Genomic DNA, 71,482 nt, shown 5'->3' on the forward strand with positions numbered 1-71,482 from the left:
TTTAGAAAGACAATGGAAATTTTCAAACTTTAAAAATTGTGATTCCAATAATGAATTGTGATGTTCTTTAAATTTATTTGTGACTTTGGAGAGCCTCACATATGAAAGAGATGGAGTTTTCCAATAGTATTGAAGTGAACGTATCCTCCAGAACAGTGAAATATAATTAACACTTGAAAGTCACATTCCACTATTATATAGAGTGAGTTTGTTGAGTTTTAAAAAAGTGTAAGAGAGGAATGTAAGTGTGTGTTAACCGCTGAGAGAGTCTCTTTTTACCAAGTTAGAATTGAGAACACACTAAACTGATTTTTTTGAACTGATTTTTTTGAAGATTATCAATTTTTTGTAATAAAAGTTATTAGCAAGATTAAATTTCTTATATATAGACAAGCGCACTTATTGCATTTGTTTTAGCATCTTGATCTAGGTCTTCTTGTATTAGGGAGGTTTTTGCTTTTTTTTAACTGCGGGATATATCCCATTTATTGTTGTATCATTTTGGATTTAATATAATTTACATTTTTTCCAAAGAATTGAGAACACACCAAAAGAAAAGATTAATAGAGCTACCTGGTTTTAGCTGCATTATTTGCATTTGGTGGGATATCAATTTGCTGACACCTGCCTCTACCTTCTCTGGGATATCAATTTACCATCAACTTCATAGAGTTGCAATGGTACCTTGATGGGTATAATATCCAAATAACTTGTCCAATATTTATTCAATGATATTTTATAACACATCTAAAATTTTATTTAGTAGTAGACACAATCAAATGCGTCCTGAGTATCATACATTCATACTCAGAAAATGATATATCACATTCACATGGCAGGTCTCATTGGCAAGTTTCATTTATACATCATACACTGAGACAGAAACGTCTATAGACATTTTTTTATTACATTGGTTTACTTAGAAGTACGTAATACAGTCTATAGGTTGATGATTTTCAACGAAAAAGTTGCAAATTCGTTTTAAAAAAAATGAAAATAAAAAAGTAAAAGAGAATGGCGTCGCCCGGACTCGAACCGGAGACCTTCAGTGTGTTAGACTGACGTGATAACCAACTACACCACGACACCTTGTTGTTTCTCACTTTTCACAGACATTATAAATAACGTTTTCCTTAAATATTATTTGTGGAAACTAAAGTCTAAATTAGAGATATATTCAATTAAAATTAATGATAAATTATTAATATAGTCTGCTAAGCTCTCAGGAAATTTATATAATTTTAAAGTTTTAATACTTAACAAATTCAAGTTTTAATACTGAAGGTGTCCGGTTGGAATCCTGGCGACGCCATTTACTTGTATGTTTTTCAGAATTTTTTTATACGAATTTGAAATAGAATTCTCGAGTCTTTCAATAAATTTTCTGAGCACTTAAAAAATTATATTATTCAATATAATATTAAGAGTAATTTACTAAACTTCTAATTTATTCTTTCTAATTTTCTTTAGTTTCCTTAATTAATATTTAAACTGTTTTATTGTAAGAAATTGTTATCGCAAACTGAATTCATATAATGATTTTTTCAAAATATCCAAATTGATGTTTCTAAAATCATTCGAAGATTAAAATGAAAGTCAAGTTTTTTTTTTGAGATAAAATGAAAGTCTACTTCAATATTATGTTTTATATCATCCAATCAAAATCTTAACATACTTATTAAGAATTAGTTTACCCTCAACCCCAAATCCAAACATTTCATAATACTTTTGAGTAGAGTATATTTTAGAATAAAATGATATAGAAAAATATTTTAATTATATTTACATATTTTGTTTTAATTGTATACAAATCTCTGTCAATTCAAATATAGTTAATTTGGGTGTATTCGATTCTATTTTAGTTTAAGGATTGATATTTTCTGTCCTAACTTGATAAATTATTTGATTTATTTTAAGGATAAAAATTTATATTTGTAGTACAAATTAATTAAACCTATCTTGGGACCATTACGACCATACTTTAACTTGCAAAATAATCCAATACTTTTTTCATAAGACCTTATTTTTATTATATGTTGCAGAATTGAAGTATTCGATGCAAAATTTTGTTCTGATTCTCGTGCTATTTATGTTCACAGGCCAAGTGTTATGTCCATCTTACAGTAAAAGAAATCACTATCGTGTATAAAGCATGGAAACTAAAAAAAGGTTTAACACAATTGATTGAAAAGATAGGTAAGATATTATAAATAAAGCGTTCAATGTAACTGACAGCCACAAGTCTTAAACTTTTGAAAGGCAAAGATAATAATTCTTTTACACAGTTTATCCAAGTAATAAAATGACTTGAAAGTTGAGACTTAGCAGTATGCACTTAATTTGGTTGTAGATTTCTAATGCTGACACAAAATCGCAATGGAAGCTCAAAGTACAGCCGGTTGGTTAGCAAGATCAGATATTAAGACTTTAAGACTATGAAAAATAAAAGATACAAAATAACCCTCTTACCATAAACATAACTCAATCAGAATCTGTACCCCACAGGCATACCAAGCTTGTCCAAACGACCAGAACCTGGATATGCTTTGTTGGTGAAGCTTGCTTGCATTGCCCTTTGAGTGGCCAATCTTGACATATCAAATCCATTGAGTGAGTATCTATCCGATGAACCAGACCTCTCACTTTGAGGCCTTTGTTTTGGTGCACTCAGAGATCTGGCCTTTGCCTTTGAAGATTCAGTGCATGCCATGTAACTAGGATAATCAGGGTAACCGCGAATGTAGCTTCTAGAGCCATCACTTCTAGTAGGAGTAAAAGGGCTTCTTTTGAAGCCATCATCTTTAGAAGAGGCAGATAAGTATTGTGGACTATTGTCAGCAGTGCAGAATGGACTCTCCTCAACCTCATTGTTCACTTTTTGCGAGCTGTAACTGTGAGACTGAACCTCACAACATGGACTTTGAGCAGATTGAAGAGATGTTGATTCCTTTGTGCTGTTCAAACTCTTACTATAAAGATCAGAGCCTGTGGAGTAAGAGAGGTTTCGACGCTTTAGTGTGAAGTGCGGTTTTCCAGAATCAACTTCAAGAACCTTGCCATTTCTTTCATCATTGGAGCCGTGTGCTCTATTCATTGATCTTCCTGAGTTCCATAATTGTTCATTCCCTTGACTCTCTGATCTACTCCCACATATCTCTTGATAGCCATTGATCAGGGCACAGGATTTGGAGCCATTTCTCTACAATGACATAAATGCTTCCATGAATATAGACAACTTGAATTCGATAATGCACAAATTCACCATCGTTGGGTAACTTATGGCAAGAAAGTACCTTGAGTATAGGTGAGTGCTCATGTTTCATGCTCTTAGATCTAATGGGGCTTTCAAATTTTTCGGGTGTTTCTGGACCCTGCAAATGGTGTCATTCGAAGAACTGTACGATCATTCATATCTTTTTTGGTGTACAATAGTATAATCATATCAAGAGTAATATATACGCAACATTAATTGACGAATTTAAAAGATGTTCAACCATTTGATATATTGGTTAACACGAGAATGAGTTAACTTCAAGAGGTGCAAACCAAATTGCTTTTAGTCTTGATTACCCATATCAACTTATGTACTGGAACATCAACTTTGATTGACAAAGTCAAATTTACATATTTTTTGGTTACCATTGATGACTAATCTACATCAAAAAATTTGACTGGTCACCTTTAATAGGATTATTTCTTCCCAATCACGTTTTTTTCTATCCCCAGGACTCAACCCCAAGACCTTACTTAAAGAAATCGAATCCAGACTCGAACCAGTGACTTGTTGATAGTCAAGTTTATATATTTCAAACACAACAAAAACAATGTTTTTCATTCTACAATAAAATAAAAATGATAGGAAGGCCAACAGAAGTAGCATATTTTACTAATACTTACTTGGAGGTGGCTTGATAACTTTGAACTCGAAGGTGAGGCATGCAGGGTCAACCCTGCAGAAACTTGGGTCTGTGCATGTAAGAGTGCTTGCAATCTTTTCAGCCACTCTGCCGTCCGTTTTCTCTCAATGTGGCCTCTCACCAATGCTTGCAACTTCACCAATCCCTTTAATGCTCGCAGTGCTCTCCTTGCCTAACAGTTTCGATATGAAAAAGACAATGAGCATTGAGCAGAGTTAATATCAGATGAAGACTGCACACACTGCCAGAATAGAACCTTGTAAAACAAATAAAGGGAAATTGATTCTAAGTTCCAACCGGGTGTCTCATTACAATATGGGAATGGTAACACAGTCCAATGACATAATTGAAGATCATTCGTGTAAGAACTCAAAATTGAAGATTACCAATATAATAGTCATGAAAATTACCAAGGACCAAATTGAATAACTAGTACTAAAGCACTCATAAAATCAGAATAACTTTTTAAATTCTAATGTTTTACCGGATAATATTAATCATTCCTTATTAAAAATTCTCAAAAGACAAAAATACAGTACCAGCAGCCACAAAAATAGAACATATGCAGTATTTGAACTAAACCGAAATTCTAGAGCATTAGTATAAGAGAATTAAAATACACTTTATTAAATATTTTAAGTTACATAAAAAAATATTAAATTACTTTCATACTTTTAATATAAATATTTATTTTTCTATTTTTAACTCTATTTTATGTTTATATACACAAAACAAAAACTTCTATTACTCATTACGATTAAGATGGCCAAACAAGAGGCAGGGACAGGGTCCACGTTGGACCCCAGAGCTTGCAGATGGAAAAACCCCATAGTTTTTATTTGTCTTGGAAGAATCATACAACACAAACACATCTAAAGGCAACATCAAAATCAAACATATTTCGTCTCCTCAGTCTGAAGAAGCAAATCCCCCTTCAGACTCGTATCTGTCCCCTACAAAACCAAAAGGCCAAAAAGACATAATATCTTGTATGGGCCAGGGCAGAAGCATTGAACCATGTCGAACACCGCCTCACATACAATTTGGCCGCTAGTGGGAAACCAAGCATTGAACTAATGTAATAACCACCTACCCATGCAATCCACCACAGTTTTGTCCTTGTACACAACATGGTACCACTACCAGCATCGCAGTACATCACCCTAGATCCATAAAAAATTTCACCCCTAAAAAATTATGTCATTTTTTTTCACATGGCATTTGTACATAGTATCATCAGATTTTACTGTTAACATTCTGGAAAAATTTAAGGAGATGGTGTCCAGTTCTACTTTGACCAACAACTTTAGTAGATTTTTAACTTGTAAATAATCATAATATTAGGCAAATATTGTTAGATTTCAACTTAAAACCAATTGGCTAGTAAAGTTATGTAACAGACATATAACCTGGCACCCCAACAACTGAAACAAGCAATGTGAGACTTCCTAACACTCCCTCTAAAATAGACAAGAACTAAGATGGACTATAGATTCTTATATCATGTTAGATTTCAACTTAAAATCATTTAGCATTAAGTGAAATTACCTAACAGATATATAAGCTTGCACTCTAACAGATATATAAACTTACACTCCAAGTATTGAGGTAGACGATTTGGGACTTCAAACGGGATTTAAGTTTTTATTTTATAATAATTTCCATATATATCAATTAAAAGTGAAGTCTACTCCTGAAGACCGATTCTGTTCCCTTTAATGCGGGTACTGTAAAGAAAAAAAATAGAAATGACAGATGACACATTTTTGCAGTTAAAAATTTCCAAGTAACTAGTTTGGAGCATAGGGACAAAACAGAACAGCTCAGTGACACAGCGAATAGAACTAGGAAGGAATCAGCTCAATAACAACAAAACCAGAAAACTAAACAGAATTGTGAGAACATAACAGAGAAACTAAATAATAACAAAAAAAAAAATATTGGTAAAACGGTGAGATCAACAATAGTAAAGTACACGGAATAAAAGTTATAACATTGGTTGGGTGATTAAGAAAGAAAGAAAAGATTGCGATTTCAATCTTTCTACTAACAAAAACTAACAAACTTACGATTAACATTTATCGGAAAAAAAAATAATAGCGAAGGATACGAACCAAACAGCCACGAAAAGCGGCTTGAATCTTAACAGCAGCCCAATGTTGGCGAATCCGGGTGGGTCCGCCGTCGGCGCACCTGCCGCTGTTACTAGTTAGTCTCACCACGACGGCGGCTGCTTCGGCGGCAGCCACCGCCGCTTCGGCCACCGCAGCGGTGGCTGCTGCTACTGCCATTGCGTGGTTGTTGTTGTTTCTTAGTGGTGGACACGTGGCGGCAGTGGTGTTGTCTTTTTCTGTGTATGATGATTTAACGAAGCTCCACCGGCGTTTCTCTTTGGGAGGCTTGGCGGGTGAGGTGGCATACTCTGTTTTTTTGAGACCAAGAAGCCCGCGAAACCACTTCGACGCCTTACCCATTATTATGTCTCCTCAGTTCTCACAAGGGAATAGTTTTGGGTTTTGAGAGAGAAAAAAAAAAAGGTAATATTTATGTGTGAATAAATATCAACGGTAATGAGGGACAGAGAAAGAAAAAGAACGTGGAAGTTGAAGAAGAAGGAGAGGGAAGAGAGCGTGGAAGTGAGAAGTGAAAGAGGAATGGGTCTTCTTTTTTTTTTTAGTAAAAGGAGGAAACTGTGACCCTTTGTGACGTGACGTCAAGCCAAACGAACTTTTACCCTCTTTTAACAATCATTCCAGGCTTAGGGGCAATCTCATGTCTTAATTATATTATATTATAATACTAGGATAATCCTATATTTAGAACAACTTTATTATTCAAAACTGTTAATTGAATTTTCAATCCAGGTTTATCAAAGTATTACTTGTTCCAATTTTTTTTAGTATCTCTACTTAAGATGAGAGCTTGAGTCAAAACACATTTTTTTAACCTTTAAGTAAATTAGTTTTTATGAAAACAGTGTTTTTAAAATAAAATGGATGAAATAATTTTATTTTTTTTAAAGTTAAGTATGACTGCTTAAGCTGTGTTGTATTGAAGTTAATTAGAGCATGCTTTATTCCCCTTAAAGCAGCATTGAAAAGTGTAAACAACTTGAAATAATCTTCTTTTTTTTTCATGCCCCTTACTATTTCTTTTTCTTATTTCTCCTCTCATTCTAAATTTGATGATGATTCTTTTGACTTTAACTTCTTCCTTTTGAAAATTATGTTTTATGGTTGTTTGATTCTTTATTTGCGGGATTATTACTCATAACTATGCCATACATTAATTCATATGCTATATTTTTTTATGATATTAAAATAAAGTAGTTCCTACCAAAAGTAATAATTAATCTTTGTCAAAAATCTTAAGCATACAAAGTGATTGATATTCTCTTTTTAACATAATTTATTTCATATTCAATGATTAATAATGATTTAAGTTGTGAATCACTTAATTAAAAAAATACAGACAGTGTATCATGTATTTTAGTACCTAACTTAACTTATTTCTATGAAAAAAAAATGACAACAATTATAGATGAACCTAACTCTAAAATTAGGAATATTTTAACTACTAAGGGATTTTTATTCTACTTTAAAACTAATATTAGTTTTACAGTAGACCAAAAAAATGAGGATTATTTTGAGTGAACTACTCCAATGGATCTCTCTCAAGATTTCAATTTGGTTTTTTATATTAAATGAGATGTATTACGTAAATATATTATTAAGAACTATGTACCTATTGAAGACTATTACGAGATATTTATAGAGTAAATAGTGTGTTAGACAATTCTTAATCATCACCTTGCCATGTTTGTTCAGAAAAAATAAACTTGCATTGTAACAAGTGTCTTTAATACGCAATATCCATAACTCTAGTGGTTGTTATTGTATAATTTTATAAATTGATAGTCATGTAACTATTATTTTAAAGAAACGCATTCATAGAACTAAGTCAGGCAAATAATTGATATTAGGTTAAACCAATTAAGTGATAGACAATATAGTTTAACATTGAAGTAAAGACATACTTTTTTTCTCCTTATAATTTTCTATAAATTTAATATGTATTATGAATTCAACTACACCTATTACATGAAACATGAAGAGGGATAAATTTGAATGTGGAAAGAAAAATAAAATTAGAGAAAAGTAATTAGGTATATATTATTATTTGTGTTGCCCATGCCCCATAATACTAATCTACCGTATCTAGACCATGATCTTGTTGAAGATGATCCATCCAATGACCAATGGTGTATGACACAATGGTGCAAAGGAGAGGCCCCATTAGGAAATCGAGGAGGACACCCAAACAGAGTAAGTGGAATAGACGTGCATTGACTGCTCACGCAATAGTCATAGGCTATAACCATTAACCGCTATACACAAAGTGAACAATTGATCAACAATATGTTTGGTGGAATGAAAAACAAAAAAAAAATTGGAGTTAAAGTAAAGAATAAAAATATTATAAGTTTCAGAAAATTTTATTGTTCATCTTACTTATTATTTTTTTTAACATATTTTGTCTCTACCAAAGGAGCATAACATATAATCAAATCCTGTAGCGAAAAAAAAAGAAGCTCGAGATCCGAGCAAGGATGGATGAAATGGAATACAAACACGACATGGATGGATGGATGGAACGATGGTCACTATTCAGATTAGAGGCACCAGTAGTAGCCCCCACTCAACAGAGCTACAGATTCCCACACTATTTATCACTACATTTTTATTTATAATCCTTTGTGTTTCACTTGTCTTATTTAAATAAGGTTATTACAAGTCATAAAATTCTTAATACCTGTTTTTATTTTTTAAATATAACTGTATTTCATTTTTCGTTGTCTTTGATTACTTGTTTTGGTTTTTCTGGCTTTGTTCTGTTTATTATTCGTGTCCATGACACATGATTTGAATTAGAAGATAGAATGATTATAAAGAAAAATAGGAAAACAGAAAATGAGGCGAAGATGGCTGTTAAAAAATGGAAAGTCAAAAATAAAAGAGAAGTTAATCGGTCTCCTAGGAAAATATTGTAGCACTATTTTAAATTGTATCAAGCTATATTTTTTTCCCCTCAATTAAACATTCGTAATGTTTTTATTTGATAAAAAAAACTTCAATTTTTTATGACTTGCATTCTATCTTGAGAGTCGAGACACTGGGACATCCGTTACACCTGCTAAGAGTTGGTAAATGTAGTAATCTAATAGCCAAATTGAAGGAAGCCAATTAGACATGACAAGAGAACAAGTGGGTTTAGCTCTTTCCATCTCATCTCTGCTTTTTGCAGAGTGGGTTTGAGTGAAATTTATGAGAGGTGGGAATAAGAAAACTCAATCATGAGTTTGAATTTAATTGCAATATCTAAAATCGATTGATTAAAAAAAAAATCTAAGTTGCACATTTTGAATGAAGTAAAATTGAGAGATTGTTTGAATTAATAATATCTCTTATTCTTATTGAATTGAAATAATTGTCAACATGTTTATTGCCGGTGCGTGCAATTGCTGGAGCAGCGGTAGGTTGGATTAATATATAATGCTTATGACATCAAGGCACCAGCATGTTATTTTATTTCAAGAGAGAATAAAACCAACAATAACATGATTCGTTTGAAAAAAAAATGGAGATGCATACTTAGGGGATAGGTTCTATGAAGCACAGACTTTGAGTTTGACACGAATATCGGACAGTTACACAAAAACTTTAATACAATCATGATAAAATTAATGTTTCATGTGAGAGATAAGTGTGATTTAGTTAAGGATTAATAAATAAATAATTAATAATTAATGATTAAATTATAATTGGATTAGGAGAAATTTTTAGAACTAATTGCATATATGGAAAAGAAGAAAGAAAGATAAAATGAAATGAAATCTTATTTCTCTCATTTGTTAAGGAAATCAAAATACATCGAATAAAAATGTTAGAAAGATATAAGTTTTCATGTGAGAGATACGTGTGATTTAGTTAAGGATTAATAAATAAATAATTAATAATTAATGATTAAATTATAATTGGGTTAGGAGAAATTTTTAGAACTAATTGCATATGTGGAAAAGAAGAAAGAAAGATAAAATGAAGTGAAATCTTATTTCTCTCATTTTTTAAGGAAATCAAAATACATCGAACAAAAATATTAAAAAGATATAAGTTTTCTCATGAAGAAAGATACAAATCATTATCTATTATTTATTAATTATTTGTAAGAATTTTTAAGATCTTTATTATATTCTATAATTGATAATTTAACAAAATTCCTTAAAAATTTTTACATACCAATGAAATATAAAATATGAGTAATATATGATAAAATATTTAAATTGATGTTATATTTTTTCAGATTAATATTTTAGTGTATTAAAGGTGATAATAGGGCACAGAAAAAGGGAGAAGAACGTTACTGATTCCTAGCCTATAAAGAAACCAATGGTTAACTTATAGCAGTAGCTAGCTAGGTAGCTAGTGAGCAGTAACATAGACAGTGGTCTTTGGGCATTACTGGGTAGATCACGTGACTCACGTAAAGTGGACATGGCAAGGTAAGGGATTGACAGAAGGGAGGGGAGAAAAGAAGCACGCAAGAATCATCGTTTTAACCCTCTGATCAAATCTGCCATAGTATCTCTTACGTACCCTGCTTTCTTCTTCTACATCGATTTCTTTTTACAATATAATAGACAAAAAGTAAAACTGTGTCTATAGATTCTGAAACTGAAACCATTTTTTGGTGATTTTGACATATGGCCAAATATCGTCCTTCACTTGGGCTCCACACACTTGTAACTAATACGTGGGAAGCAAAAACAATGCTCAATTCCACAGAATTATTGTTTTAGCAGTTCCACTTTAAAAAGCAGAAAGTGTTTCTTCACGGGTATTGTTGAACTTTGTTAACATGTCCATTATTAAATTCCCTACTGCTTTCCCATGTATATATAATGAAGTATTATAATCACATTTTTGGGTATATTCTACTTCTAGAATTGCATTATAAATAATAATTAATCCAACCAACCAAACAAACAATAGGCTAATAACAGACAATACACATCGATTAATATACACTGGTAGAATAAGTTTCAGAACAAAAATTATTTTTATAATCAATTTAAAAAGATAAAATTTATAAAGATATATTGAGGTTTCATTGAAAAATCAAATTATAATTAATTAAAATAAAACCAAACTAGCTACTAGATCTACAGTGTTTCTCCGAAAAATAAGTATATATATCCTGTGCATTCTAGTCAACTCAAAGAATTCATTCTTATATGGTGGTTGAATACGTACAACTTCAGTATACACAAGTCAGGTAAAAAGTATGCTAAAGCAACGTGATATGGATTAATTTAATCGTTTATTGGAGCCAATTAAATACGTACAACATTATATTTCAATAACAGTTTACATAATATAAAGGTTTAATGTGGAAGTTTTTCAAACCTAATTTAATATGTGTTTGGATGAAGGTTGATAAAATTGATTTTAAATAAATTGATTTTAGTTAAATTTGATTTTGAAGTTATATGATTTATGTGTAGATGCTTTTATTATAAAATTAAGTTAGGGATAAAATTTTATATTCAATATAAAAGTTATTCAAAGTTATTTAACCTTAAAATCAATTCTAAATTTTTTCTTTGATTTAAAATCAATAATGTGAAAGTGTATTTCAAAAAAAATCCTATATTGTTTTAATCGGGAAAATTCAGCATTTCAGCTCTGTGCATTGGAACCTCTCCTTTGGGCATGTCCTTTCATAAGCAAACCAGTTTGCGGACTGGTTAGTCAAGAAGGGAGCCTCTTCTGATGATAATCTGATAACTGTTCATGATTGTCCTCCCCAGTTAAAACATGCATGTAATGTTTGCTGATGCTTTTGGGACTTATGTCCTTGGAAATTAGTTTTTTCTCTGTTTTGTCCTATTTTCCTACTAATAAAAAAATATTCATAATCAATTTTGAATTCTAAATCAATTTTTTGATGGGAAACTAAACCGACTAAATTGTGAGTTTGTTGGTCATATGGGTTACAATTGCTAATGCATTTTTCCTAATAAATATAATAACAATTTTCCATGATATTAAAAGTCAAGTTTGTTCTTTTTGTTAAGATTTGCCCAATAAAATGATTTTTTTATCCTATTACTGATGGGAGAGGTGAATGTGGCTAGGTACACTACTTAAAAGTGGTGCATATGTAAAAAAACTCCCGCCCCCACCTCTATACACGAATATGTATTAGGTATGTACAGTACACAAACATGTACCAATACTCCTAGGGTGACAATTTTGGAGGCTATGAAATATCAATTATGATTAAGTTAAGCAAGATATTTTAGTTTTTAATTTTTTTATTAGCTCAAAAGTTCATCTGATTTTTAGTATACAATTTTTTTTAGTAATTTTTTAATAAATTTTAATATTTTTTGAAATATTACTTGAAATAACATTTTTTAAAAAACAAATTTTTAATTTCTAACTTTTTATATTTTTTTATCCTTAATATATTTATCAAATTTTTTACTTATCTTTTAAAATAAATCATAATTTTATTATTTTCCAGTCATTTTATACTTTTCGATTACTACAACATTTAATCTTATTAAATACTTATAATTTAATAAATTTTTAGTTTTCAACTTCTAACTAATTTTTCAGTTAGTTCTCCTGAACATATCCTGTATCACAACAAGAAAAATAAAATAAAAATAAGGACCACTTAAACTAAGTATCGGGTTGAACTTTGGCCAATTTAAACTTGATCAAACCATCACAAAAAGTTAATCAAATAAGTTTAATTATGAAGTTTTGTTTTAGAATGACTTGTTTGTTTCTGCAGTTCTCATATTGAAGGAAACAATTGCCCAAACAACCTTAACCCAAAAGCTAAGGATTGACCCAAATTTCTAAGTTAAAATGTCGACTAAAGTCAACACATATACAACCCAAATACAAGACCACCACAATGCACCCAAGTACAATTGAACACAACCATCTGGAGTAAATTGATAGTATTGTACTAAACAATAAAATAGTATTGCCCTTAAGATGCTTTGGGGGTCCATGTCAGACATTCAATCAATCTCAGATACTCTATAAATACAATCAACATATTGACACTGTTGGGTACACATTTATTATATTACTCTCAAATTACAAAATGATTAATGTTTAAGATTTTTCACATAAATTAAAAATAACAATAGATAGGTTATTTATTAAAATAATTTTAATAAAATATCTTTACTCTATAAATGTATTATTTGTAACTATCAAGTGATTAATGATTGTGATTGAAAAATTGATAGGTACAATACTCAAAATCATTATATTTACGTAATTTATCTGGAATAAATTTAAAATTAAAGTTTTAATATTTCATTGAAAACTGAAAATATCATTCAATGTAAACTTTTTTTCAATGTTCAAAATATCAATTATTTTGAAATGAAGAAAGTACTACCCTACCAAAATTACTGTTAAATTAAATGTTGAAGCTTCTTTACAAGTACTCAACTCATTTAGTTAAGTCAAAAGAGAATTCCACCACAAACTCACCTTAAACCTTGGTGAACACTAACCAAACTTTAGTCAAAATCAACCAAATCACAAGCAAAATTATCTTGAACGTCTTATACACGAGTATTATTGAATTCAATTAATTATAAAGAAATTGATAATAATTAATATTTTTATAAAATGCAAAATAAGAGAAAGAGACTAACAATCGTCAGTTCTCCAATAATACAAAATAAGAGATTTACAATCGTTAGTTCTCCTTCATTATTTTGTGTGGTGGTTGAGTTTGTGACGTTCTCAATTTGAGCACATTCTTTGAACAGTTCACGTACTAATTTGTTTCCTTAGGAACTCTTCTAAAACAAGCTTATCAAATAAAATTTCTATTAAAGAAATGTTTGTTTTAGTTTTGTCGTGCATATTATAATTAAAATATATTATTATACTCATTGCCCGAGTTGTGGTTGACAGTCGGAAAATTGGACAACTAAAACACTTAATCCAGTTTTCCCTGGTTATATTTAGAGCTAAGAAATTTCTGACATGCCCAAATAAGAACAACATCCAATCGATCCTATATTACTTATCATCTATATAAGTATACAAACTGTCTAGCTGTCATCACTTATCACGTGGCATCATCGACTGGGCAGTTTATACTATTTTTTTTTTTTATTGTTAATAAATTAAATATTTTATTCTACTATTTTTTTCTCTCATTCTTTCATTTACTAAAAAATTGTATATTGCACGGGTTTCAATGGTAGTTTAATTACAATTATATAAAAAAAAATAATAGAAAATCCTTTTAATAACATTTTACTAAAAACAAATCCTTTGTTCATATTTTTCTGTTGAATCACTTGCCTACGGCAAGAACACTAACCAGTTGAAGTCACTTTAGTGTATCCACGCCTGATTTTGTCATTTATTTGTAACGTGTTACACATGGAGTTATCATATTCTAATCACATCACGCTGGTTTTGTCTGGCAAACATTACATCACATATGGAGGCATATCGTATCATTTAAATTCCATTTATACCAAGGCGGAATGCACGTTCTTTGGTTTCACACCCAAGTTCTTGTTTTTTCACTAGTTTGTTACGGTCCAAAAGGTAAATAGGACAGAAACATCGTTGACCGTTGCTGTCCAACACCTCTCAATTGTGCATGTGAAAGCCTTATATGTAGCAGGGAGAAGGCGCGTTTTACGGGTGTTTGTTCTTGCATACGACAAACCCAATTGCTTTATCACAACTACTAATGAACTTGTAAGAATGTTCCTAGACAGATATGGACTTTGAGAGAGACAAAGTAACATGTGAAATGCACTGCACAAGCTGATCACTGAAGAGACTAGAGTAGGTGAAGGAGTGAGGACCACAGCTAAAGGAACGTCGGAATCAAGCATTCGTCAGCAATAACAATGGATTCAAATGAAAGTGATGCAACGATAAGGGGATTTTACAGTATAAGAATCATCACAGAGAGCGGGTCAACGTAACCCAAGTTTATAACCCAAAAAACCTTGCTTAATAATCACACTACAGTAATCCAAAACCATGATTGAACACGTGCATAAGTACAGCAAGAGAGACATCAATAATGTAAAATATGCTCGAGTTTTTGGTGTCATTCCATATGGTTCATTCCCATAGGCACGCTACAGATATTCCGACCAACAAGGCAACAAGTGCAGTATAGTAACATACATGTTAAACATATAAAATAAACATGTGCCGCAATCAAGTAGTATTTGAAGAATGAAGTCATTGAAACTACTTAAACGGTACATCAAGTACAAAAGAGCTCTAAGAACCACAATAAAATATCATGATTGTTATCCTTTATAACAAACTGTAAGTGGCATTCAGCATCAAGATTGCAGAGCCTTGCGTCCATTTACAACCCCGGTGAAATATGCTTGCATTCAAAGAAATGCAGATATTTGATAAAGGAATTGAAGGACAGCACAACAACGGATCGTGGAACCCAGATGTCCACACAAAGCTCAGGGATTACCATTGACACATAAAAGCACACTTCAAAGTTCTCAAGATTTGATGTTTTGAAGCTTTGCAGTATATAGCTTGGTGAGTTTTCTGTCATGATTGAGCATGGCACTAACACTCTCAACTACCAGAATGATCTGCCATATGAGAAGTACGAAGCATACATAAGTTTACAGGATGACAACGTTATGAATCATTTAATGTTGATAGAACTTGTCAACTTCATACCAATTGACTCAAGTTTTTAAGATAAATGCATTTTCAATGGCAATGAAGTACTCCACTAGAGTGAGATGAATTGGGGTGCTTAATATCTTAGTTGTGTCAAACAGGGAGATTGTGAACAGAATAAAACAAGACTCTTGGGATGCCAGTGGTGTAGCTAAGTCAGTTTTAATGTGCAGACATTATGGAAAGTGAAAACTGAAAAGGTTTTGTCAATACTTTACAACTCCCTTCCTATCCCCCCTCTCCCCATTCCCTACTACAAGGACCCTTGATTGTGTCCCAGACTGGCTGGGACCAGTGTTCATGAGCTTGCATCAGTCTTTGGCTCACAAAATAATACATGTACAAGAAAATACAAATAACTTCTGCCAGCATTATTTGCTAAATATTATCTTAAAATGAACGCGAATAAATTAAATGTGTCTCTGATCACGATAAAATGTGTGTGGTAGATGTAGATTGACAAGGACCTCCAATTGTATAATTTATTGGCTAGAAAGACTTGTGATGAAAAAAGATACAGCGACAATGGTTAACACAAAGAGGAAAGAAGCAAATATCAATGAGTAGAGATAATGCACCTGCAAGCACACATAAGCAATTGCAGTCGCAAAGTAAAAATTTGCATTTCCAGTACCCTGCCAATTTTATTACAGGTGAGCAACTGAGGATAACAACATAATAATCCATTTGAAACGGTAAAACACCACAAAATTCCGTACCCTCCATATCCATAGATTGTGCATCACAGGGCTAAGAAGTGAAACCCCAATATAGCCAGAAAACAGGAAGAATGAAAACTGCATATCTGAAAATCAAGGAAGTTGATTATTCATGAAGAGATTATTCTCAATATAAAAAAAGATCAATAAGAAAGAGAAGTAACCTTTGAGTTCATATGCAAACAACCCAAGTAAACCCAAATACAGAGCTGAATCACCAACCTAGTTAAAATGGAAAGAAAATCGTTACAGGGATCAATCAGATTGTGATACAATGCAAAATTCAGACAAAATAAACACATTATTGATGGACTTTTTATGTAGATAGATACATAGATGGATCAATCAGGTACCAATATGATGCAAATTCACACAAAATAAACACATCATTGATGGACTTTTTATGTTCTCAAATTTGCAACTCCATATTTACAACTAAATTGTTAGGCTTTTCCCTTCTAAGTGTGTATATGTGAATGTACAAAGTGTGTAACATACTTATTTGCATAATTTCTATTTTGGACAATGTAATCATTTGATATCATGCATTGACCATTTAACAGGATAACGACATCTCTTCTATTCTAAATTATAAAAAATATTTTCAGCAACACCCAGTGAGACCATCATCCTTAAATTCTAAGAGCTAATTTGAGACTAGGTAAAAAAATAGAAATTAATGAAAAAATATATAACTTACTGAAGGATAAGACTTCAACATAGAAGATATCACAATATATACAAAAGCTAGAAAGCACGGCCGATGATTAAGCCGTAAGGCTAATGGTGCTATCATCAATAGAATATTCCCATGAAATACTATCAGGAAGAAATTTCTGAAAAAATCAAAAACTTCTGCAAAGAAGTACCTGTATGCAAATATCATAAGAATGAAATAAGTTCCAAAGTTCATGGGAGGAATAAAACATTCAAGTGTACAGAAAAAGTGGATGTTTGCCTTATTATAGAACATACCACAAAACACCAATGTTTGGAGACAGATCTTGTATGGTAAGAATGAAGCCATAGGTTCTGCACAAACAACCTGGAAGTTTAGTTACAAGATGTTGAAAACTAATCATTCCCATGAAGCATGAAATTGTGACAGTTGGCATTTAACAGTTCTTGATAATGATATTAACAAAAGAGAATAAAAGAAAAATAGCAATGTAATTTTCATAATCACAATCAATGTTCTTCAACAGAGCACAGTACAGAAAAACCTACCTCTTTTGACACATGGTAAATGCATTAATTGTCATCACACTAAATACATCCAGAATCAATACGTGCCAGTGTACAACACTGATGTTGAAAAACATGCATAACGGGATAATAGAAGAAAAAATCATGCATAGTATACACTGTAACAGTAAACTGGGAAATGAATGATTTGACTACCCAAACTGCATATTGGTTTTTACTTTGAAGTTTCATGCTAACAGTAACTAATTACCAGCATTATATGAACAGATAACAGTAATGTGGACCTGAAATTTTCCAAATCTTAAGAGTCCACAAGGTAGCAGATGTTTTTATAAACTTCTAAATGACTCCGTAGTCCATAATGAACAGAAGTTACAGCAACCCAGTACTTCTGTAATTGCTTTGGAGTATTCGTAATGGTGTACAACTATTTTCACATGATATTCCATAGACTCTTTATTGACTCTTGAAAAAGCTCTCCCAGTCTTTACTCTTCACATGACTTGCTAACTAAAAACAATATTCTTCCAGCTACTATAATCACAAGCTTTCAGAATGACCATAAAGAAGCCTCTGGACACAATATATAAACAAATATGCAGCTATATTTCGGCACTTGCAAAATTTTCAGAAATGAATACCGGTAATAGTATTTAAACAAAACCTTTTGAACAACTCCTGTAGACCACCATACTGTTGGACATAAATGCCACAAAGGACCAAGACGTAGGATGACCACAGCAAAGCCCAGAACAAAAAAAGCACAACTGGCCTCCATGAGAATACATTTGCCACCTTTAGCTGATTTTTTGCTTCCTCTTCTGAACAACTATCACTTGGGATAGAATTGCCACCTTCAAGATTTTTTCTTTGACAGAATAATTTCCTAGGAGGAGCATCAGGACCATATCCCAATAGCAATATCACCTGGAAGAGAGGATAATGTATGTATTTACAGATAGATAAAATGTAAATTAAAGGAGTACAAACATTTGCAGATTATGTTGAAAATGCAATACAATGGGTTTGATCAACATCGTACTGGGATAATAAGGATTGCAGGGTACAGAGACAAGTGTGTAGCCATGACCCACCCAAAAGCTGCCAGTGGAGCTAGTCCTATTGCACATTAGTACAGTTTCAACATTAGACAAAATAATAGATGAAGATCTTAAGTACACAAATATAAAGTGATAGATATATTGAGTTCATGTTGTCTTAATCACTTAGTTACACAATTTCTTCATGAGTTCTCGGCAGCATTTCCAAAATCTAATCAGCTTGCTGAGTACAGCAATAGGAAACCACTCCATTAAAGTAGATATCAGATGGATGAAGACTTGTAAATTCAATGGCAATGATTACAAATTAAATACTGCCCATGCATGTTATAGAAAATATGAAAAGAGAAAGTTAAACATGATGGATATTGGATATCAAAATAAGATATCAGATGCAAGGCTCAAGTATATCACATAAACCAGAGGAATTCTTCTGAAACATAATCTGAAAATCAGCTAACTTAATGGCAAAAGGGATGTCAGACATCAAATTTGATAGAAAACACACAAGGAAAAAAAACTTGTTCCTTAAATTTGGCTAGGGTGTTCGGTCTTTAGTAAATTTCTCATGTACAGGCATTCAGCCTCCCTTTAGTAGTCATGTTTTATTGGTTACATCACTAAATCGAAAAAGAAAACATATTTCTTTTATTCAACACAACCTAAGACCAAAAAGTGTTTCCAAGTAAACAGAAAAAAAGTAGAAATAAAAACCATCCGAAAAATCCTTTATCAAAATCTTTTTTGTATAAATGCAATTCTTGCTAATAAGTGAGATTCCCACCGTCACTTCTCATCAGAACTTCCTCGAGAAAGAAAAACTGACTGTTCTTTTCAGCACACAAAACCAAGCATTTTTCATTTTTTCAATATTAGAGAGCAAATAAGTCTTAACCAAAAAAATCAACAAAAACCAATGAAGCATGATAGGTGTGAGTCAGTAGAATCAATGAAATATCTAAAAATTCAGAAATTAAATACCAAAGGTTATTAGCTGCTTACGTGAACATGCTCCATAAAGTGATAACACAACCATCAAGTTCTCAATTGCAGATGTGGATAGACCAACGCATGCAACTATTGTGAAAGGATTCCATAAGTATACAAGAGCAGCAAAATCTCCTGAAGGAAGAAACTCTGGAAAAATGAAGATACTATCAAAAGGGATGAAAACAAATTTGCCGAGTTCCAAAAAGATCCACAGCCTGAAGGGGCACTTTTAACATTAAAATATATGATCATCATTTACCCTGCAGAACAATAACTGCAAGTACCCTGTTTTTTTCTCAGCGACTCAATAAAAACACATTTTATTTTTCTGGAAAGAGTGCTAGATATAAAAGTAGCATGCTTTTTATTATCCAAACATGAGACTGACATGGTCTTCACCATCCATTTGTTCACAGACATGTAATTTTATCCACAAGTTTCAAGTCTATTGATAAAATTACAGATAAATCCTTTTTTGATAAATAAATATATTCAGACTCTGATGTTGAAACCCTAAATAGTGAGTTCCATTTCGTATCCTTTTCTTCCCCTTTTAATACACTATCCTGGAAAAGGGAAGAAAAGCAAAGCCAAGAGTCTAAAAAGGGCACTCCTACTTCCATATCTAATTGTTAATGTAATCTCCATGCAAGTACCATGATATGATTATCTAATAATACAGCATGCACGAAATTATTAAAAAAAAAACCTCTCTTGGAAGTCACAATATATCTTTAACTGCAAAGGGTCTTCAAAGTTCAAACTTATACACTAATTTTATTTAAAAATTTAAAATAACAAATAAAAATTGGAGAAGCACACCCGACCATAATCATCGGAAATTTAAACAGAAGGGTCACACTTGTAGCAGATGCTAACAACCTGAATTCTCTGTCAAATTATGAAGGCCAAGGGATTGCAAACTTGAAATGTATGCCACCTTGAGTTTTTCACCAGCAGCACAAATAAGCATTGCACTGACCACATCTGCAATCACAAAAACCAAGCTATATCCAGAAATGAGTTGATTAATTACTGTTTAACTACTAAGTATGCAATATACACCAGGAGGAAAACAAGGGTGAAGAACTACATATACAAGATACAATGACAAACAGCATTACGAGTATAAATACTAACTATTGAGGAATGGAGATCACAGCAATTATGATTCACAGGCTATGGAAACAAACATGTTGGGCAATCTAAGGGGGATAAACACCGGGGAGATCTTCAGCAATAGGGCTAGAGCACACCAAATAAGTGAACCTGACACCACACTTCAACTCAAAACCTTAAGAATCAAGTTTATAGGTCTTTCCTTCGCTTATATGTTACTCAACTTTCTCATTTTTACCCAATGTTGGACTTCACCTCACAATTATACTCCAACAAGACATCTGAATAAATACTAATTATAAGTAAAAGGCAAAGAAAGTTACCTGCATAAAAGATGATCGGGTTGTCCTTCAATTCTGTAGCATCAACAACATATTCAAAGTCATTATAGCATAGGAATTTCAAAATCAGCATGTGGCTCCATTGAAATTAAGCAACGAAACAAAAAATGATACAATTGACAGCAGGTACCTTCTAACTGTGAGCGGGCCGAGAAGCGTCAATAACAAAGGGGAACCATGGTACATTGATCCTGGCAACAAGAACAAGAGCCTGAGATTCTACTACACACCACAAAACAATAACAGTAATCGACGGAATCAACGAATCTGAAAAGAAAAAGAAAAAAAGTGAAGTGAAAACCAGCATAGGGTGACAGCGATGACTGCTTCAGCCAGTAACCCTCGGCCACTGCGAAAAGAGAAGTTGAAGTTGAGCAGAAAGCATGCATATAAAATTGAATGTATAAAATTGAAGAAGAGCATACGACGACGGAGGCTGGTGAGGGGGGTGGAGACTTCGGGGCGAGAAGAGAGGTTGAGATTTTTGGGGAAGAAGAGGAGAATGAGCCTCAAAACGACGGAACCAAGAACCCAAGTCCAGAACCATTGCACCTTCTTCTTCATCATCGTCTTCAGATCGGAGCTGCTGCTTCGCTTGCCTCTGCCTCTGCCTCTGGGTTTTTCGGAAGAGGACCAAAACGAACTTCTATTGCGGTGGTTCTGCTTCTGTTTTTTTTTTTTTTTTTTTATCAGAGGTAAATCGTAAATTACAATCTTCCGAGGCCCATCCTGTTTATTCAATTCGGTTTTTTTTTTTTCCTGAGGTCAATTTGGTTATTTCCAAGTGTATTTACTATTTTTATATTATTTTAATTATTACACGATATTAAATATTATATTATATATCAAAATATTAAATAATATACTATTGTTGCATGATCGTGGAAAATTTATTTCAATAATTTATATAAATGTTTCTATGTAATCAATTAGGCCATCCCAACTCAAAGGTGTTGGTTAATCCGAACCATATGCAAATTAGGCGCATGATGACATTTTTTTTTTACCTGACTTGGGTTTCAAACTGGGGTGAGCATATGTTGTTTCAAAGTTCAAAGAGTAGGAAACATTTAACTTTAAAATAATTCATTTAATAATATTTAATTGACTCTGCTTAAAAAATTGTCAATTCAAACTAAATTAATATGATTAAAATCAAATTGATTTGATTTAGATAATTGGGTTATGATAAAAAAAATCTTATATATGTTCAAGCTTTTATCTTTATTTATTTATTTTGTCTATTTTATGTTACAGACTTACAGAGTATAATACTGTTTCTTATTTTCAATCACTAAATATTTAATATTTATTTTTTCTATAATTGACACTTAACATATATCATTATTTTTTACTAAAAATATGATAAAAAAAAATATGACCAGATTAGAGCACTAGGTAATACTAGATAAGATCAAGAGAATTATAAAACGGAGGAAAAATTAGGTACTAAAATATAAAATATACTAATCTAAAGTTTTAAAAAATGGGTTAGTCATCGAGTTAAAAAAAGAAGAAGATAAAATTAGAAACAAAATATAAAATGTGCTAATAAAAAGTTAAAAAATAATTGGTTAGATAATCGAGTTTAATCACGTTAGAAAAGGATAAATATAATAACTAAAGCGATAATAATTAGCTTGTTTCATATTTGATCGGAAATTAATTAAATAATTGAGTCAAACAAAATAAATTGAATTTGTTTGATTTGGATTGTCAATTCATCATATCATTCCAATATAATAAATACCCCTAATGTCTTATGCTGAATAACATGATTCATTGTGTGTATTTTATAAATATCATCTACCCTTTTTAGTATCAAGTATATCTTTATTACATATTGTTATCTTGTTAACATCTTTATTGACTTGTGACAACAAAATAATAAAAGAAATGAGAATCAAATGAGGTTTGAAATTAAAAAAAAAAAAAGAGAATAAATGCAGTAATAGACTTAGGATAACCTATATATAGCCATCTTTATAGGAGTAAATCTCATATTTTTATTTTCACTGAAGTCGTGGCAAAAAGGATATCTTAAATAGATATTTAATTGTCATAATTTCAACATAAAATTCATGTTATTATAATTATCACAAGGATCGAGGAACATTTCATAATTAAAAAATAAAGCATATCCCAGTAACTAACACATATGTAGTGTAAATGATTCACATGTAGTCTGTATCAGCTAACCGACTACCATTACTTATACAAGTCCTTAGTGGATAACATGAGACAGTTATCAACTCGATCATTGTCATTGTCTTCACTTATAAGACAGAATACAATGGAAGAGAAGATAAGTGACATATACATCAATATATACACATCTCAAAATAAGTACTGACTTTTACTATCAAAGTTCTTTTTCAAGTATTTCATCCCACATCGAAAAAGGAGATTAGACTGAAAAGATAGCTTTCAATAGGTTAGACAAATGGAGCACTCGCTGACAACAACATCCACACCTCAATAAAGGATGTAACTAAAATGATGTTAGTGACTAAAGTGTCTCTTCACCTTTATTAAGATATGCATATCGATACCAAAACATTACTCGGCATGTTTGCTTCAAAAGTGCGTTGAGTTGGGGCTATTTGTTTAACTGCCAAAATAAGTTCACCCTTGGCCAAGGGCATTTGTTGGTAAAAAATACTGGTTAATACATTGACCAAAGTTAAGCATATGAAAAATTAGTGCAATAAAACTTTGGAACACCTTTTATAACAGGAGAATATTTTTTGGCCTAAAGTAAATTGATATTGTTTTATCGTAAAATAGATTAGAACTCATCCCAAGAACCTTAGGCCTTGTATTAAACAATTTAGTTAATCTAGGATACCTTATACTATGTATTAGTCATAATCAACAATGTCACGTATGCATTTATTACATGCTATTTACTTAGCCAAAAACATTCTTGAATTGAGTGTTAAAACATTATTTATTGGAACATAATTAATTTCAATCACAACTCAATCATATCAAAAGAAAAAATCATCATCAACGACTCATTTTAGATTTTGATCAAAGTCAACCTTAAACATCACGGACATAATATTAACTTTTGACTATCACAACAATAATAATTTTTGTTTAATTAAATTTATATTTCTAAAAAACCTCCCAACTCCACCTCACCACAACATATTTTTTATTTATTAAATTACCATTATCATATAATAACTTTTTAAATCAAATGCAGTTTTTCCAACTTTTTTAAAGTAAAAAAATTGTGGATATCACAATCCAATATTTATCCTTGAAAACAGTAACTTTCATTAAAAACAATAAATTTTGAAAATTTATCTTTTTTTATCTAGTTTTTGAAAAATTATCTAATACTCCTATTAAATTTGTTCACTAATATTTCTCAACTGACAATTAGGTGCGAATTCGTTTGAAACATAGAAAAAATATCAGAGATTGAATTTTATCTTGTTCGAATATAATATTTTCTATGGCAGTATAAATGGAATTTAATTTTAAATACACTATCAATATAAAATATTTTTACGCTACTGTATCAATTGATTAGGAATTATCTTAAACATGATTTTCAAATAATTATTATAAAGTCAATAATCTTAATTATTTTATAATTCATAACTAGATAAAAAGAAAATCTAAATATTTTCATTATATCCCACCTAAATTCTTATTCATTTACTGTTCATAGCCTCTCTCTTTTTTTGATTGAAACGTAATTACAAAGTAAGTTGGGTTCTTGGGAAAAAATAAAGAAAAAGTTGGATACTTGGAAGCATTTTGGGAGCATACTTGTCCACCAAGTAGAGTTGTATACAAATACCATAACATAACCTTGGCAAATAGTGTATATCATATCATCCCAGTCCAGAAGAAACTATCCGTCTAAAGGCCCACCCACCTCTCTCTCTCCCTCTCTCTCTCTTTACACACCCACGACACAACAGCCAAATCCTATTTTTCTTTTTTGTTTTATCAAACAAAACAGAGAAAAAAAAGGTTGTGAATTTTGCAGTTGCGTGCGTTTCTGTTCCATACAATTTCGATTTCAATGGCGAGGCCTAATCAGGAGGCAGTCGAGACGTTCGTCAGCATCACTGGCTTGACAGAAGCAGTAGCGCTGCAAAAATTAGAGGTATTTTTCCCCCTTTTTTTCCTAATTATAAAAAGTACTTGATAGGTTTTATTGGGATCGAAAGAAGAAGAAAAAGTAACGGAATTTGAATTTTCAATACTGTTAATCGATCAAAGTTAGGGTTTTTATGCATTGTTGGCTGCAGTTATCTTTTAATTATTTATTAATGTTTATTGCTGTAAATTTTGCAAAAGATGGTCGATTTGTGTGTACCCATGTTCTTTCTCTTGGTGAATTTTGCAGTCACAGTTAATTGATTTTCTTTTTCTTTTTCAAATATGTGGATAGATTGTCCAATACTTTTTTGGAGGGGTTGTATTTAGTTCTAGAGTGTTGGTTTTACTAGAGGTACAATTTAAGTGCTGATAAGGTGAAGACTTTATTCTAGGAATATAGAAATTACAGAGATTGATCTTACCATTGCAATTTTCTTCTTTTTTTTTTTTAACATGCTATGGGGTTAAAAATGGGAGTGCAGACAGGCATCAGCCATAAGTTAATATGTTATATTATATTATCTTTAATGCTGGTAATGTTAGAAATCTGCGTTGGAGTAAATAACATTAATGTGTTTTGAAAGTTTTGCCATTTGTCTGATCTCAAATGATGATTGATCAGATGCTTGCACATGAGCTCTTGGAATCTTATTGCTTATTGAGATAAGATTCTTTATAAGTGATCATTACTGTTATGCGAATTTCTGCTTCTAAGGTCTACACAGATTTTCTGATTGTTATATGAAACTAGTATCTGGTGACTGGTTTATTTGTACAGAAAAAGTTGTGCTTAGCTTATGTAATTAAGAGTTGATACATTTTCAGTTATATATCTCCTCTTCATTTGTAAATATTGTTTCTTGTCAGGAGCATGGCGGTAATCTCAATGAAGCAGTCAATGCACATTTTAGTGAAGGAGACAGAAATCTAACGACCGGGTATACTTTCTTTTCTATTAGTAAGCAAGTGATCATTAGGAAATGTAACTTGTAGTGTTATTACTGTTTGCATGCTAAATCTTTATTTTTAAGTGTTTGATATTTTATTTTATTCTTCCATGGCCAGCTCTCGCAACAGCTCTGCCGTATTTCCTCAAGATGATTTCATGGATATAGATGATCAGCATGATGCAGGAATTCCCAGAATTCCATCACTACTTCCAGCTTTAGCAGCAAATGTTAATCCATTTTCTCTTCTTGATCCAACAATTGGGAGAGGTATATTTGGTACACGTTTTGATTCAACAATCGAGGCACCATTTGTTACCCATCCAAGAGAGGTAAGGGAGATTCCTATAGAGGTTAAGGATGGCAGTCAATCCACTCCTCAAGCTGGCCATGTTCCATCCATTGAAGATGTCACTGGAACTGTCGATGCCCATGGTCCAGATATCCATGGGACTGTCATAATTGATGATGAAGATGATGACGATATTCCACCTGCACAGATTGCACATCAAGATGAGCAAACACAAAAGATCTTGGCTGATACTTCACTCAATAGCAGTGTTAGACCTAGTGCTCCTGAATCTGAGAATTTGCCAGATTACAGCAATGACATAGAAGAAGAAATGATTCGTGCAGCCATTGAGGCTTCTAAACAGGAGGCTGAGGAAAATTATAGAAATCACAAACTTGACAGGCAAATTGTATGTTTATTTCTTGATGAATTTTCTTATGCTTCGATACACATAATGCTTGTATTAGTATTTATTTTTCCACTTGGTGCAGGACTTAAGTGAATCAGGATCACAGCCAAGGCAATCATATTTGGAGGATCCTGAGCTTGCCCATGCAGTTTCATTGTCCCTGAAGGTACCCCTCTAATTTGTATTTTCTTATTCCAGTGTGTTATCACCAATGTGTTATCGCCAGGATAGACCAGATCTTTGACTCTGTCTTTTCTTTTTTATATTCTAAATTTCAAACCTGGATTGCTTCTAACATGAAATGAGTCCAGACAGCAGAGCAAGAAAAAGCATTGCGAGTACACGGGGGAGATTCTGGATCACCAACAGCAGGGCCATCTAAGTCATCAGAGGCTGGACTAGGGGAAGTGACATCAAATGGAAGGTACATTGTTTCTTTCTTTTTTGCTTGTTGTGCACCTGCATGTAGCTGTTGCACTCTGCTGCATTGACTGCACTGAATTCAGCATTTTCCTTCAGAGTATGTTTGGATGAGGAAATTTAAAATTATGAGAAATTTTAAATTCTAAGAATTTCAAATACTTCAATTGAAATTCTTTTATTTTCAAAATTTTGTGTTTGGATAAAAAAAGTTAAAATTGTGAGGGTGAAAGAAAATGAATACAAAAAGAAGAGAAAATATGGTTAGTGTGATTCTAGAGAGAAGAATACTGATGCGGCATGGGGAGTCGAGGGGAACTGGGACACGACAGCGTACACCACCACACTCGACCACAACATTTAGTCATCGACGCAAGGCATGACCTAGGTCCTCCGCGCCGGCAAGCACCTCTGTCGTGATGGGCAGCGACGACTGCTCCCCTGACTGGAAGGTGCAATTCTACGTGTCTCCCTACGTTCGCACCCGATCGATGCTCCGCGAGCTCAGACGATACTTCTTGAAGAAAAGGATCATCGGTGTGAGAAAAGAGTCCCGAGTTCGAGAACGGAATTTTAGGAACTTTTAGGTGGAAGAGAGAATGAAAGTGATAAAGAAAATACGCGAAAGTTTTGGAAGTTATTTTATCATGAAGAGAATTTCAATTTCTTACCTTTTAGAAGGAAATTAAAATTTCACATTTTTAATTATTTAAAATTCTGTTTTAAAATTCCAAAAATTTAAATTCTTCATAAAAAAACATCCAAACAATGAATTTTAGATCAAAGAAATTTAAATTCTCTGATAAATTACTTTCCTCAGTTAAAATTTTCTATCCAAACGCACTCTCAAGGTATTTTCTCTTGGATTGTCAAATCTGAAAAGGGCAATTGTGGTCATTCTAGATTACAGGCAGGAAGCTTGTCATTTCATGATGAAGCTGAAGATGTTGAGGAGCAGCCACTGGTTAGGAATAGATCTAGACATATGTCTTCGGGATCCACAGGATTGGGCAAAGATGTTGAACTTGCTGAGGCTAGCACACTACCAAGCACAGCAACAGTGACTGCAACACAGGATAGCAGTAATCCTCATCATAATGGAAATTCCTTCCCAGATGAGGTATAGGCCTTCACTTTGTCCTTTTCCAAAAGGATTAAAACTCTGTTATTACTTGCCATGTCATCTCAACTTTTCCCTGTCTCCCAATTCCCAATCTTCACTAAAATGAAATTGCAGTGGGGTGGCATTTCTTCAGAGGAGCATGATGAAGCAGTAATGCTTGAAGCGGCAATGTTTGGTGGAATTCCAGAAGGGACTGGGTATCACTATGGTTATGCACCACATGAGTTTATGCAAAATAGGGGTTTCAATCCCCGGCCCCAATATCGTCCTCCTTCACCATCACTGGCAGCTCAACGCTTGATAAGGGAACAGCAGGTGTAACTTATTTCTTAAATAGGTCAGAATTGTAGGTTGTAAATGGTCTAATTGTAGCTATTGCTGTATCTGTTTATTTATGCAGGATGATGAATATCTTGCATCGTTACAAGCAGACAGAGAAAAAGAATTGAAGGCCATGGAGGAAGCTGAGGCTGCTCGTGAAGAGGAAAGACAGAGAGCAGAAGACTCTCGCAGGAAATTACAGGAAGAACAGGTAGTGTGTTATAACTGATTGCACTTTTTTTTTTCATCACCCCTTGGCATAAATCCCTCCCACCTTGGTGCTGATTGGAGTTTAATCCTAGTCTTCGCACTCTAGAAATGACTTTATAGCTAAACTGCTAGTGTTGCAATTGATTTCCTTTATTAACTGTGTTTGGAAATCCATTAGATCCACGTCGAACAGAAGTTTTACACTTTCCAATGCACAAACTGAGAAACAAGGTGCATGTTGCATTGACGTTTAAAGTCGATTTGGTTTAACCCAATTGATATCCAAACACACACAAAGTTGTTGACACTTATCCCTTTATAAGGCATTGGTTTCCAATATTGTGTCATTTAAAGAACTGATCAACTGATTATTTGCATTGAATTTGAAGAGAGAATGTTATGTGGAAATGATAGACACTTTACCCAGTTTTGGAAAGTTAAAAATTTTCAGGTATTAAAAGTGGAATTTTGATCAGCAATGACAGCATTAAGAACTGCCCCACACTTGGTCCATGAAAAAAATTGCATCCCACACTTAGCATGAAAAAAATTGTATTTTATATTGTATTCTTTTCTGATTTGTATCGTGGTTATGTTACCTTGTGCAAATCCTAGCTCTGAATTCATAATTCCCTAGGGAAAGAAAGCAAACTCCTATTTCCAAGTTGCTTACTCTTGCATTTTGCATAAATTGTGTCAGGAATTGGAAACAAAATTAGCAGCCAAAGAAGTCTCACTACCACCAGAACCATCCTCAGATGATGATAATGCTGTAAACTTGATGGTAAAAATGCCAGATGGCAATCGTCGTGGACGTCGATTCCTAAGATCTGATAGGCTACAGGTAAAATGGCCTGTTAAAAAGTATGCTTTCCCCCGTTTTCTTTTGGTGCATAATAATGCTAATGCTTCTGCAAATTTTCAGTCTCTGTTTGACTACATAGATATTGGTAGGGTGGTGAAACCAGGCAGTTACAGACTGGTGAGAGATCTCATTGCCTTTCAGTCTTATTATTCCTGCTCTTAATTATTGATACTAATTATTCAGGGAAATGATTAATTTTACCGTATATTTTTATTCGGTGGATAGGTGAGACCATATCCTAGGCGTGCTTTTAGTGATGGAGAAAGCGCCGCGACATTGGATGAACTTGGCCTAACCAACAAGCAAGAAGCTTTGTTTTTAGAGTTAATCTGATGCCTTGATGCAATTTGCTACACAAAACAAGCTATTGAAGTTTTTAGTTTATTAAAATTAAAATATGAATCACAATACACAGACGGATGTGGCATTTTAGTTTTAATCTGGGTTTCTACTGTTTGGGTGATGCAATTTATAAATATACAGATCCTTAAAGATCAACATCCAGTACCGTCAGCTTTACTTGTGGTGACTAAATCCTTAAGGCGAATGTTTTGTATATTTTGCGGTAGGATTGAAATAATTCATGATTATTGATTAATGAAATTGCAACTATCATTCCCTTATTTGCCCTCCTCCCCTCCTTTTGCAAAGAGCAATTCCAATTTAAAGGGTATTTGTATTTTATTAATCTGTTTTTGGTAGAAAAAAAGGTTTAGCTTACTTGTACCATAAGATACTTATTAAGAAATAAAAGAAAATTTTTAAATGAAGCATGAGACTCAATTGCCAATTTTGAGACTCAATTATTACGAGAAAAAAGGTTTAGCTTACTTGTACCATAATGAATTACTTACTACACCATGTGAGATGCAATTGGCTTTTGCAACTCAAAAGTCAAAATAGTGCCAAGAAAGTTGATTAGAAGCCTAAAAATTCTGAGATTGTCCCTTGTGTGTCCATTTAGGCTTATAGGGGGCATACAAAAGATAAGTTCTACAAACTCCATAGTTTTCCACTAGCTACAAGAAACAACACCCTGCTAATGTTAATCACAAGTTTTTGATCCTAACAAACCTGCTCAATTAATAGTTCAACGATATCAACAACTTATGTCATTATTGCATAATCAAGTCTATAGGGCTTCAATGCATGCGCAATCTCTGGGCGATTTAGGATCCTCTAGTATGGTTATATCCATCAGTAGTTCCAGTTCTTCTCATAGCTCCCGTAGTTAGTTTTGGATTTGAAAGTTTCCATTCATATGATTTGATTTTTTTTTTTAGCGAAGAGAAAGGAATTTTATAAAGCAAGCTAGGTACCTGGGGTACCACAAGAACCATCAAGAAATCCAAAGGTTATATTATATTTTATATAAGTAGATAAGATAAATACTAGACCAAATGGATTGATAGAGCAATAGGCACATAACCATACAAAGAGTACACCATACAAATTAACCCATCTTCCCTCACTTTGATTTTGGGTAAGGGGTTCATTGACATTTTCACGTTATAGGAAACCACCCTTGTTTGCAAAAATAATCTTTCTACATAGCAGATAAAAAGGGTGACTTTAATATTGTAGTGCAATAAACATTGGTGTTGCTTATTTTAATAGGCTTGACCTTAATTTCAATTGTAAAATTGACCACTCGATTGATACTTTTACAACCTCCTCTCCTTCCTATTCACCAACCTTGCTCGCTCTCCTTCCTCGATGAAGAAACACCTACCAACATGGACAACTATAACCAATTTTTCCTCTCTTTCTTTGATCGTCCTTGACAATGAGTAAAAAATTAGATAGAGAATAGAAGTCGATGGAGTTAAAGAGATGAGCATTACTATATACAAAATACTAATTTGTGTACTAAATATGTCACCTCGTAGTCAAACAAATTTAAGTCATTTGATGTACACAATCCTGTAAATAAACTTAAAGGAATAAAAATTACTTATACAATAAAATGAAATGATTGATGAATATAATAATTAAGTACAAAAAAAATATATGTACATAAAATAATAAGATTTTTTAAACTTTTTTATATAATTGTTCAGTAATTCTTGTATAAATTTTATACAATAAAAAATAAATAAGTAAAGAAAAGCATATAAAAATATTGGATACTATGATATAAATAAAAAAACTATAAATAATTATTGTCTAAATAATACAACACAAATGATGCCCCCCAACCTTCGTGCACGAGAGTTGTTTTGGGTTCATCATTTCTTGTGAGAAGTAAAAGACAAAGACGGGTATAACGTCACTCCTCACCTATTAGTTTATTTTACATTAATTTTGGTGCAGAAAATCCACTTTCGTTTATTTTGAATAATGATACAAATATATTTTATTATTTTAAATATTTTATAAATATTTCACATTTTTTTATTTCTTTTTTATTATATTATAAATCTTATTCTACTTATACTTTTTACTATTATATTTTGGACTTGGAGTGTCGATTAAACTTTTATTCATTCATTTTTAAGAGTCTAAGTCTGAATTATGCCAAGTAATTTTCTTCTGTTACTTAACTATACATAATCTCATTATTTAAATAATAATATTTTTGATAGGTTTTTTATGAGAATTAAATTCTCGTTATAACATTGAATAACTAAGAAAGTATTAAGTAAAAAACTAAATGAACAATACAATAAAACTAAATGAATGATAACCTGATTATTATTAGTCTCACTTTCTAAACACCAAAATAACCAGAGCAGTCAAGTCGTCATCGGTGGTCAACAAGAGGTGGGAGAATCCAATTCCAGGACGGGACCTTCTCGACTCGTGCGCCACGTGTCCCACGAGACACCATAATGACGATGAAATATACTCTGCAAACTGTACTTATAAAAAATGAAAAAGTTGGGTTTATTTAATTCAGAACTACGATCCTTCATATGCCCGAAAAAAATGCTAGACGAGATAATTATCATTTACACATATATGTGGTTAGTAATTTGGTCTCTTTTAAATATATATGATATAAATAATATGAATAGAGTTTGTGGAAAGAAAGGAAAAATTAGTCTTATGACTTTGAGTTTTTAAAAAGAAATTAAGAAAGTAGTTAGTATAATTTTCGTAACAGAAAAATGAAAAAAAAATAAAAATAAAAAGGTTTGTATAAGTAATATAATTATAGAATGTAAAAGTAACGGTCAAGTGAACGGATATTAGGGGACAGTACGTTCGACGTGGCACGTGAAAAGTCTCAGTGTCATGAATATCCGTACACCAACCCCCCTTCGCAACGGTCATATTTCACCGACATCCCTCAACGGTCATATAACTCCCTATCTCTGCGCCGTTGGATGTGAATCCGACGGTGTAGGAGCAAAGTGTTTCCCTCCCCTTTGGCGAGCATGTTGTCATCATCATATTCCTTTCTTTTCCTCCAAAGGCTGGTAAATCAAAAACCACTCGTAGGCCCAGACGAGAAGAGGGGAACTACTACCTACGGTGATGGAGACAGTGCTCGTGTCGATCATGGAGTGGTGAAGAAGAAGAAGAAGAAGAAGAAGAAGTGTATACCACAACATGGTGGTAGGGGAAGATCGCACGTAGCTTGTGTTATATAAAGCAGCGGTAAAGGTTTGTGTTATCTTTTGGGTAAGTGAGAGGGGGGTGGGGGGTTTCTTGTTTCAAGCAAATGCGTGTTTAAAAAGAGAGGTGGGGTTGTTCAACGTTTACCCGCTGCAAATGAAGGACTTGTTCAACGTTTCTACTGCTAATATGGCTTTCACTATTTCTCCTCAGGACTACTACTACTACTACTTCTGCCACAAACTCCAAGGTGTATGTTTCTGTTTCTCATCCCTTCTTCTTATTAGCAAACTAAAAACCACATCACACTACTACTACTACTACTACTACTTCTTCTACTTCCTAATGTCCCTTGTTTGAACTCTTCTGGAATCCGATGATGGCTTTCATGTGCTAGCTAGCTAGGCCTTTTTTCATTATTATTCTTTCATTCTTTCCTGCATATAATAACAACCTCACATTCTTTTCTCATTACAGTTCATTATTTCCCCCCACTTACAGATTCAATATTCATTATAGGAAAACACTTCGAATTTGTAAAGATAAAAAACCGACGTTCGTTTGTTCATTTTCTCCGTTTGTTAAATTAAAATTCATCGGATTCCTTTTTTTCTTGGACATAAAAGAATTCGTTAGAAATTTTTCACACACTGCATTTTCTTTTCTCTCTTTCTTGACATACTCATGCAAAATTAAGTTTTTAGAAACAACACAAGGGAAGCATTTTGTTGCATAGTTAACTATTACTAGATAAAGAGAAAGGGGAAGGGAAAAAGAAGCAGCACAACACATAGCATTGGGGTGAGTGAAGAAGAAGCAAGCGGCGTTACAAAAACCAAAACCTCAGACGATGTTGGCTGGGTGTTCTAGTTCGACATTGTTGTCACCAAGGCACAGATTGAGGAGCGAAGCACCAGCACAGTTTCAAGCCTGCCACTTCCAGCTACCTTCTTCCATGAGCACGCAGAGATTGGACCTGCCATCATGCACCACCGCCACCTTCACTCGCAACAACAAAGACCATCATCATCATCAGCCCCTAAGACCAGTGGGCCTCTCCGTGGATCAGAAACACATCGAAGCCAAGACCAGCACCTGTTCTCTCAAGCAACACATTCGACTCCCACCTCTTGCCATCACTGCATCAGCAACACCATTGGTGGAAGAGTCATCCATCATCAACGACAACAACAACAAGAGTTTGAAGAAGAGGCTCGCGGCGGAACACCACGACGATTCCTTCGCCAAGAGGAAAAAGAGTAGCAGTACTACTGAGTGTGATTGGTTTCAGCCTGATGTTGTTGAGACTACTACTTTAGGAGGGTTTAACAACAACAACACTTCACTTGTTTCTTTCTCCTCAGAGGAACAAGAGAGGGTTTGTTTTCTTCCTTCTGAAGTGGTGTCTCATTCTGCACCTTTCCCTTTGAACCCCTGGCTGGAATCATGCGTAACAAAGATCACAAATTTCGGCGAGGGTAGCCACCGTCATCCTCATCATCACCACCACCCCCACCACCACAACGACCATGCCTCAGGCTCCGTCTCCAATGCTTCCTCGGAGAGCCAAAGCCTGAGACTAAACGACAACGTTTCAGAACACGAAGTGGGAAACGGTTCAGGGAACCCTTACTACCATCACCGCAAGGTGGAAGCAGGGGAAGAAGACGACCATCACGGGTTCGAGCTCGTGAGCTTGCTCACCGGCTGCGTCGACGCAATTGGATCGAGAAACGTCACTGCAATCAACCATTTCATAGCAAAATTGGGTGATCTTGCTTCCCCCAAAGGAACAACCTCGATAAGCCGCATTTGCGCTTACTTCACAGAAGCATTAGCCATCAGAGTCACGAGGCTCTGGCCTCACGTTTTTCACATCGCCGCCGCCACCACTTCACGCGACATGGTGGAGGACGATGAATCCGCCACAGCATTAAGACTTCTCAACCAAGTAACCCCAATTCCAAAGTTCCTTCATTTCACATCAAACGAGATGCTGCTGAGGGCCTTTGAAGGCAAAGACAGGGTCCACATAATAGATTTCGACATCAAGCAAGGCCTTCAATGGCCCAGCTTGTTCCAAAGCCTAGCTTCGAGGTCCAACCCTCCGATCCACGTGAGGATCACGGGGATCGGAGAGTCCAAACAGGACCTCAACGAAACCGGAGAGAGACTCGCCGGTTTTGCTGAGGTCTTAAACCTCCCCTTCGAGTTCCACCCTGTGGTGGACAGACTCGAGGACGTGAGGCTGTGGATGCTCCACGTGAAGGAGCACGAAACGGTGGCTGTGAACTGCGTTTCGCAGCTTCACAAGACACTCCACGACGGTAGCGGAGGAGCTTTAAGGGACTTCTTGGGTCTAATCCGCAGCACGAAACCCAGCGTCGTCGTCGTGGCGGAACAAGAAGCGGAGCACAACCACACGAGATTGGAGGCGAGGGTGTGCAACTCATTGAAATACTATTCAGCATTGTTTGATTCCATCGAGGAGAGTGGGCTTCCGATAGAGAGTGCGGTGAGGGTGAAAATAGAAGAGATGTACGGTAAGGAGATAAGGAACATTATTGCTTGCGAAGGAAGGGAGAGGGTGGAGAGGCACGAGAGTTTCGGGAATTGGAGGAGGATGATGGTGGAGCAAGGAGGGTTCAGATGCATGAGTGTTACCGAAAGAGAATTGAGCCAGAGCCAGATGCTGTTGAAGATGTATTCTTGCGAGAGTTACAGTGTGAAGAAACAAGAGAAGGAAGGAGCAACAGGAGTTACTCTTAGTTGGTTGGAGCAACCTTTGTACACTGTCTCTGCTTGGGGTCCTGTTGATGCTGCTGCGGGTACCTCGTCCTCGTTTTCTCATCCAAGTTGATTTGATATCTGATTGGTGATTCGTTGCTGCTGTGGATTTTCTTTCTTTCTTTCTTCAGAGTATGATATACAGACAGACACAAGAAAGGGTAGGGGTCAGGGGAGGAGAGTATAAAGAGTATTCTTTGTAGGTAGGGAAAATTGTCATTATCATTATTATTCTTTCATTCTTTGTTGCAGATAAGATTTGCTAGCCCAAAGATTAGTTGGTGCAATTTGTATCAATACAGCAATACTATACTGCCTTATGTTCTTATTTTTATTATTTAATATAGTCCTGATGATGATGATCATGTCTAGATTTTATTTCATACATTTTATTCTTTGTTATGTAAGCTGAAATTCTTTCCCCGAGTCCTTGTGATTGAAATCAATGAATTCAGTGATTTGTTGTGTCCCTCTCTGGTTTCTATGCGATTATATTTTTTTCCTATTTGCTATGTCAAGGCAAAAATGACTCTGGTGCTTCTATCAACATTTTGCCAGGAAACAATTTTTTTGTTATGACCACTTTTTTGTTGTTCTTCCCAAGATATTGAAAGATATTCAATTTTTGCGTTCTACTAACACTTTGTTAGACCTTTATTTTTTTGAAAGGCAAAGAATTTTATTAAAAGGAGCCTAATTGGAACACATTGTGTGTCCACTTTGTTTAGGCTTCGGACAAAAATTGAGAAGAACTAAAATGTGAGGAAATAAAGATGTAACAGATTTCCTTAAAAAAAATGTTATAGAAGCTAATGAATCACTCTGTTTGCATCATTAAATAATATCCATTCCTTTTTCTACAATTTCCAAATCGAGATTTGGAACAATAAATCAGATTTTTTTTTTTTGTTACACACGGAGGTTATAGTCCGAAAGATATTTTGTCCGAAAGCTAAGGATTATTTATGAGGAATAAGTTTTAGTATGCAACAAAATTAAAATTTTAGTTATATATACATGCAGAGGTGATAGTCTGAAATAAGTAGAGTAATTTTAAAAATAAGTAAATCAAGTTTCACACATTAAAACAAACTTGCTTAATTTAGAGGGGAGAAAAATCTGATTGGATTAGACGGATACCCGTTAAACTAAAAAAATGTTTACAAGTCACACTACAGCACATGTCATGTATAAATAAAATTGATCATATTTATACTGCTTCATAAGCCATAAATTTACATATAAAATACAAAAAAAATTGATTAAACTTTTTGTTTTACATATATAAAAAAATTATATAAAATAAACAAAATTGAAAGATTTGGAAGCACAGGATTTAGAATAAATGTAGCTCTGTCTTTAAGTAGTTTTTGGTATTATATCTTTTTGGATCATCATGACATTGACGCTTAGAATAAATATTGTTTGAATTCAAGATTTTATCTAAGAAAATTGAGTTCAGTCCAACTTGACTTGTTGGTTTTCATACTACACCTCCTATGTAAATATTGTTTTTCCTATTTTCATAAAAAAAAATCCCTATATTACTTGTTCTGACTTTTTGCTGTGTATATGACTTAGAGGAGAAACTTGACATTATGATTTTCATTTGACTTACAATAATAACTTCAAGTGAGAAAAGAACTAAAGAAAAAAGCTTCAATTACTCACGGTGTCAAAGTTTCAAACGTTACTCCCAGTTTCATACAAGATTTTTAGCAGTGAGTTCATTCGTGCAAACCCTAAATCCCTTCGTGCAAGTTTCATCAATTTCATTGTTCTCCGTACAAATTTTCAGCCACTAATTCCTTCAAATCAGGCGTTCCTTACCGTTGTGATCGATTATGCTTTCTGTTTGGTAAAATTTTCCTTTCAGTTCTTTCAAAATCAACTACTTGTGATTGATTTCTTCGACTTTTTGTTGGTTACCATTGTCATTTCTTCCATTTCCCTTTCTTTTTTGCATCACCATCATGTAAATTTCATAGGAATTATATCTCTGTTTTTCTTGCTAATACATATGGTACACCTTTTTGTTTATTTTCTAATTAGTTTGTTCAATTTGAAAAAGAAAATTTTCAAGTGGGTTGGTTCTATACTAGTAAATTCTTGAGCTTAGATTCTTATTTCAAAGCTTACATTCTTGTGCTGATTTGGTTTTCAGAAACTACGGATTGGGTTAATGATATAGCTGTGTTATTTTGGCCTCACTATTAGTAAGTGTCACTACAACTACAATTGCAATATCCCCTTCAGCTTTTGAGTCATATCTACGTTGGTTCTTAAATTCATAAAACGTGCTCAATTGCCAATTGATTGAAACATATGTACTAGTGCATGTGAAAGAATAATGCCTATCTAATGTGAGTTTGATGCTAAAGGGAATAAGAGTGTATTCATCCTTATATGAGATCTTAACCAGATAAAATTCAGGAGACAGTCACATTGTGGCAAACTTTTCTAAAAATAATGTCTTGGATTAGAAAGTTTTTACTAATATTCAGAGTACATCCTTAATCCCTGCAACCCTGGTCATTTGTCATTAATTATTTTGTTCTCACACTTAGGTTATATTTGACAAAATTCACTGAAAAGTTAACTTGTCATTGAAAATTAAAAAAATAACTTATTAAATTAAAAATATTCGGTAAAACTAATGGTTAAAATAATGAAAAATGTAAAAAATATATATATTTATATTCTACTATTTTATGTTATATTTTTTTCATGTCAACATATTCTATTATTAATTTTATATTATTTTTTAAAATATTTTTAATCAAATTTAAAATAATATAAGCAAACACTTAAGTAGACATTATACTTTTATTATGTTAATTAGTATAATAGTTAAAATAAATCATCTTATATAAAATTATTCAAAAAATAATAGACAAAATATAATGTTAAAATAATAAAATAAATATTATAAATGGTGCAATGGTTAAAATAAATATTGCAAGATAAAAAAATAAAAAATATAATAACAAAAAAAATCTATCATCTATCATTATCAATGTCTTGATTTATAATGCTAAATTAATAAAATAAATAGTATAATCATTAAATTAAGAATGTAATATAAAAATATCCAAAACATAATATAAAAAATAAAATAAACTAGAGTAGACCTATAACCTATTATTCCATATTAAATTAGCAATATTGTTGTGCACTTTTTTCATCTCACTAGATATATCCTCCATATTTTCGTTTGTGTAGATTTGTGCATATTATATTTCACTTGGGTGCTTGGGTTTGTGCATATTTGTTAGTACTTGGGGTGTTACTATGACCTTGGTCATGTGCTTTGGTACTACTAAACTCATGCATGAAATTAGGCAAAAAAATATGTTCTTCATTTAACAAATCTTTCACTTGAGAAGCATATCAATTATATTCCCTATAAACAACACTTCCATCCCCCTTATAATGAGAGTCTTCCCTATCAATTTCTTTATCTCCTTCCTCACGGTCCACATTCTCACATTCCGTAACTTCATCAATATTATGATTCATAGAAAGTGCAACAACATTTTCACCAGTTGCATAATTATCTTCAAATAGTTAATTCCATAGTTCATCATGAAGGATCTATTGATTTATTACGAAATCTTTTAGCTTCAGGTTTTTCCAATAAAAAGTAAATAATTAATCATTAAACTAAATCTTATAATGAATTACTTATATTATAAATTAACTAGAACAATATATGTAATAAACTAACCTTAATTTTTTTATCCAACCATTTGTTTGAATCACTAAACTTTCTTTTAGTAGGATCCCACCCTAAGCCAGTTTCTCCAAACTTAAAAAACTTCCAAATGCCCAATCTCTCTTCATATAATCATACTTGTTCTTTAGTGTTTTGTAAAAACTTTTGCGGTTGATGACGACTTCAAATTCTTGATTAATGCCCTTCCATTTAAATGTTACACATTCTTCCTAATGAACTTGATGTAAAGCTCACACAAAGATTTTTCATACTCATTGGTTCATTTAAAATTGATCTCTTCCTCTATATTATTATTAGTTGGAGTCATCTTGTAAATTTATCAAAAAAAGAGTATAATGAACGAATTGAAGTAAAAAAATAAAATGAAATATATATAAAAAAAGTGTGCATCATAGTTAGAAATATAATACAAGAATAATTTCATCATGAAGTACTAGAAATTTTTTAGAGCAAATAAAATTTTATTGTACATATAAAAAATCCAACATAACATGTGTCAAGAATTGAATGTCAATAGATAATACAAAAACATAAGGCATGTTTTTATATTTCTCTCATTACAAGGCATGTCAACCAAATTACAAAAGTAATGCCTTACAAAAAGGATGAATTATCCTACATCACTAAATTCACAACTTATGAAAAACAAACAAATATAAACAAACAATACCCTAATTAAAAGTAACTTATATCATGCTACGATACAAGAGCACCACTGTAATTGAATAATGAAAATTTCAGCCATTGCAAAAAAAAAAAAAAAAACATCAAGAGTAAATGATGAATGGTAAAGAGAAGCTATTAAAGCACAACCGTAATCAATCTCTATGTTTTTTTATTGTTCTTTTTTTTACTCATCCATATTGAAAAATTTTCCAATTAAAATATTGTAAAGATAACATATCAAAGTATTATATGGGGAGTGAATTTTTTCTTTCTTAAAATACCATTATCTCGAGAAGAAAGGTTAATGTGCATGTTGGGAAACAAATGAGTCTATATCTTCGGAGGAAAAAATGAAATGACAAATATATGAATGAGTAAAAAATAATAATAATAAAATTTTGATTTATTTAAAAAGAGTAAGTGATAAATTTGATAAATACATTAAACATAAAAAATATAAAAAGCTATAAGTTAAGAGCTAATGTTCTAAAAAACATTGTTTCAAGTAATATTTCAAAAAATAGTAAAAATTACTATAAAAAATTATTTATCAAACACGTAAATAAACTTTTCAATAGAAAAAAAATTAAAAATTAACTAAAATAAGTTGAAAAACATAAACTACATTCCTTTTTAATGCAGCTATTATTAAAATTGTTCAGGAATATCCAATCCAAAGTTATTTCACTTTTAATTACATACCTTTTAATGCAGCTATTATTAAAAAAATTCAGTAATATCCAATCCAAAGTTATTTCACTTTTAATTGCATAGAGAGCATTTAGGCCAATCTTGATAGAATAATGCCATTCAGGAATATCCAATCCAAATTTATAAAAGTAGAACTCCAAGTATAATTAGCACCACTTCCATTCTCACACTACTTACTCTCTTTCTCTCTCTGACGGTTTCCGCTGTTCTCTTTCAAGTTCCAAGGTATCCATTTAAATTTTTAAGCCATGTTTGGTTGTTGTTGTTTTGATGCTGAGAAAATTAACGATGAATCTGTCATCTGGGGTAGTTAAAGTTTGAGCAATCTTCAGTACTGGGTGTTCAACAATTTATTGATTATTTTTTTGTCCGAAAATGAAAAGAAGAAAAATTGAAAGATCTATATATTTTTCGATGCTATTCATTTTTGCTAAACAAAGTGCTCTTATAGTAGTTTAAGTTATAGATTTTTCAATAGTGGAAATGGTAGGATCAACTATTGTTTCTGACAGGTGTTGTACTGTTTTTTGATTAAAGAAAACAGGAAGTTAAGGGGAGGTTAACATAAATAATCTGGTTACCTATTTGTTTGAACTTTGATTTTAATGATTCACAAAGAAAGACATTCTGATTAGTGTTTCAACATTGAGGTTGAAGAGATTTCTTGGTGTATGCCTGGGGTTGAGTCACATGGTTGGTTGTGTTTGCTGGGTTTAGGGTTTTAGGATGAGAGGATAGGGGCTGTTTGGTCTGAGAAAATGTTTTCTGTTTTTATTTTGCTTTCACTTTTAATTACATAAATGTCCCCATGTTTCCACTTTGTTTCAATAAAAAACAATAAAAAGTTGTTTCTTCAATGTAAACTGTAAACTATACAAACTTTTGGGAACAAAAAATAAGTGAAAATAAGGTGCCATATTTGTAATTGAAAATGAAAATAGAAAATATTTTCTAGAACCAAATGGTCCCTTGATTTACCAAATTTCTGTGTACTAGATATGTATAGTGTTATTGATACTGATAACTCTAAAGTTTGAATTGATTTTTGCAAATCTCTGTTCACTTCTCTTCAAGCAAAAATCCATTGGCATGTAATGAGTAAAATTAACCAAAATTCTTTGGCCTCTAAATATATATTAATTGTTTTATTTGTTTGATGCAGAAATGTCAATTATAACACGCAGAGGCATCCGTTACATGCCAAGACTAGATGCAGCAAAAGTATCTGCTGCTTTGCTAGAGAAAGGCCAAAATCGTGTCATAGATGCTTCACTTACACTTATTCGAGAAAGAGCAAAGCTTAAGGCATGTCATATTTGCTTTTATCTTGCTTGACTGAATTTGTGTTTATTTAGTGTTGTGTCCTTTGTCCCACAATTTTATATTTTATTTCAGTGATTTTTATTATAAGCTTTGCATGAAAGCAATATAAATGCAGAAGTTGTTTTTCTCCAGGGAGAACTTGTGCGTGCTTTGGGAGGTGCTAAAGCAACTTCAACTCTTCTTGGAGTTCCTTTGGGACATAATTCATCGTTCCTTCAAGGGCCTGCATTTGCACCTCCTCGCATTAGGGAGGCCATTTGGTGTGGTAGCACCAACTCAACAACTGAAGAAGGTAGTCATATGGTTTTCCTTTGGATAGTAAAAATCTTTGATAGTGTTTTTGGTTTTAGCATAGCTTAAATTTTGCTTTGTAAACTCTGCAATTGGTAATTGATTATTTTCAACAAATCTTGTTAGTAAAAGATTCAAGAATACAAAACTCTTACTGGATTGGAACTTTGAAATTATGGATACTATTTCTTTAGATTCATATAAATAATGGAATTTTATGCTTTTCACATTTCAATTACCATAGACACCTTCTCTTCTGGCTGTATTCTCCTAGTATAGCATGGACTTCTGTGATGATGCCTGCTCACCTGTATCTAGTTATTCTTTGGCTGTGAATCTCCAGTGGTCATGGAAGCAACATATTTCACATGTCTTCATCATTCTTGTTTTGTGCCTGCAATTACTTGTAAATTATGATAACAAGTACTTATAATAGCACGATTCTGATTATGCAGGCAAGGAATTACAAGATGCACGAGTGCTAACTGATGTTGGTGATGTTCCTATCCAGGAAATTCGAGATTGTGGGGTAGATGATCACAGATTAATGAATGTAATTGGTGAATCTGTAAAGTTAGTGATGGAGGAGGTAAATTCTCAATTTGTGAGCCTGTGCTTTGAATGCTATCAAATTGTTTGGGATTATTAAATTACAGTTTCTACAACATGCAATATATGTCATTTCTTCTTCTTTTTAGTTCAATTTGTTTCTTATTATTTTTAGTGCATTGTGATTTATATTTGATAAAGTTTGCTGAAAAAAAAATTGTGAAGTGTTTTACTTTTCTAGTATCAACATTATTTGTTGGAGTTTGATTGCAACTTCCCCCCTCCCTGTTAGTAGTATTTTCTGAAAACCCACTGGCATTAAGGAAGAATTTATCAGTTTAATAGATTAGTCATAGAAAATTGCATTTGCTTTGGTCTTTTAACAGAGCAAGATTCTCAGCTCTGATTAATCAGTTAAATTAATAATCGTAAATAAGTTTTGAAAAGAATATTAGTCTCTTGGGAATTGTTTGAACATGAGTATGGAAGGATCCATGTGTGGCATGGCAAGACCAAATCTTTGATGATCCCTGTATTTCATTATTTGGATTTATTTCTCTGAAAGCTTGTAATGGATTTTTTTTTTTGGTGAAAATAATAGCTTTTTTTTGCACCAAGTCTACAATCACTTGAATTATCATAATTTTTTCCATTTTCTGATAACTTGCTGTTTGAACTTCATATTAGCTTAACTCTCATGGTGTTTACATCCTTCCAGGATCCATTATGTCCCTTAGTTTTAGGCGGTGATCACTCAATATCATTTCCAGTTATCAGAGCTGTCTCTGAGAAGCTTGGAGGACCAGTTGATGTTCTTCATCTTGATGCGCATCCTGATAACTATGATGCCTTTGAAGGAAACATTTATTCACATGCTTCTTCTTTTGCTCGAGTCATGGAGGGTGACTATGTTCGACGTCTCTTGCAGGCAATTCTTTAATATTTGCATATTTATATTTATAATCTAAGCAGTTTAATTTATTAAGACATTTCTGAACATAAACCATGCTTTTTCTGGTGATAACATGCTAACTCATTTAGCATATTTATATTCTGTTTTACATTTATGGCTGGCTATGTACCACTGGCCGATTGTTTTTTGTAGAATAGAGCTAGATTTTATTTAGATAATAAATCATAAATAGAACTTGATGAGGACTCGGGATGTAATCATTAGGGACATGTGGAAAGAAAACAACTACTATGAGTAGGACATATGGATGATGTGGCTAATCCTTCTATGTATCCGATTTCAAAAATGAAGGAATTCATTGCCCATTATATTTAAACCTAAAAATATTTCTACCCTTGTTCATATTGTTACTTATGATTCCTTCTTGAACAATAGTCTGATCCATTATCGATTATCTGAAACAATGTGTAATTTGACCAGAAAGTAGGTAGAACTATGTCAGTTGAATTCCTCAATCCTCATAAAACCACTTTGCAAAGCAAATGTGTTTTATTGAAATTTAGTTTTGATTATATTCAACCATCCTATCAAAAATGATTCTCTAGTTCTACTAGCTGAATTTATCTGATAAATGGGCAAGAAGACATTCATGTTTCTTTCATTTCTTTAATTTTTGTCTAAATATTTCAAGCTAAATCTATGTTTTGTGTGATGTATATCACATATTCTTCATGTTTTTAATTCATCAATTTATTTCAGGTTGGTATTAGATCAATAACAGCTGAAGGGCGTGCACAAGCCAAAAAATTTGGTGTTGAGCAATATGAAATGCGAACATTTTCAAGGGATCGCCCCTTTCTAGAGAACCTGGTATCTACCCCTCTTTGCCTCTCTCTCTCTCTCTCTCTGTGCATCGGGCATGTGTCTTTTACACACACACACACTGACACATGCTATTTCATGTCACCCCTGTATCTATCAAGCATGGCTCAGAAACCATACCTATTGTATACATGCTGTATATGTTCCCTCAACCATGCAGCCTTAAGGAAACCTCCGGGAAGTAAAGCAAATTTTTAAGGATAGCTTTTGACCTGAATCAAATTGTTTTCTACAAAGGATTGAGGGCTGAGGGTTTATATTGATATTGTCTCTGAAATGTCTTTACATATAAAGAAATTTCAACCATTTATATGGACAAACTTCATTTTTATTTGATGATAACAACAATTAGTACTATCACATTGGCGAGCTAACAAAAACTACCAATACTAAAAACTAATATTTGCTGATAAAAAAAACTATCACATTGGAGAAATGACATTTCAGCATTTCTCTTTCCTATCCTTGCTTCCAATTTCCAAGGTTTCTATGCATTTGTTTTGGTAGGGAAGGGAATGTGGTTCTTTTGGGGCAAAGATATTGTCCCAAATGGAATTTAATGTCATTTGTTTTGAGATTTGGTGCTATTATGGTTTGTAAACCTTGGGGATTTTGTTTTGCAGAAACTAGGGGAAGGTGTTAAAGGTGTATATATCTCAATAGATGTGGATTGTCTCGATCCCGCCTTTGCTCCAGGAGTGTCTCACATAGAGCCAGGAGGTCTTTCTTTCCGTGATGTTCTCAACATCCTGCACAATCTTCAAGGCGCTGTTGTTGCTGGAGACGTGGTCGAATTTAACCCGCAACGTGATACCGTTGATGGAATGACTGCCATGGTAGCTGCTAAGCTGGTCAGAGAACTGGCTGCTAAGATTTCTAAATGATGATCTCCTGCCTCCCCCTGATCTATACTTCAACCCACCCGTTCCCTAAAATGCACCTGAAAGGATAACTTTCCAGAATGGCATCCAATTTTCACTACATTTAATTTGAAGCATTCATACACGAACATGGTTTATAATTCAAATGTTTTTTTGTAGGACTGATGGTTTTCTGATGAGTTGCAGTTGTACTTGTTTTTGCAGTTTCGAAATTCTGCAAGGACTTCGCAATCATTCCAATAGTATCTTTTGCATGTTTAAGTTTTTGATATAAAGATAAAAAAGAATGATTACATATGCAGCAACAATAAAAGCTTGTTCGATGAGTTTTTGTGAATTAATCGAGGGTGGGGTTAAAATTTTCATTTTTGAATTAAGAGAGTGATATAAATGATTAATGATTTATTTTAACATTTCATGATAATTGTAAATTAAATTAAAATTAATATATCACAAGATAAATCATTTAACGTCAATCATATGTACATTTTCATCCTTGGAAATATTTATTTTTCTAATGCAATTGGGTTTAAAATTCTATGGCATACAAGACACTACATATATGCTACATTATTTTCTCATCAAGTTACCCCCACTTGATATTCTGCATATAGCCTTAGCCTACTAAATTTTAGTTATCATCAATCCCGGCAAAACAAATTTTAGACAAGACAAAGTATTAAATAAAGTCTTAAATATTTTGTTAAGTCTCCTTGATGTATTATTGGATCCAAGTACAATGTTTTCATTTAATTGTATATAAGATGTAACTTTTAATATTTATAATTATTTACATTTAATTGAAATTATTAAGCATCTTGATTTCTTTTATGATTTAATAATTCTATTTTATGATCTTTTGATTTGCGCGTGGGTATTTGGTATTCACGCTTAGTTTTAGCTAGGCTTTTTTTTTTTCCTTGTTGTGGCCTCTTTGCTATTGAGCTTTCTCTCCTGAGAACCATTGAACCAAAAAATAACACAATCTTTATAAAATTAATTATTTTATAATTTAAAATGCTAATTGTGTTAAAAAAATTGACAAAAGAACTATCTTGAGTCTATTTGCAAACATAAAAGATTAAAATAAATCTTTTAAAACATAAAACATCAAAATAAAAATAAAAATATAATAAAAAATATAATAGATCAAAATAATATTCCCCCCCTATGATATATCTATGTATCTATTGGTAAGGAGCACCGTACTGAGATCTTCTGTAGTAGTTGTACCCTTAACCTGAGCATACGATCTTTCCGGAATCATTTGAGGAAAAAAAAAGTGTAAACTTCAAGTCCCTTAAGAAAATAATAATTAGAACATTTAAGTTATTATTAATTATTGAGACATTTTATGAAAATCCCGTAAGAAAATTGTATCAATAATAATTTTCTTCTAGATTATTTGAAGCAAGCTGCTAATAATATCCCAATGGTTGGGCAATCATCAAACTGTTGACTCTAGTATTTGCCGCTGATGTCTGCATCATTTCAAAGCAGGAAATGATACACAAAAGTTTGTTTGTCTTTCACATCTTTTTGTTGTCACCACACACTCTAATGAGGGAATGTTTTTTTTTTTTTTTTTCCAGTACGGTGAATAGAATTCGGATTGGGAATTATTATGTTGATGACTGAGGAGCTTTTAATGATCATTGTATTCAGATTTTTTTGTTATAAAAGATATTTTGATTGAAAACTAATGATTGAGGTACAAGTTTTACTTTGAAACATGCAATGAATTCGCCACTTTGTTTCCTCATTGTATCATGACAGGCAAATGTCAAAATATTGAAAATACATTTACGATTAATGTATCTAATAAATATATGTGCTCCCTCCCGCTGTTGAGCTGAACATGTCAAATGCATTTGTTTTTAGTCTTGTAAGCTTTATTTGCCATTTTGAGTTTAGTCTTGTAAGCTTTATTTGCCATTTTGAGTTGAGTTCGAAAGATCGTGTATCTTCTCAATTTTAGTCAAGCTATAAGCTTCTTAAATCTGCCGTTTCAAACTGTTACTTGACATTATGCCTATTTTCTAAATTCTTTGGGATCTTGGTCATGAATGAATCCTAAGATTGTGTTTGGCAATTAAAATGAGTAAAGTAATTAGGATTTAAAATTCCTCCCACCTAAATAATCTGTTTGGATGCTCATTTAGAAGAAATTTAAAATTTTGACATTTTAAAATGAAATTTGTTTTTAATTATAAACTTAGAATTTTAAATTCTTTAAAAAATGAAGAAATTCTAAAATTTCCAGCAACTTTCACAGAAGGCCTCTGCGGGGCCATGTCCGCGATCAGGGGAGGAGGTGAGGTGACCGACAATGAAAATTCAGGCCTTGACGTGAGGGAGGTAGCCGGAGCGGAGCATGAAGCAGAGGAAGGAGGCAGCGTAGAGCGTGTGGTTGACCTTGGTGGTGGAGACAGCAAGGAGGCCGAGGCAATTTGCGTTGAGGCAGTGAAGTTGACGTTCATTGTGGAGGCGCGTGACGATGGACTGGGCGTGCGTGAGAGAAGAGAGTGTGTTCTAGTAAGGGAGCTGAAAGACCAAGCGATTGAGACAGGTGGAGTTAGGGAGGTGCGTGGAGTGAGAGTAGGCGAGCCAAGCTTCTTCAATTTTGCGATCGTGAAGGAGGGAGAGAAGCTTGTGATCGCAAATTCTGAGGAGGTTGGGGCGGTGGCGCGTTGGAAGGGAGAGAGTGGATGTTGTAAGAGAGTGACATTCATAGTGATTGTTCCTTCATTTGGGATAAGTTCATCTAATTATCTATCAAGTCATCTTGTTATCCAAACAATAAATTTTAACAATGAAAGAATTTTAACTTAAGCAATTAAAATTTTAAAATTCTCTAAATTTTTAAAATCTCTATCCAAACAAACTGTAATTGTTATCTAAAAATTTGATAATTAAAAAGATAAGATGTACCATAACAAGAAATATCTACTGTCACTAATATAACTCTCAACCATAGTTTCAATTTAAAATCTCCCTCATATATGAAAAATAGCATGTGAGAATTCACTTTTATCTAGAGGTTTTTTTTTTTTTAATGACTGAAACACCGTAACTGTAAATTAGTTTTGACGTTTTATTAATTTTAATAAAAGAAAACAAACGATAATTTAATTTAATAGAAAACTTTAAAAATATATGCCGCAAAATAAGAAAAATAGGACTCAAATGTATCATAGAACATACATGCATTCCTCCTTTGTTTTGTCATCACTCGTTCCATCATGAGAGAATTTTTTATTATGGTGGGGAGAATTAAGAGAAGGGACCAATATGAGGACTAAGGAGCATGCCATTGATCATTGAATCAGATTTTTTTTGTTACACCTGGAGAGGTTATAGTCTGAAAGATATTTTGTCCGAAAACTAATGATTATTAAGTTTTAGTATATATGCAACAAAATGAAATTTTTAGTTATACATGCAGAGGTGATAGTCTGAAATATGTAGAGTGAGTTTAAGAATAAGTAAATCAAATTTCCGAATTTAGTAAACGTCTGCATAAGTTTCACATATTAAAACTAACTTGCTTAATTTAGAAGAAAAAAATAATACTGCTTCATAAGTTTGATTAGAGTGATACTAGCGAAACTAAAAAAATGTTTACAAGTCACACTACAACACATGTATATATAAAAATGATACTGCTTCATAAGCCAATAATTTTACATATGAAAACATTTATTAAACTTTTTATTGTACGTATATAAAAAAGATTGTATATAAAATAAAGAAAATTGAAAGATTTGGAGGGAGGGGGGCTTAGAAAAATGTAGCTCCGTCTCTAATTACAAGTGAAGTATGATGCATGAGACATGAGAATCTATTGCATCTATAAGGCATGAATAATCATAAAATTTAAGTAAGAATGATGTATGGCTTTAATATTTGCTTACGTTTTTTCCCTTCATTTCTTCTCTTCAAACTTTTCATTCTCTTTTAAGTATTTTCTCTTATATATTATCCATTTCTTTTATTTACTCTTGTTGTCTTCTCTTTTCTTACCATGATGGGCTGGTTAAGCTCAAATTTCCTAAAGGTTTGTCGCTTTTGGAGGTCATTTGATATGAAACATTTAACTTAACCAAAAATATTAATAACACATCTTTTAAAACATTTTTTTGAGATATTTTTTATTATTTATTTAAATTTATTAAAATCACACATTTTAGAATGTTTTATTTCATTTTTTATTCAATACTTTTCTTTCATAATTTTATAACTTTTAATAAATTTTAACTAATAAAAAAATAAATATTCAAAAAAATATGTCGCTAACTCTAATTCTTATTTAAAAAAATGTCAGCAACACACTTTTTTAAAACATATTGTTAAATATTATTTTGGAACTATTGGTACTCCATGCCGTTTTTGCCCTTACCAAAAGATAGCATCTGACGAAGACTTCACTTAAAATCACCTCGGGGGATTAAAGCAATTTACTCATTAACCATTCTGCAAATTTTTGCATAATAATATAACTTATACTTTTTCATACGATAATGCATCTTGCATTGCATAATTGTATGAAATGCACACATCAAATCATATCATCCTCGAATCATCTAGAGTTTTTCTTTGTGATACATTTGGCATTTGGACAACCTTGTATTTTTTTATAGATCCGAGACGAATCAAGGGTATGTGATACAATTAATAATTATGAGACTATTTTTTGAAGATGCAGAATACTACTAGTATTATTAATTAAGCTAGGGACAATTATTCTACCTGCTTTTTAATTCACATATATAGTGATATTATATTATATATACTTTAAAATTAAAGAGTCTTAGTCACTAGCCACTCTTATGGGTGGACATCCTTGCGTATGATCCTATGGACACCTGCCCGTAACGTAAGCCAGCAAATCCAACCAACGTGTTGTGGTCTTGTGGAGATGAGTCATACACGTTGTTAATTTATATATATATTTTTTTCTGTTTTGCACGAATGGTCTTTGGTCAATGACAAGGAATGTATGTTCTTTTTAGAGCGACTGAACTATGAAAATTGTCGAATTTTAAGGGTAATTTTTACTTCTTTTTTTACATATCTGGATTTGTATATTCATCTTACTACTTTCTATTGCATCACTTCTCAGTTATTAAATATTTGGTATGAATGTCAAAAACTCATTTTTCTTCATGGGGTTGCTTACAGCAACCCAAACCACTCAGAATTTCGTTCATTTTTTTTCTTGTATTTTAAAATTATTTTTTTCAATTAAAAAATATGTATTCAAATGTTTGTTTTTTCAATTTTATCAATAAATTGGTTCCGGAAGCATAATAGTACCAAGTGACTTTACTCGATCATCAACTGCTTACCAGAACCTCTTGTTGTATAACCAACTTATTGTCATGGGTGTCAGTCCTCAAAAGATAACCATCACCTATTCGCCCAGCTCAATCCTCGAAATCACGCAACCACTATTCTCAATCTTTCAACCCTAATAAACATAGACTTTACACATGAAATACACTCACTGTTTTTTTTTTTTTTAAGTATAAATATGACAAGGTTATTCTGAAGTATCACTTAGCACACCACCTTAAGTGTAATACACTGTATTACATAGCGGAACTTTTATAAGTATCCTGAAACAATACGCATAATTTCCCTTAAAATATCATTGCTGAATTCTAATTTAAGTTGCAAGAATCTTTACAAGTACACCCAACTTTAATACGCGAAAAAAGGAAATAAATTTCCTTCATTTATTTTTTTCCTTATTTTTTTAAGGTCAAATATCCTATTTAATCTTTTATTTTATTTTTTTAAAATTGATCTTTTATCTTTTTTTAAAATTCTTTTGATCTTTTATATTTTAAAAAAATAAAAAAAATCCTTCCATTACTATAAATTTAATACCATTAATAAAATAAAAATATTGACAATTAAAAATCCTTTTCCTTTTTCCTCCCTCATCTTCTACCACCCCAATTTCGTCTGAAATTTTATTTTGAAACCTCAGGAAACCAAAATCAACTTATCATGCTTCATCTCAATTTTACCACCAGGTGACACAAAGTTGCAAAATCCCATTGACTCAAAACCATAAAAATTATAATGAAACAACAAAATTCACCGTAAAATCCCATAAATCCAAAGCAACTTAACTCACCCCCATCACATTTCCCTCACCACATGATGCCAAACCTCCAAAACCCACCAACCCAAAACCAAAAAAAGCTTGAAACTTTCACTGCCAAACAAACACCCATCACGCAAAAGTAAGAAAATTTGGCAAAACAAAAATGAAATTTTAATTCCATTGCCGCTTCCTTTGCACCCTAATCCAAAACCCCCTCCCCTTTTTTTTTTTCTTTCGTCATTTCAATATGTGAATTCCTGTTCAGATTACAAGTTTGCCGATGATCGGAGGTTTAGAGAAGGGAGGAGGTTTGTTACAGTGATAGTTTTTAATGATTAACATTTTTATTTTCTTAATAGAATTAAGTTTGTACTAGACTGATCATTTTAGTTTTTTTTTCTAAACATAAAATATCCAAATAAATTTTTTAAAAGATAAATAATTAAATTAAAACATAAAATATAATAAAAGACTAAATGATCCATTTGAACTTTTTTTGTTTTTATAAATTTTTAGAAAAATAAATCAAAGAGATGATATACACTTTTTTGGGAAGTAACATATTTTTTTCAAAAACTTACAAGGAAAGAAATTGAGGGAAAAAAAAATGAAGGGATCCACACCTACGAAGAAGAGATCATTTACGCAACTCAAAGTAAACAGTGAGAAGATCTCCTGTGTGATAGTTTGTTCGGAACCAATTTCATTCTGACGTCAATCTTCTATTTAATTGATGTGATCGAATGAGGTAAAATTAAGATGATGTAATTTTTTTAAAATAAAATTAAAATTTCAGTTCCAAAGTTAATTTTCCTTTACTTTTTCATGTGTTAAATAAGTGTTTATCAAACTTTTTTATTATATAATTGAAATGTATGGAGGAATGGTCACGGAGTACTAGTGTCTGGTTTTAGTTGCATAGTATAACTGTAGCTGTCAGCTTTATGAGTTGTAAAATGAAATTGTGGAAGAGGCCGGTGCCGATATAGATTAGGCAGACGATAATAATAATTTAAAAAGGACAAAAGTGATGGTGGAATAGGGAATTAAAATAGCATGTAAATGGAATGAGAACGAGATTTAGTATTACCTACCAATAATACACGTCATTATGTTGGTTTATAAAAAAATAAAATTATTGCTTAGCCCGTTTGCCAAAAGAAAATTGTGTTTATTTTCGCTTTATTTTAATGATAAAATAATATATTTTAAAATGTTTAAAAGCGAGTTTTTTTTTTAATAGATGATAACTCGTCATTGAGTCAAATTATAGAAGGTGCACACGAGGAGTTCCACGGGAAAATTTATATATATATATATATACACGAAATAGAATATGTTGCATGTGTATAAATGTTTTACACCAAATCTCAGTCACTCGATTTAAATGATTTAAAGATTAAAGATGTAGTTGATTCATTTGAAATAAAATAAAATTCTAATTAATAAATCATGAGATATGATTTTATTATTTTTAATTAAATTAATTAATCAAAATAATTAATAACAACACCATATAATATTTTTCATTGATATTTGTCCATCCTACCTTCATTAAAACAAGATTTTGAATTTCATAAAAAAATACCATCTATGTATGTCTTTCTTTGCTAAAAAAAATATTTAGCATCTATGCTCGTCTTTCTTTTACTCTGTTCTTATTGGGGTTACGCAGTTTATAAAAGATTGGTCACTCTTTATATTAGGTTTGGATTTATTAATAATTTTGATATTTCAAAAGAAAAATATAGAATTGATTTTTTTTCCTATCCATATGTAATGTTTTTCTTGTGTATTGGGCAATTTTATATGATCATAAAAGAGAATATTAACTATAAAAAAATGACAGTAAATCATAATAATTTTTTTTTACTTTTTTATATCTTTTAGGAATATTAATTATTGAATTGTGAAGCATTGTTGTTACATTGAAGTGGAGCGAATGGAAAGTTCTACTTCTGAGAGTACGGATAATGATACAAATTTTAACTTCAAAACTTTTTTTAGCAAAGAAAGGTGAAGATGATAAATATTTTCAGATCTCATGTTTTATGTAGATAAAATTGTCCGATATCATGAAAAATATTATCTAGTCTTATCATTAGTGATTTTTATCAATTAGTTTAATTGAAAACAATAAAATCATATCTCGTGATTTACTAATTAATTTTTTTAAGTTAATTAACTCCAGCCTTTAGATTATTTAAATTGAATCACTAAGATTTAATAAAAAAAACATTAATTTTACCATGAAAACGGATCCTATCCATATGATTTAGTGAAAAAATGAGATGAAGGGTGTATCTAGTACGAAAGTAAAGAATTGATAAGAAATATGATAGATAAAAATAGAAAAGAAAAATTAAAACAAATAAAATGAAATAAATTTAAGAGTGTTTCGTTGAAGAAAAATTGAAAAGAAATGAGAAAACTAGAAATATAACAAAATAAAAAATACAAGATAATAGATTTTTTTTACAATAAATTGTTCAAAATTTTAATGTTATTCATATATATATATATATATATATATATATATATATATATATATATATATATATATATATTATTTCATAATTTCTATAAGAATGAATTTAAAAAAATGGTTACAAGACTGAATTAAATTTAGTTTAAAATTACAATTTCTATATTTTATTGTGAAGAAATTAAGGCATAAAATTATAATTATAATCAATGAAAGTGGTGATAACACCCGTATAAAGGTAGTATTTAATTAATTTTATTAAAATAATATTTATATAAATATATTGATATTTTTTATATCCTATTAGTTATTATATTTGTAAAAGTAATATATTTTGAGTAGAAAATATATATTTATTTGAGTCAATAGAGACTCTTCAATGCAATCATAAAACTGAATGACGTCATGCGTGTATTTGTTAAACATATTTTATAATAAAATTATTTAATGTCCTTGTTTAAATTTGTAAAATTAAAGTATGATACTTTATTAAGTTTTGTTTGGATTTATGAGATTGTATTGTTTTAGTTTATTAGTTTCTTTCTTTTATTTTTTTAATTTGTGAATTTGAAGCATTTTAATTTTAGTTGAAATTTAGTTTCTAAATTTAATAATTTCAATTTGTGGAATATTTAAATAATTTTAATTTTTACCGTTAAATTATATCTTTGAAGAACTATTAGAAAAAAAATAAAAATATAGTCAACTATAATAATAATAATAATGTATATTCATAAGTATCCACTTAAAAAATACTTACAAGCATCCGAGATGAACATATAACGGATGTTTATCCAAAAAGGATAGGTAATGAGTAATTACTACTCATGTCTATTCTTTCTTGTTCTGTCCTTTAGTTATGACTAAACCTAAAATTATGTTTATAGGGATAAGTCAAATATCATTCAGACTAGTATAATATCGATATTTTAACATTAATTAAATGCAAGTTTGACTTGAAGAAAAAACTTATAGTTTCTAATATTTTATTTTTTCCTCAAAAGAAAATATTATATTTTATTTAAACCCCCCCTTTGACGAAAAAGCAACAACCATTATCGGATTATTACCAGTTTTCATTGAATTACGGTAATTATCAATAATGAGAGATATTATTATTAGTTTAATTGATTTTTAATATTAAAAATAATGATCAGAGTGATGGTATATAATTGAGATGAGATATAGATGCATTCCGTCAAGTCCAGGTCAGATCCCGCTGTCTAGCGGAAACAAACAAAGGCAGAAAACCAATTCCTCCTTAAATCTGTTCCTATTTTCATTTTCATTTCAACTTAACGTTTTCATGGGTATTCGCTTTTCGTCCTCCCAGCCGGCGCCGTCGGAATCGTCGCCGGCGTCGAGTTTGGGCGAATTGCCCGAGAGTTGTGTCGCTCAGATCATGACCTACATGGATCCGCCCCAGATTTGCAAGCTCGCAACCCTCAATCGCGCTTTTCGCGGCGCTTCCTCCGCCGATTTCGTCTGGGAGTCCAAGCTGCCGCCCAATTACGACGTCCTTCTCCGCCGCATCTTCGCCGATTTCCCCTCCCATTTGGGCAAGAGAGGGATTTACGCCAGGCTTTGCAGGCTCAATTCTCTCGACGACGGCACCAAGGTAATAATAACTAATAACCTTATCATGATTATTATTGGTTTGTGCTTTTTTTTTAAAAATAAAATAAAATGTGAGAGGAAGTGGAGTTGAAGAGAGAGATGTGTTCGTGTGTGTGTTTTGCAGAAAGTTTGGCTGGATCGAGGCATGGGTAAACTGTGTTTGTGCGTTTCGGCCAAGGGACTCTCCATAACAGGGATTGATGATAGGAGAAACTGGAACCATATCCCCACTGACGAATCTAGGTAACATTTTCATTCCTTTTCTTTCTATTACTTAGCCTAGGTTAATTAAGTGAAAGCGATCTATTTAGTGGGAGAACGCTGGTGGGTTGAGAGACACCCCTAAATAAGTAACAACCCTAAGTATTAAGTTAAACAAAAAAAACCTACCTAGTAACTGTGAAGTACTAAAGAGGTTCCAAAATTAGAATCAATTGAGTTCCTAGAATATCATACCATATACCAAATGATGTTAATATGAGTAATATGATGTTCTTTGTATTCCATTCCACATCCTTTATGCTAATCCTTTTATTTGCTAACCTTTTTGTTTATATCGTTTTTAGTAGAATGCTATCTTTGCATTTTATTCCCTTGTTTGAAGTCGTTCAATATGCTGTATATGTTGTTCAAAGGGTATGACTATTTTTGCTACATTTTTTTTTTTGTCAAAAGTTGATTGTGTCACTCTCTGCCCCTTTACTCTTTTGTATTCACTGAAATAATGAAATCATTTCAACCATAGGATGAGATCAATAAACTGATTGAAGTTGAAGGGGCTAACTGGGATTGTAAAAGGCTTTAAATTATGATTGCGACTATGTTGTGGAAAATTGCAGACATATGTGGATAATGTCACTGTAATTGCAGTTGTGGAGGCCTAAAAGACTTTGATATTGTGCTTGTGACCACAATTTAAAACCATGCCTATTGCAACAATTATTACCTGGTAATTTTGGGGGCTGTTTGCTTCTTTTTTTTTTTCCCATGTTCAGAAGTCTTCTGGCTGTAAATTCACCTATCATGTCAAACTTGTAGCTTTTGGGATTGTTCCGTGTTGGCTGAAATTTGTTCTTGACTTGTGATGTTGTGGAGGAAAACATTTATGATAATGAAGATTGCACTTCATTTTCTATTGTTATTCTGGTTGGTGATGCAAGTTGTGAAGCTCTAATTTAGTAGTTTAATTGCCAAAATAAGTCTTGTTTAAATGTTGATTTGCTTTAATAGAGCGCCTTGGAGTAAAGCCAGTTTCATCTCCTTTATTTGCAGATTCAGCAGTGTTGCATACCTCCAGCAAATCTGGTGGTTTGAAGTGGATGGGGAAGTTGAGTTCCCATTTCCAGCTGGGAAATACAGCGTATTCTTCAGAATACATCTGGGGCGAGCCGGCAAGAGGTTTGGACGACGAGTCTGCAACACCGAGCATGTTCATGGTTGGGACAAAAAGCCTGTACGTTTCCAGCTATGGACTTCAGATGGACAGTATGTTGCATCCCAGTGTTTTCTGAACGGACCAGGTAAATGGATCTATTACCACGCAGGCGATTTTGTTGTCGAGGATGGCAATGCATCAACAAAAGTTAAATTCTCTATGACTCAAATTGATTGCACACATACTAAAGGGGGTCTCTGTTTAGATTCTGTGCTGATATATCCAAGTGAATTCAGAAAGGTTAAAGCATTTTTAAACTACTCTTAACCTTTGCTAAAAAATACATATGAATGTATACTAGTATTTATATGTATAGAGCGTAGGCCGCATCAGGAGGAATAGAGAATCGAGTTTTTAATATGGTTCTTTAAGGTTTAGAATTTTGTAGAAGCAAGGAGGCGATGTATAAATATTTGTTTAATTAGTCTGGAGGACTGGAACATTCTATCATAACCTTGTATGGTGAAGAATATTATATACTTGTGGCAGATGGAACAAAAAAGACCATTTGATGACAAGGAAACGTGGATCATATTTGAAGAAAACGAATTAAGTGGACTACTTTTTTAGTTTATGGGATAAAGTCGATTACACTTTCTAGTTTACTTCAAATGTGGTATTCCTTTCTACATTTTCACTGCCCCCACGTTTTAGGGTATGCTTGGTTTTCTGTCGGGAGAACCTCAACGTATTTTCGAAAGATAAAACTTCAAAAGTTTCATGTTTGGTTTTTAAATGGATCCGAGTTTTGTCTTAATTTTACCTTAAAATTCAGAGGAAGGGAAAGAATTGGTTTTCAAAATGACACTCATTCAAATTTAAGTTTGGAAATTTTAATTCAAATATTTACGAAGTATAAATCCATTTGATCTCCATTGTTTGAATCCGTCTTCGGTAGTGTTTGGTTGATCTCTAGCGTGCATTCTAATTCAATGTCGTAGAAATGATATTCTACCAGTAACCCTATTAATTGTGAGATTGGTACACTTGTGGAGCCAACGATCAACCTCTGTAGTGCGTCCAGTGTAATCAATTACAATGGCTAAAATATTAAGATATAATGTAAACAACTGTGTATAGAGAGTATAACAAGAGTTAACAATGGGTTTTGTTCGTCTGAAAATTATTAAAAGGGTTTTAATAAGTTCTAAGCGTACCATAGGGAAAAAAAAAGTTCTAGACATAAACACTTGGTATAACTGTATTTAAATATTGATTTTATAATAGACAAACCCTCTAACAAATCTTTTTTGCAAACAAAATTGGAGTTTTAGCTCAGTATTCAATGCAAACTTTAAGTGCCAACCTTTATTCATGTTTGGTGAAAGTCTAATTTTAGAGTTTAATATCTATTTAATGACTTTACACTATCATTTAATTACAAATCACTATTTTGAATTAGTTTAAGATGATTATTTTAAAAGTCAACGAACTTATCATACATAATGAATTGTGATTGAATGACCGTAACAATTTTTACACTTGTCAGTGCATAATTTTTTTTCTTCTAATTTTAATTATAATTATAGAACTAACACAAAAAATATCCAAAAAAAACTATAAATATTATCCCAACTCAAATAAAGACAAGTATACAATATAATGGTACCATTAATATGTTGGCCCATACTGCTTAGTCGGGCTAAACTCTAAATTTCCACACCAAACGTTGGGCTATTGCATTCTTCACTCCAACTATTTCATCCTGCACCTTACATTGCATTTTGAACAACCCCATTTTAAAATAGACTTTCCAGAATATAGAGAGTTACATGATGCAATAGTGGCAGTACAAGAAATAAATGCCCAAACGTTGCATCTTGCGGCCTAAGTGATCCATTTGGGCTTTAGTCCATTTCTGAGTTCCATCTTTGATCTTTCCTTGGGCTTCTGCCTGAAGTCTTGCAATAAACTCATTGTCTAGAATACAATAAATAGAGTAAATTATGTTAATCATTTCTGAAATTTCTTAAAATTATACAAACACTTTCTATACATAACCACCTTTGTAGGGAAAACATTAAGAATGTCAGTGTATAAAAAAAAGTTAGTGTAATATTTTTAAACATTAAAGAAATTAATGTAAAAATGATTTAATAGATCTACGTCTTTTCTCCAGCATACTAATACTCATGGTTATCAAACTCTCAAGTTAACTCATTAATTCGTATGAGTTTACGAGTCCACTTGTCCTTTACGAGTTGACTCTTGAGTAAACTCTTTTTTTAATAGAATATAAACAAACTCTATAAACTCTAAGTAAACTCGGTAGACTTTCGAGTTTATCACCGAGTTAACGAGTTAGCAAGTTAAAAAAATTAGACCAAAATGTAAGTCATTTTTTTAGTTTTTTGTCTTTATAGCATTCAACATACCTTCATTTAGTTTATTATTCTCAAATACAAAATTTTCACCTTCAATAATATCAAATCTTTATTCTCTAATAACATCAGATTCTCGATGAGAATGATCTACCACTATTATAATCTCTGCAAGTTATTATCGGGTAGTGATGTATTATTACTAGACTTGAGCATGATTTATTATTTTGTTTTATTATATTGTTAAAATGTTTAATTAGTATGTTATTTATAAATATTTTGTTATTATTTTTATATGAAATAGACTCTTACGAGTTTATGAGTTGAGTCACGAGTCGAGTCTATAGAATTCTCATATTTACATAAACTCTCGAGTTTGATAAACTTGCTAGTACTAACACTTTTTTATCCATTAATATATTCATTTTTTTATATTAATCATTTTCCATTAATCTATATTAATCATTTTTCAAATATAAAGGAGGATTAAAGAAAAATGATTAATATAGAAGAAATGAAAGAAAAACAAACAATTATAATAACTAATAGGAATTATCCAAAAATGAGATTAAATGATAAAATAATCAATATATATTGACGTTCTTAAAGTTTTAAATGAAGACAATATTCCCAGTAAAATAAAATAAAGACAAAATAAAAATAAAAAACAAAAAACACAATAGTCTTACTATAATAACCTGACCATGTATAATATTTATCATTTATCATAGTATACTAGTACGAGGATAACTTCTACTGTTCTGTGACAGAACAATGTATTTATTGAAATAAAAAGTTAAAAACAACTATGTAATTATTGGGTTTGGTATTACCCATGAAATTAGAAACGTGAGTAATAAAGTTGAGTAGTTGACGGGTGTTGGTAGTACAATTTATAAACATTTAATTATATAATATTTTCTCAAAATTGACCGCAGGTTCAATTTTTTTCACATATTCTATATAGAATTTTATATTAATCTAAAATTATTTCATATTTTATCAATATATATATATATATAAAATTAATTTTATATATTATTATTATAATAATAGTTAATGTTAATTAGTATAAAATTAGTTATATTTATTATTTTATTACAATAATAATTAGTGTAAAATTATGTAAAGAAAAATGCTTTATAGTAAGAAGAAAAATTAGTACGAAATGCACAAACGGACGTGGCTTATCTAATGTCCAGTAATTTCGACTTTCTTCACAGGTTTTCTTCTTACCATTTTGTTTTATTGGGTTGTTGGTGGCTTCACTTTACTTCTTCTTTTACAATCTTAATTGTAAATTGAAAAATCCAATTATACAATGAGATATTATATGTCGGGTTTTTCCTTCAACCCAATTAAACCCTATTCAATTCAATGAGAAATTGAAAACCCGATTATGCAGTGGTGTTAGGAACCAAACTTGGGAACGAGAACCACCTAGCTTCGAGGGCTAGGAACCTCCATAGAAGAAGAGGGAGAGAGAGACTATGGAAGAACTTGCTCTTATATTTTCTGATATTGGAAGCTCAAAATCTATCTACATATATAGCTACTGTCCAGGGAACAAGGCCCCACAAACAACACAGAAAAGATAACAATATGGAATATAATTTATCGTGGAAGATAACAAGGCCCCACAAACAACATGAAAAGTCATACTAAAATAACCTGACCATGTATTCAGTAAAAAAAAAAAAGAAGAAGAAGAAAAATACTGACCATGTATATTTATCGTGGTAGTACGATAACTTCTACTATTTATGTCCGCGAACAGAACAATTTATTGAAATAAAAAGTTAAAAATAAGTGCGTTATTATTTACCAGTGGAAACACAAGTGTTATTTTGCTTGTGTGTTTGTATTTTTTTTTTTTGTTATTCCTTTTTTTATACTAAGATTTAATTTCTATTTCAATTTTTTCATCATAAAATATGAGAACTTTTAAAAAATAAATGATTTCAAAATTATAAAATACCATTTTTAAAATATGTTTATAATTATGTTGAGTTTCCATAGTTTTTTTTCTTCTGATTTTAGTTTTCTAAAATTTATTATAATTTTTAAAAGAAAACAATACTTTAAATTTAATTTTTCTTTTAAAAATATTTTTCATTCAACCAAAATGATGAGTTATTCACTTTCACAATTATCAACATGCAACTTTAAAATTGATTTAATTTAAAGAAAAGAAAGAAAATTTTAAAACTTGGAAATTGAATAAGATGAAGAGGTAGTTTTTTGTTATCCTGTTTTAATTTTAAAATTAAAATCATAATGTTTACTTTTAAAATAAAAATTAAAAAATCCATTCTTCATTTAATCAAAATGGTAGATTACTTACTTTTATAATTATCAACATGCAGTTTTAAAATTTATTTAACTTAAAAAAAAAGAAAGAAAATTTTAAAACTTGAAAATTGAATAAGATAACGATGTATTTTTTTTTTATTTGGTTTCAGTTTTAAAATAAAAATCATAATTTTTACTTTTAAAATAAAAATTAAAATGTTCTTTCTTAAAAGTTGGTTTAAAATTAAAATTCTTATCCTATATGACAATACTGGATTACAAATTATTTTTTCTGCGTAAGTTGTGGTAGCGGATGCAAATACTTTCTGTTTGTCTCTTACGTAAACAAAAATTTGGATTAAATAAAGTCCGGGTGTGCAGAGAAGAAATAATTTAGAGAATAAAAAAATGGAAAAAGAAATAAAGAGAGAATATGATAGCAAGTAAAGAGAAAAAGTAATCACAGTATCATTTTGACAAACTTTAAAAGAAAATAAAAATAATAAAATTTAGGCATGGTACAATAATATGTTAATAGATAAGTCACAAACCTATAATTATACAAAAAAAGCATAATACCTGAAACTAAAAGAGGATCGATGGGGAAGAGACATGTTGATTTCTCTTTCTCAATTAAAAAGTGTATCTGCAAAATATGAAGGACACAAAGATTTAATGTGACTATTCGAATCCATGCAGTTACCATAAATATACACAAACAATTATTATATTTCTGCATTTCTAGTTTAACTTATTTGCATTTCAAATTTGCATTTCTATTTTTTAGCGGACGAGTAAAGCGAAAGAAAGAGAAAAATAAAGCAAATTAAGCAAAACAAAAAAATAATTGTTGAAGTGCAAAACAATACCTTCAGAGGCTGACCACATCATGCAGAGGAAGAAGGAGAAAAAGAACAAAAGAAGGCAAAGTGAAAAAAAAATGAAAATGTAAAACAATATTATGAAGTTAATTGATAGGGGGAAAATTGATTAAGAAAAAATTCCAATAAATCAACAGGGAAAAGAAGTTAATCCAAAGAAGCAAATGTTTTACATTTGCATCTCAATAGGAGAAGGAAGTTAGTCCAACACTAAGCATGTAACTTGAGGATGAGCAATACATATGAGGTGGTTGAATGTTGAATGTTGTGTTGCCCTTGATATCTTACATGATTCAATGGTAGAAACAATATGAATAAATGTAAAACATGAAACCAACACACAAAGCCAAGATTAAAATGAGCAAGTTCTGAAAGAGAAAAAAAGATTGAAACTCAATGTTTTTGATATTGATGCACACAAAAGAGAACCCTTTCATTTTTTTCTCTTTGTGGAGGGCACAAATATTCAGTAACGGATCTCGATGCAAATGAGGTTTTAAGGAGGAAGATTGGTGACTCATGTTTACTTTGTGTTGTTTATGTTTCAATGTTTTGCTAGTTTATTTATTGTGGGTTTATCAGTTTCAGGATTTTTAAATAATAATCTCAAATAAACTTCCAAGGAAAGAAGAAAATTATACAAATAAGAATAACTAACTTGAACGTGTTAGGAGTGGGAGAAAAGAAAAAACGGATGGAAAAAAGATGTCATAGAAACTATTTTGATTTTCACCTTTTATATTTTAGTATATTTTAATTGTCCAATATCCACAATCCTCACATAAGATTTATATAATTTTGAAGGATAATTTAGTTCAAGTAAATGTGTATACCAAACTTCTGTATCTCTTTTATATATTATTATGATTATAGATTTATTGGATTTGATTTTTTATTTTATTTTTATTTAAGAATATAGGAACGTGAGTAATAAAGTTGACGATGATCCGAGCGATGTTGAGGTAACACAAACAGGGGTATAGGTAATAGAATTTAAGCTTTAATATATTTTTTGGTTATTGTAATGTAGTGTTTGTTTTATTTTTAATCTTTATAAAATTGTATATATTTAAAGTGACTCGTGTATTTTTTTAAATCTTTTTATTTTATTTTATTTTAGTTTTGATTTTTTTTTTTTTTCAAAAGGACTAACTCATAATGGCTAAAACAAAAAAAATGACATCTTACCATGATTAAAACAAAATAACCAGCAACAAAAGTATATTTAAATCTAAAATGCATAATGCATCCTACTAATATATATATATATATATATATATGAGAGAGAGAAAGAAGGATATTGTATGAGAATATTTTCCTTAAATAAAAATGAGAATGATGAAGTTTACTTATAAATTAAAATAGAAAAATGAGATTTGTCAACATCATCACCACAACTATAATTATTAATATTGTTATTGTTGTTGTGTTACCACTATTGTAACTAGAGTGGCAATTGGACTCTCAACCCTCCTTGACTCACTCGATAAATGGATCAATCCAACTTAGTTCACAAGGTAAAGCCTTGAAAAATTGATTTGGCTTGGGTCACCATGAGTTGGTGGATTAAACGGGTGGATCCATCAATCCACCTAAAATTTTTAAAATCATTTTTTTCTTTTTAAAAGAATAAAATTCAATAAAAAACAATTTTTAGAAAATTAAATTGTGAATAAATTAGAAAAATATTAGTTAAATTTAATTTTCCACTGTCTACACACCACATCTACAACAAGCTAGAACTATAATAACAAAAAAATTAGAAAAATGACAAGCATTTTGTGCTTACATAATAGTCTAGAATAAAATAATCTTGAACAAGACATAAAGAAATAAAATTGAAGTCTAGAATTTTAAACTTTGAAGTCTTATAACAATATTATAAAATATTAAAAGTCTAAAATTTTTAAGTCTTAAACCAGACTACCATGGGTTCAACCTGAGTAGACCGTGTCGTAACTAAGTCGGGTCAGATATGTCAACCAATTGTAAAATTTGTATCCAATCGTAGGTATAATATTCATGTTAAAATTATTTATAATATGTTTTAATTAATGAAAATGATATATATAAGCTAAAATATATTTTTAGTCTTTCGTGTTTTTGATTATATTCAATTTAATTCATTATTTAAGAAAAATATTATTTTATATTTTTAAAGTGAGTCAAAATGATTCTTCTAAAATAATGATTGTTTTTTTTGGAACATGATTTTGAATAATTTGAGATTTAAAAGATCTATTCACTTATATGAAAATTATGAAATCCAATTAATGTTTAAAATGAAATGACTACAAATATGATGAAAAATGTAGGAAAACAATTTGATATTAATTTTTTCAATTTTTTAATTATTTATTGAATTCACATTTTACATAATTTTCAATGATGTATCTTTTAGGGACCAAAATGATCATTTATTATTGGTTTAAAAAAAATATTTTGTGGTACGTTATTATTTTGGTTATTATGTATAAGAAACAAATGAGAATTTTCTTTTTTGTGTTTCTAAATATAAGAAACATACGATTATTTCCAAATGCATTAATTGTTAATTTTCTTATATACTCTTATTTATTGTAAATTTTATTAATGAAATAAGTTATATTCATTGGTGAAAAAATCTACCTCTGAAAAAATAAGTATTATTATTAAATACAATCACCACTTAAATTATTTATTTTTATGGATATTTTTAAAATAAAATTTAAATTTGTGATATTATTAACTAAAATTAACTAATTTAATTATTTTTATTTGTCTTCATGAAATAAATCTTTATTTCTTATATATAAGAAAGAAAATAGTATTGTAGAAATATCACTTCTCTAAAAAAATTGAACTCTTAAAATTCTTCCTTCTGTATTTTTTTAAAATAAAAAAACATGAACTTATGCTAACCCCTCAATGCAACTAATTTCCCTGGGTTGTAATATCAACCATATATACGGATATACTAGTAATCAAGTGGTTGAGAAATAAAGTGACCGAACAAACTCAATTGGTGCATCTAGAATAATGATATATTATTATTACATCTAAAATTTTCTAAAATACAAAAATAGACAAATTTATACGATTTATTGCATACGAAAATATGTTTATATAATTTTTTTAAAAACGTTACATAATTATTATAAAAACATATTGAAGAAAAGTGATTTAAAATGCACTAGAAAATAATTTTAAAATAGAAGAAATAAGCAAAATATAAATATTCTCACATCAGATAAGTAGAGATCTATTAAAACAAGAGACTAAAATGATAAAATCATTGACATAAATCAGCCTTATAAATAGCTTTAAATAAGAGTAAATGTTGAAAAAATATTATTATAAAAAAATAAAGAATGTGAACAGTGAACAGGTAGTTAGATACCAATAACCTGACTGTATATATTTATTAGTATCAGTTATATACGAGGATAACTTGAATCAAGGTAGAAAATACAGGTTTTCTGTTGTTATACCAAGAAGAATTAATCGAATTAAATAAAAAAAGCTTGGTATTTATTTTAGTTTTTTGTTATGAAAACGTGATTAAAAAAATAGACGGAGTTTCCAAAGAAGACATGACAGAGTACGAACTAAGAAAGATCCGTAGGAAGTTGAGGTCACGCAAAGGAGGCTGGCATGGTACTTGGTAGGGGGTAGGCGCGTCATTTCACTAATATTCTGAGCAATTGAGAGCTTGAGTTGAAGAAAGCACCATAAATAAATCTTCTTCTTCTTCTTCTTCTTCGCTTCCATCAAATCAAATCTCACACTCTCTCACTTACAGCCATGTCCATGGATTCTATGGCCACTTCCATCGGAGTCTCGGTCCCCGTGCTCCGCTTCCTCCTCTGCTTCGCCGCCACCGTGCCCCTCAGCTTCCTCTGCCGCTTCCTCCCCCGCGGCCTCCCCAAGCACCTCTACTCCTCCGTCGTCGGCGTCGCCCTCTCCTACCTCTCCTTCGGCTTCTCCTCCAACCTCCACTTCCTCGTCCCCATGTTCCTTGGCTACGCCTCCATGCTCCTCTATCGTCCTCGATGCGGCATCCTCACCTTCTTCCTCGGATTTGGCTACCTCATTGGCTGGTTCGTACAATCGATCTATTTTCTCTTCACTATTCAATTCTCCCCCCCTCTCTTTGACCTAGCCCCGCGTTTGCCTTTCTCTCTTCTGCAGCCACGTGTATTACATGAGCGGTGATGCATGGAAGGAAGGTGGCATCGATGCCACTGGTAAGCGCCAATTAATTACTATTATTTTATATTTTATATTTTATTATTTAGATTGAGGAATGAGGGAATTGACTGGTAAGGTTATTTTGAGGTGAAAGTTGGTTGGTTTGGTCATTAATTGTGGTACCTGGTTGGTTTGGGAATAGGGGCTTTAATGGTTTTGACGCTCAAGGTTATCTCCTGTGCGGTTAATTACAACGATGGTTTGCTGAAAGAGGAGGGTTTGCGTGAGGCTCAGAAGAAGTACCGTTTGATCAAGTTGCCTTCCTTGATTGAGTACATTGGTTACTGCCTCTGCTGTGGAAGTCACTTTGCTGGTCCTGTTTATGAAATGAAGGATTATCTTGATTGGACTGAAGGAAAAGGGGTATTGTTTATTGTTAACTGTTTATTATCCTGATTTTGGTTGATAAGAATTAGCAGAATGCACTGGCATTGAATGCTGAATTCTCCTTAAATTTGAACTGAAAAAATTCCAGTAGTAGAGCAGTTACTCTTCTTATTTTTTTTTATTTTTAATGCTGATAAGTTATGAATGATTTTTCTCAACTTCTCGTGTTCGTTATTTCAATTTTATTATTAGTCTTTATTATTGCTATTATGGGCAGATTTGGGGCACTGAAGCAAAAGGGCCATCGCCATCACCTTACGGGGCGACCCTTCGGGCTCTTCTCCAAGCTGGTTTTTGCATGGCCATGTATTTAAACCTCGTGCCTCATTTTCCTTTGTCCAAATTTACTGATCCTACCTACCATGAATGGTGTTTCTGGAAAAAATTAAGTTACCAGTATATGTCTGGCTTTACTGCACGCTGGAAGTATTATTTCATCTGGTCAATTTCAGAAGCTTCTATTATCATCTCTGGCCTGGGGTTCAGTGGCTGGACTGATTCGTCCCCACCTAAGCCTCGCTGGGACCGGGCCAAAAATGTTGATATAATTGGTGTTGAGTTTGCAAAGAGTGCAGTTACTATTCCAGCTGTGTGGAATATTCAAGTCAGCACCTGGCTTCGTCATTGTGAGTTTCTTGCTAATGAGATTGAATGCTTTTATTGCAGGGTTTGATTAACTATCTCAGTAGGATATAGCCATTATTCAATTTAGGCATAGAACTTAGTTTACGGTCCTGGCTGCATCATTTATAAGTTCTGGTAACAATTTGGCCATAGTATTTTTTAGGTGGTTACACCTACACACGTATGGTTCTTTATTAACATCTGAATTTGGATGAACTTTTCAATTAGCACTTATGGGAGGAGAAAATTAGAAAAAGGTCAAATGAATTAAGTTTATCCTATAAGTTAATCAGCTTTTGGAGAAGTTAAATGAAAGAGCTTCTATAGAAGTTGAAGTACATAAGTCGACTTATGGAAGAAGCTTTATTGATTTTACATTTTTACTTTCTTATTTTCTTCTCCTATAACTATAAATACTTAGAAGTTTATAAAAAAAGGACTTAGTCTGAACTTTGTATCAGGGATTAGTTGGGCCATGCTAATAATCTCTCTTCTTGAGTTAGAACATGGTTTTTGTTTACACTAAATTATAGCATGAGCAAGCCATCAACCCTGGACCAAAAAAAAAAATAGTGAAGCTACCAACAATTGATTTTAAATATTTTTTATTGTTCTTACACTGTAGACTTAGCTAGATGCAAAATTGAAAATTGATGTAGATTACCTATTTATATGTCATTCATAAAGCTTGACAATAAAATATAAAATTGTAATTTTCTTGTTGTTTGGGTTTTGGTAGATGTTTACGAAAGGCTTATTCAGACTGGGAAGAAACCAGGTTTCTTTCAGCTACTTGCCACTCAGACCGTTAGTGCCGTTTGGCATGTGAGTAAAATTCTATTGCTACTGTATCTTGGTATCTGCATTATTATTGCTTCAAGCTTTACTATAATTGCAACAAATGTATGTATGCATGTATGCATGTCTTTTTTTTTTTTTTGGAATAAATAATTGTTAGACAAATAGTCTTTAGACTTGTGAGTAAGCAGTATGTGATAGTTGATACCAGGTATACATATATCTATTAATTTCTTCTACTATGTTATTTGGGAAAAAAAGATCCACTTTAGAAAGCTGAAGAAGAAACTGTTGCATGAAACAACTTTGGTGTGCTGGTATTTTATATTGTCGATCTCTTTTTTTTATGTGTAAGGATTTTTTACATCATTTTTCCCCCTAACATTTCGACTTTTTCATTGTAGGGCTTGTACCCTGGATACATAATATTCTTTGTTCAGTCAGCATTAATGATTGCTGGTTCCAGAGGTATAATGTTGAACTTTGCTCATTTGCGGTTCTTTCTTCAGTTAGTTAGTTAACTCGAGTTGCTGTGTTTCTTTTCAATCAGTGATTTACAGATGGCAGCAAGCCGTGCCTCCGACAATGTCTCTGGTTAAGAATGTGTTGGTGTTTACAAATTTTGCTTATACACTTTTGGTTCTAAATTACTCCTGTGTTGGTTTCATGGTTAGTCCTCTTTCTTACAAGTCCCCCCCACCCCAAACACCATAACACACACATGTACATTTGTATTTTCAGACTTAAACAGGCCAATATGGATTTCAAAGTTTTTTTACAAGTTTTCTATGATTATGTTTGAATAGGTGTTAAGTCTGCATGAAACTCTTGCATCATATGGAAGCGTGTATTACATTGGAACTATTGTTCCTGTTGTTATGATTCTTCTTGGTAAAGTAATTAAACCTGGAAAGCCTGCCAGATCTAAAGCTCGGAAGGAACAGTGAGGTGACAATGCTGTTTATTCTTGTTGGAATTTTTGAAATCAGATTAGGATAATGCGGCAGAAGGGTTTCTAGTTCCCACAGGTTTTCTGGCCCTGGTTTTCAACATTGTTGTAACAGCTCCTTTGGTCTTGAAAATGGTTGGGCGCTTTCATACTCTTGGCTTTAGCATTGAATTGTATTTCTGTGATAAGAAACTTCTTGTTGGCAGGTTTGATAAAAGCAGTTATTGAAGAAATGTTAGAAACATTTGTATTTCTGTGATTTCTCTCTACTTTCAGCTCTCTATTCCTAACAATTACTGCAAGAGGCTCTAGTTTTCAAATCTTAACCATAGACAAATATGCAGATACTCTGATGTATGGTAACATAACTGTACCATCTAGTTTTCAACTCTCCAAGTCACTTTCTTGTCATTTTGTACAAAAATGGTACCCGCTTTGTTGGCCATAAAGTATGGGCATTGTTACTAAGAAAATTTTGGATCGGAACTGCCTATCATAGGTCTTAAGAATTTCATTTTTATTCTGAAATGCACCTATCTGAAAATGTCTGGGACAGTGCTTACCTAACTGACCTAAGGATATCTAAATTGTGTAGGTTTAGAATGTCCTGAAAATGTCTTTTGCCTTAAGACTGAGATATACGATAAGGTGAGGTAGTATTCTACTGCATGTGTGGCCTCTAATTGCCTATTTCAAGTATTTCTAGACCATGCCAATAAGAAAAAAAGGAACAGGGAGGGAGAGCGAGAAGTTCCCATAACGTTAAGTTTGTTGAAGGTGAAATAAAATTATTCAATCCATTAATCAAAGTACCATTCTCGTCTTAATGTATTCCTGACGTATCAACTGGTTTCTCCGGTATTTTCGTTCTTTAAATGTCACTAATGCAAAAAAAAAAAAAAAAACGAACATGGTGTTGGACTTATTTTAGAATGATGATGGGATTCCAATATTTCTTTGTGTTGGTGAATAACATTTACACATCCTTATAACAAATTTCAGGACTTTTACAGTGAAATAAGTGTTACTCTTTTTTATGCTGGCATGTTTCTTTTTATTGTGACACATGCCTATTTTGTGATATATTTCTATTTGTCAAATCCTGCCCAAGATCTCATTACTGTTATAGTATGGTTTATGCTTTTGCTTAGTCAGACGTTGTGTGGACCACTTAGTGCATGTCTTGTATTACCG

The 71,482-nt window shown here is 31.9% G+C and overlaps 7 protein-coding genes and 1 non-coding gene across 10 annotated transcripts; 5 read left to right on the forward strand and 3 right to left on the reverse strand.

Moving 5' to 3' along the window:
* Window positions 1–1,015: 1,015 nt before the first annotated feature.
* Window positions 1,016–1,089, reverse strand: TRNAV-AAC. Its single transcript has one exon. It is a non-coding gene; the product is annotated as a tRNA-Val (tRNA).
* A 1,091-nt stretch (window positions 1,090–2,180) lies between these two features.
* Window positions 2,181–6,574, reverse strand: LOC114392643 (protein IQ-DOMAIN 14-like). The gene is made up of 4 exons (XM_028353853.1): window positions 6,032–6,574; window positions 3,898–4,089; window positions 3,294–3,371; window positions 2,181–3,199 (listed from the first exon to the last, which is right to left on the reverse strand). The coding sequence occupies exons 1-4, from the start codon at window positions 6,389–6,391 to the stop codon at window positions 2,486–2,488; spliced, it is 1,344 nt and encodes a 447-aa protein (XP_028209654.1). The 5' UTR covers window positions 6,392–6,574; the 3' UTR covers window positions 2,181–2,485.
* Window positions 6,575–15,044: 8,470 nt separating this feature from the next.
* LOC114394154 (phosphatidylinositol glycan anchor biosynthesis class U protein-like) lies at window positions 15,045–21,825 on the reverse strand. Its single transcript, XM_028355769.1, has 14 exons — window positions 21,568–21,825; window positions 21,444–21,491; window positions 21,273–21,333; window positions 21,125–21,157; window positions 20,565–20,689; window positions 19,695–19,829; window positions 18,674–18,750; window positions 18,296–18,558; window positions 17,401–17,457; window positions 17,126–17,294; window positions 16,590–16,647; window positions 16,426–16,511; window positions 16,285–16,341; window positions 15,045–15,612 (listed from the first exon to the last, which is right to left on the reverse strand). The coding sequence occupies exons 1-14, from the start codon at window positions 21,707–21,709 to the stop codon at window positions 15,517–15,519; spliced, it is 1,407 nt and encodes a 468-aa protein (XP_028211570.1). The 5' UTR covers window positions 21,710–21,825; the 3' UTR covers window positions 15,045–15,516.
* A 3,152-nt stretch (window positions 21,826–24,977) lies between these two features.
* LOC114393505 (plant UBX domain-containing protein 8-like) lies at window positions 24,978–30,477 on the forward strand. Its single transcript, XM_028354863.1, has 11 exons — window positions 24,978–25,271; window positions 26,135–26,205; window positions 26,333–26,915; window positions 26,998–27,081; window positions 27,227–27,339; window positions 28,239–28,455; window positions 28,573–28,773; window positions 28,859–28,990; window positions 29,690–29,833; window positions 29,915–29,971; window positions 30,080–30,477. Exons 1-11 carry the CDS (start codon window positions 25,188–25,190, stop codon window positions 30,185–30,187), a joined length of 1,794 nt encoding a protein of 597 aa, XP_028210664.1. The 5' UTR covers window positions 24,978–25,187; the 3' UTR covers window positions 30,188–30,477.
* Window positions 30,478–33,207: 2,730 nt separating this feature from the next.
* LOC114393935 (scarecrow-like protein 28) lies at window positions 33,208–36,673 on the forward strand. 3 transcript variants are annotated; one of them, XM_028355442.1, is made up of 2 exons: window positions 33,208–33,481; window positions 33,629–36,673. In XM_028355442.1, the coding sequence occupies exon 2, from the start codon at window positions 34,266–34,268 to the stop codon at window positions 36,273–36,275; it is 2,010 nt and encodes a 669-aa protein (XP_028211243.1). In that variant the 5' UTR covers window positions 33,208–33,481; window positions 33,629–34,265; the 3' UTR covers window positions 36,276–36,673. The 3 variants fall into 3 exon arrangements, with proteins under 3 accessions (XP_028211243.1, XP_028211244.1, XP_028211245.1); XM_028355443.1 differs by having other exon boundaries at window positions 33,208–33,463; XM_028355444.1 differs by having other exon boundaries at window positions 33,208–33,457.
* A 4,714-nt stretch (window positions 36,674–41,387) lies between these two features.
* Window positions 41,388–46,467, forward strand: LOC114391924 (arginase 1, mitochondrial). The gene is made up of 7 exons (XM_028352938.1): window positions 41,388–41,540; window positions 42,478–42,620; window positions 42,771–42,930; window positions 43,385–43,518; window positions 44,197–44,406; window positions 45,151–45,261; window positions 45,897–46,467. Exons 2-7 carry the CDS (start codon window positions 42,480–42,482, stop codon window positions 46,155–46,157), a joined length of 1,017 nt encoding a protein of 338 aa, XP_028208739.1. The 5' UTR covers window positions 41,388–41,540; window positions 42,478–42,479; the 3' UTR covers window positions 46,158–46,467.
* A 9,481-nt stretch (window positions 46,468–55,948) lies between these two features.
* LOC114391942 (F-box protein PP2-A12-like) lies at window positions 55,949–58,411 on the forward strand. The gene is made up of 3 exons (XM_028352963.1): window positions 55,949–56,372; window positions 56,496–56,614; window positions 57,644–58,411. The coding sequence occupies exons 1-3, from the start codon at window positions 56,061–56,063 to the stop codon at window positions 58,071–58,073; spliced, it is 861 nt and encodes a 286-aa protein (XP_028208764.1). The 5' UTR covers window positions 55,949–56,060; the 3' UTR covers window positions 58,074–58,411.
* An 8,478-nt stretch (window positions 58,412–66,889) lies between these two features.
* Window positions 66,890–70,761, forward strand: LOC114393628 (lysophospholipid acyltransferase 1-like). The gene is made up of 8 exons (XM_028354991.1): window positions 66,890–67,379; window positions 67,471–67,526; window positions 67,673–67,893; window positions 68,135–68,543; window positions 69,281–69,366; window positions 69,744–69,807; window positions 69,890–70,008; window positions 70,146–70,761. The coding sequence occupies exons 1-8, from the start codon at window positions 67,084–67,086 to the stop codon at window positions 70,284–70,286; spliced, it is 1,392 nt and encodes a 463-aa protein (XP_028210792.1). The 5' UTR covers window positions 66,890–67,083; the 3' UTR covers window positions 70,287–70,761.
* The last annotated feature ends 721 nt before the right edge of the window (window positions 70,762–71,482 follow it).

The sequence above is a fragment of the Glycine soja genome, chromosome 17, assembly GCF_004193775.1.
Source record: "Glycine soja cultivar W05 chromosome 17, ASM419377v2, whole genome shotgun sequence".
NCBI classification, from domain to species: domain Eukaryota; kingdom Viridiplantae; phylum Streptophyta; class Magnoliopsida; order Fabales; family Fabaceae; genus Glycine; species Glycine soja.

Coding starts and splice junctions, on each gene's coding strand:
- LOC114393628 (XM_028354991.1), top strand. CDS start 67,084: ATGTCCATGGATTCTATGGCCACTTCCATCGGAGTCTCGGTCCCCGTG. Junction 67,380..67,470: donor TTTGGCTACCTCATTGGCTG/GTTCGTACAATC, acceptor TCTCTTCTGCAG/CCACGTGTATTACATGAGCG. Junction 68,544..69,280: donor CAGCACCTGGCTTCGTCATT/GTGAGTTTCTTG, acceptor GGGTTTTGGTAG/ATGTTTACGAAAGGCTTATT.
- LOC114393505 (XM_028354863.1), top strand. CDS start 25,188: ATGGCGAGGCCTAATCAGGAGGCAGTCGAGACGTTCGTCAGCATCACT. Junction 29,834..29,914: donor TAAGATCTGATAGGCTACAG/GTAAAATGGCCT, acceptor GCAAATTTTCAG/TCTCTGTTTGACTACATAGA. Junction 29,972..30,079: donor AACCAGGCAGTTACAGACTG/GTGAGAGATCTC, acceptor TTCGGTGGATAG/GTGAGACCATATCCTAGGCG.
- LOC114392643 (XM_028353853.1), bottom strand. CDS start 6,391: ATGGGTAAGGCGTCGAAGTGGTTTCGCGGGCTTCTTGGTCTCAAAAAA. Junction 4,090..6,031: donor CCGCTTTTCGTGGCTGTTTG/GTTCGTATCCTT, acceptor CGAAACTGTTAG/GCAAGGAGAGCACTGCGAGC. Junction 3,200..3,293: donor AGCACTCACCTATACTCAAG/GTACTTTCTTGC, acceptor ATGTCATTGTAG/AGAAATGGCTCCAAATCCTG.
- LOC114393935 (XM_028355442.1), top strand. CDS start 34,266: ATGTTGGCTGGGTGTTCTAGTTCGACATTGTTGTCACCAAGGCACAGA.
- LOC114391942 (XM_028352963.1), top strand. CDS start 56,061: ATGGGTATTCGCTTTTCGTCCTCCCAGCCGGCGCCGTCGGAATCGTCG. Junction 56,373..56,495: donor CTCTCGACGACGGCACCAAG/GTAATAATAACT, acceptor TGTGTTTTGCAG/AAAGTTTGGCTGGATCGAGG. Junction 56,615..57,643: donor ATCCCCACTGACGAATCTAG/GTAACATTTTCA, acceptor CTTTATTTGCAG/ATTCAGCAGTGTTGCATACC.
- LOC114394154 (XM_028355769.1), bottom strand. CDS start 21,709: ATGATGAAGAAGAAGGTGCAATGGTTCTGGACTTGGGTTCTTGGTTCC. Junction 17,295..17,400: donor CCAAACATTGGTGTTTTGTG/GTATGTTCTATA, acceptor ATTTGCATACAG/GTACTTCTTTGCAGAAGTTT. Junction 16,648..17,125: donor TGTTGAAGTCTTATCCTTCA/GTAAGTTATATA, acceptor CATTTTAACTAG/GTTGGTGATTCAGCTCTGTA.
- LOC114391924 (XM_028352938.1), top strand. CDS start 42,480: ATGTCAATTATAACACGCAGAGGCATCCGTTACATGCCAAGACTAGAT. Junction 42,621..42,770: donor GAGAAAGAGCAAAGCTTAAG/GCATGTCATATT, acceptor GTTTTTCTCCAG/GGAGAACTTGTGCGTGCTTT. Junction 45,262..45,896: donor GCCCCTTTCTAGAGAACCTG/GTATCTACCCCT, acceptor TTTGTTTTGCAG/AAACTAGGGGAAGGTGTTAA.